The 72,089-nt window shown below is 33.5% G+C and overlaps 1 protein-coding gene across 1 annotated transcript; it reads right to left on the reverse strand.

Moving 5' to 3' along the window:
* Positions 1-3,748: 3,748 nt before the first annotated feature.
* On the reverse strand, positions 3,749-55,478 carry LOC126742182 (retinol dehydrogenase 13-like). Its single transcript, XM_050448759.1, has 5 exons — positions 55,301-55,478; positions 29,513-29,836; positions 4,301-4,495; positions 4,116-4,243; positions 3,749-4,061 (listed from the first exon to the last, which is right to left on the reverse strand). Exons 1-5 carry the CDS (start codon positions 55,428-55,430, stop codon positions 3,867-3,869), a joined length of 972 nt encoding a protein of 323 aa, XP_050304716.1. The 5' UTR covers positions 55,431-55,478; the 3' UTR covers positions 3,749-3,866.
* Positions 55,479-72,089: the final 16,611 nt, after the last annotated feature.

Below are 72,089 nucleotides of genomic sequence, written 5' to 3' on the forward strand. Positions count from 1 at the left end.
TGAAGCAATTTAATTAGGGCGCAGTTTTGCTTAAAGCTCCTGTTCCGTCACATCGGTTTCAATTCTATAAACATGTAAGTACCATTTTTTGGGTACCGATTTTATTACGCATGAGTCGTTATTCCCAATAATTGGTTTGCGCTTGTACAACAGCTGAAAAAATACAACAGCTGAAAAGATGTTGCCGATAAATCAACCGTCGCCAATGGTGCCGTGGCCGATGTGGATGCTGCTGTTGAATGGTAGGGAAGGTAAGGACCTTTGATCGCTGACTTGGTCTTGTGCGCTTGTTCTTTCCGTTAATTGTTCCATCTACCATAGTCGGCTGTACTAGGTCGAATTTCGTCGCTGGAGCTTTTCGATCTTAAATGCGGTTTTCTTGAAATGGGCTACAATTTTGCCGGTATCACTTGTACACCTTATGGTAAAGTTTCTGTAACAATTAATTTAATTATATCCACTTTATTTAACTTTTTAAGCTCACTTCGAAACTTTGCTTTGTCACTCTCCGCCATCTTACAGGAATTGCTTCGCAACACACAACTTGAGTAGCTGGGGAGTTAGCATATCTAACAACTATTAGCATATCTATAACGTGTGTATATTTGGTGGTCAGCCACTCGTAGTGCAACAAAGAGTCTTAAACCCTTAAGGAGGAGGTGAAACGCATGCATCAGACATTCTTTTTCTTTTCTGGAGCTGGGGTCCCGTCTGATGCATCCAAAACATGCGCAATTATACTTAGACTACAACATCACGTTAAATTCCTAGAAAGTTATGGCAGAACTACCCCAATAGAAAGAAGGGAAAGAAGAGCCAATGAACTCGGAAATTCGTGTTTCCACCCATGAGACAACCGATGGAAAAATACCATCGGGAAATGAGGTAGAGCTGTTAGGTTACAGCTTTGAGACGTAAACGGCTATCCCCTCCAATCACTTATCTGCTTCTGGCAAAAAAGAAGTGGCAAAAGGTCCAGAGGACAGGAGGGCTGAGAGAATTGGCACTCTACCAACAGAGCTTGCCGCGACGAGACAGTCCGCCCATGGGAAATCATGGGCAGTCGACTGTCACTACTAAAAGCCCTTGGAAGGACAAGGATGCCCCACCGAAAAGGGCTAACAAGCGAATAAAACCGGCGGCTCAAACGAAGGATGGCTCTGGCGAGTGTCATCGGGCAGATACAATTCCGCTGTATAAAAGGCGGATTGGAAGGTAGTGATCAGATCAGACAGGGAGGAAGGCACTGTCACTGCAGAGGAGATAAAGAGATAAGGAGGCACCTTATCTCACAAATAAAAACGATCGTCTGTCGGCCAGGCGAGGAGCCAGAGGTGTCTTTTCATTTCAGAAACTCCGACAGAACTGAACGGGGTTTTTTTCTGGTATCAGCTGGGGACAAGCAGTCAAGGGATTGTCACCCGCGAACGTTCCTTTGCTGGTGGAAATGGCTTTTGTCTTCAGGAGCTAGAAAAAACCAGAGGTTTAAAAGACTCTTCCTCGAATTCCTCTACGGTCAAAATAATATTCAAAGCCTAAATGCCAGGAAGTGGCAACTGATTTAGACGCAAGGAGAACTGGGAGAACGGATCATCCTCCGGGGCTTCTACATCACCCGGTCTAAGAGAAACTGCAAAAGGAGCCGTAGGAGAGTTGGATGGCATCTCTTCTAAAAGCTAATTACCCTAAAACTATTCAGGGTAAAAGAAGCCGGCTCGGCCTGTTGTGGTGCCGTCAAGTTCCGGTGACTCTGGTTAACCCAAACTGTAGGAGCTCCTCCATTTCATCATGACCTCGAAATGGGGTCAATAATGGTAAAACAAATTAACTTACATGCAATAACAAAAATAACAACATGCCGCTACAGCAAAACCAGAGGACACTGTATGGCTAAGAGGTTCCTTTAATGTTACCATAGTAAGCAGAGAAGAGTGGCCCAATTCGAAAGGATTTGCAAATAAGGTACACAGACAGTTCAAGAATGGGCTGTCAGGAGTTGGAGTGTATCGTGGCGACAGCGAACAAGCATAAGCTTTTTCGCTTGGAAGATATTCATCGGTCTTTCAAGCGGACGTGTTCGCCATTCTGAAGAGGGCTACAAGGGAAAGAGTTGAAGAAGGCCTGAAAACGAAATAGTCATTTACTCCGCCAGAGAGGTTGCCTTAAAGGCCATCCAAGTATCCAGGAAGAGTTTCAAGTTGGAATGCAGGAATGCGCTGGACACGTTGAGTAGGAGGAAGACAACTTATAGTCAGTCATTATATTCAGTTATTCAACGAAAGACAAAGTGAAAGAATTATTGGACACAAGTACATCCATGAGTGATAATAGCTAAATTTGAAGAAACAGGATCTGTTGGCAATAAGAAAAGGAATGAGTCAAGATTGCTCAATGAGGCCGCTCAGATTGAGGTTCTTGGTGATATTTGCTATGACTACGTTCCTTCGTAGAGTTGCAGATTAAACTGGACTATCGCGTGAGTCAGTCAGGAAAGTATTGAAGCTTCATAAATTTCATCCATTTAAACTCCGAATTACTCAAGAATTAATGAAAAGATGACCCAGACCGACATATTGAGTTTTGCGAAATTATGACGGATAAGATTACTCAGCCCACGTTAATAAAGAATATCTGTTTTAGTGACGAATGTACTTTTTACTTAAAGTTTTTTTTATAACAAACAAATCTGTCATTATTGGAGCGACTTCAATCCTCACATTATTAGAGAGGGGCATACGCAATACCCTTAAATAAAAATTAAATATTTGGGTGGGTATATTAGGCAAAAGCATCATCCCCTCTTCATCAATGGAACTCTAAATGGTTAGACACAGCTCTAGAATCTCTTATAGTTCATGAGGTGGAAAATCAAAGAGACGCCAATGCTAATCTTGCTCTAGATGAACATTTGCTGCACAGGACAGAGCGTCTCCGCATTATGTACGCCCAGTAAGAGAGTAGTTAGATAATTATTACCCAAAGAAGTGGATTGGTTGAAGGAGACCCATAGAATGGCCACCTAGATCACCAGATCTGACACTGCTGGAATTTTTCTTATGGGGTCACTTGAACAAATAATTGTACAGGAGTGTGGCAGTATTTCACCTAAAACTCTTCAAAACGTCCGAGAACAGTGTGAATACCGGCTGTATTCGTGCTTGAAGAAGAATGAAACTCATTTTAAACAATTTATAAAGTAGTTAAGGTAAGGTTTCCAGTATTTTATTATCATTATCATGATTTTTCAAGGAGTCGCATTATTTAAATGCACATAAAGTACATTTCACTCACTTGTGAGGTTAAGTCAGGATTTTGAAAAAAACATATTAAATGCATTTTATGTAGAATTTCATAAGGAACACAAAAATGGTAAAAAAGTGAGGGTTGAAAATTGTTGGGATAGGTGCACTAAGGGTCAGGGGATTGAAAGTATCACGACGACAAATGCCTCAAAAATTACCACCATGATATGTAAATTGACGTGTTTCGCCCAATTTTCATACTATCATTGGTAGAAGGAATATTAAATGTTGTTCGTTTTCAAATTATCACCCGCTATATAAAAAATATTGTGGTGAAAACCATAAGTATTTTCGGATTTAACCAGCGCCTTCGAAAATGTCGTGCATTCTAGTATGGATTTATTACTACACTGAAGTACAGAGAAAGTAGATGCTGCATAGAGAAAAGCTATTTTTATATTCTTTCAAACTAATGACGCAGAAAGGGAACATATAAAAATGTGCAATTTTGTAAAAAAAAAATATATATTTAAAATCAAAAACAATACAATGTATTTTTTGTAATGTCTTTGGAAAAACTAAATTTCTTAACAATGGGTGTTTAGAAAACTAACTCAGTCTGCGTTAACACTTGACTTCGTGGGGTTCTAGTTTTGTGTACAAAACAGACCTATCCCATAGCTCTTGACAATACTCATTGTTTCTTAGAATAACAGGGGCTGGAAAACGTTTTCCCTCCATAAAATATTTCCCGGTAATATCTTTTACTTCATCGGCATGTGCTAGATAAATTAACGTTTGAGCTCCTTCTTCTGCTGACTAAAATGTTGTAATATTATCACTGTTTCATATTTCTCATCCTTCTAAATATACCTTTCCCAATAACCAAGCAAGCAAACCTAAGAAAATTTTTGATACATCTCTGTAGGACTTAATATCTTTGAAAAATATATTTGTCCTTGACCCACCAGGGTTAAAGCTATTTGCAGTTACCCCTGTACCTAAAATTTTAAATTTAATAAAATTAACTTATTGTTTAAAAGGGAATACTTTCTTACCTATAAGTTTTTTTCCAAACATTTTTGCAGCAAAAGCCATCATCAGTTTGGATGCACTGTAAGTACCAAAAATCCCGTATATCGATGAAAAATATTCTGGCTTAGGATTCAGTTGCTCCAAATTCAAAGTGCTAAAATAAGCAATTATTGAACTGGTAAAAACTATGCGACTGGGTGACGATTTTTTCAGGAGATCTGAAAGTGTTGCTTTATTACTTCGGGTCATATTATATAGAACCAATTTCAGACATGTTTATGTCAAATATGCTTAAGATATGAATCTGACAACAATAGAAAATTGAATAATGCAGTATTTAAACGTTTAGAAAAAAAGTTTTAACGAAGGCTTAATGAGCTTACATCAGATCACAAGAATAGCACATACCCATTTTAAGAAAATATTGAGAATTTCTCGACTGTCCAACTAACAACACCAGGTGAGTGTAATCTTAATTTCTGTAGAATGCAGTGGTGTAAAACATTTTTTTTACATTGTTTACATTTACAATCATTACATTTATTACATTCACTGATTGCTTAGCTTGGAAGCCTTCTCAAGAATCGATTTATCCAGGTTATCGTTGATGAACATACCTCGCAGAGATTTTAAGTTAATGCTAGTATTCCTCAGGGATGCATCTTGTCTTCTGCCCTCTTTCTGGTATATATTACCGACCTTCTTGACAAGACCTCTAATCCAATTTACAGCTTGGCTGATGACAGTACACTAGTGTCTTCCTCCAAGTCGCCCAACCAAATAACTTCACCCAACACCTAGTACCATAGGCATCGTCAGGGCAATGATAGTAACTAATAATGCCAACCTTAACATCCGAGGTGGCATAAGTTGAGTGAATGCAATCTGATTGAGTTTAACACAGCTAAGACTAAGGCAGCTGTTTTTATAAAAAAGGCTACCTCTGCTGCCCCAAGCCTGATTATATCCGAAATTGTTGCTATCTTCGTCAGTTCGCTTCGTCAGGTATTCAGTTATGAAGGTTAGAAGCATTATGTTTTGGCATAATCTTGTAGTGGGAATAGCAAAAGCAGCATATCAAAAACTTGGAGCTCTCTTCAAAATGAAAAGGCTGTATACAGTTCAATAGCTTTTAACGCTTTACAAGGCTCAAATTTGTCCATCTCTTAAGTGTTGCTCACACATATGAAGCTTTGCACTCAAACACACTTTGAAGCTACTTGATTCCACCCAGAAGAAGGCCATAAAAGGAGGATGGTGTAGGGAGGAAATTTTTTTTAAATTTTTGCTCCACAGTTATACAACAAGGAGTAGCTGTAAAACCTGAAAAGTTACTTGATGTAGAAAAGCTTTTAACAAAACATTTTAGTGAAGAATGGGTTAATAAAAAATAATACACGGCAAGTAGACCTAAACAGTCCCTTTTCGTCAATCCTAGAATCCTAAAAACCCACCCCTACGCCTCCACTCCCAATGCGCGGTCTTCACTGAATCGACCCATCCTTTTAATAAAGGCTTGCACGTTGTCCCAGTCCAGATCTTTAAGATCTTTCCGTTGGAGTGTCGTTGCTCCGAAAATTTTCCTTCTTAGGTGACTCTACCTATCACGGATACCTAGTATGTGCTATGAACTTTCCTCCCCTGTACCGCAATTCGGACAGTGGACTTTCTCTTATAACAAGAAGGTGTAGATGCCTGTTTAGACTGTTGTGCCCAGTCAGGATTCCCAACAAGTCTTTGATACTTTGTCGGGTCTTTGTTAGCAGTCGCCTTGCTTTAGAGCCGTCATGGTATGGTATCATTTCCTTGGCCTGTCTACATCCTTCTGTCCTCCAATTCTTCCTTGTTTTTTCCCCAGGCTCAAATATTAAGTGACTGGGAGATTTGTTTTTTACTAAGACCGAGACAAGGTTCGAGGCCTACGAAACGGTTAACGGAACTCTGTCTTGCCAGTTCGTTGGCCCGCTCATTGCTCTTGACACCCTGGTGTCCTGGGACCCACCTCAGTCTGACTTCTCTGTGTGCTGCAAGCCTTTCCAATACGTCTCTGCATTCTTGGACTAGCGCCGAGCTGGCCCTGGGGTTCTGAATGGCCTTGAGGGCAGCTTGACTATCACCTTCCAATGCCTCTCGTTTGTTTGTTACTTCGACTTCAAACCTCTCTGCTTGTAAAACTGTGATGTATTTCCCTAGCGGGAAAGATTCGAATGGCGGCTGAATTGGTGCTTTTCATCCATGATCTAACTGTGTACCAGGCCTGGAAACCACTTGGCTCTTTAATTTGGTTCGCCAACCATTCTTCCCTTGTCGGGATTTCGACTTGAAACCCCTTTTTTAAAATTGGTTTCCCACTTTGCCCCCATCCTGAGAGCAATCCTCATATGGCCTTGTCCTAAGTGAACATTGCGCCACTCTCCGCTATCTTTCATCCTCTTATGCGCCGCTCAATCCAGACTAGGAAGTCCGGTAGCCCAAGAAGAATATGTAATGGTGCTGCAGGTGTTGTTCTCATGGCTCCAGTAATTCCCAAGCAGACCAGTCTTTGCAGTCTGGTCATCAGGAAGTTCTAACTTCATGAGGAGACTGTCCATCACCAGGCACCAAAAGTGTGGTAAAAGGCAACTGCCTGGTTTCGACACGACATGCGACAGTCTCTTCTAGTATAGCACTGATCTTCCGTAGTCCTATGGTTGAAACCTTTGGTGTGATGCTCAAATTACGAGACAGTTTTCCCACTAACCAAAACTCTTATTTTTAATCTCGACACGTGCTTCGCTAACGATGTTAGCATCTTCGGGAGAAGATTAAAACTAAACTAAAACTACTTAGAGATCTCCTTATATACTAATGATGTAACTAATAGATAGTAGCCTTGCAACGTGGACAATTTTAGGCATGCTCTTATGAATAATAGCTGGCAGGAAGTCTACAGAGAAAGTAATTTTAATTTGCAGTTTCACATATTCTATTCATCATATGTGTGGCATTTTAACTTAAACTTTCCCACTAAACCATCGGGCTCCGGTAGTAACAAGAAATCATGGGTTACTGACGAAGTTCGTAAATCTAGTAGGCTGTTAAAGGAGCTGCATCAGCGTCGATGTGCGGTTCCGGCGCTCAATGCAGTGTACAGAATTGAAAGCGCCAAACATAAAACTTTGATTAATAATGGTAAAAAACAATTTTACCAGCAAAAAATTATTGATTCCGAAAATCCGAAGAGAACCATGTGGTCTGTTGTGTCAGCATTAAATGGCAACAAAAAAAAGGTATCTAATATTAAAATTAATGATAATGGAGTTTTAATTAATAATCTCAAAGAAGTGGCTACTTACTTTAATGATTTTTTTATAAAAGAACCAAAAAGCATTTTAAGCAATATTGCTAAAAATAAAAATATGGCTAAAGACATAAACAGGTCAGTTATTTTACGGCAAAGCATAAGCATTATTCCATTTAATGAAAATGAAATTTTACATATTATTAAAACCAAAATTAAAAACAAAAAGTCAAGTGGACCTGATGCCATTCCTTTATATATTTTTTAGAATACTGCTGGGGCTTGCCTTAAACCATTAACTGATCTTATAAATTTATCTTTTAAAAAGGGAATTTTTCCAAATTCGTTAAAAATATCTAAAGTTATACCGGTATTTAAAAAAGGGGATCGAGTTATGCTTGACAATTACAGACCCATAGCCTTAACCTCTTGTTTTTCTAAAATTGTTGAATATGCAATTCTCGATCGGCTTATGTCTTATTTGAAAAAAAATCAAATTATTTCGACAGGCCAGCATGGCCTTGCATTTGGTAGGTCCAGGACGTCTGCTGTTTTGACATTTTTATCGGGGGTAATTGAGGCTCTTGAGGCGGGTGAGCGCCCTGTTGGGATATTTTGTGATCTCAGCAGGGCGTTTGACTGCGTAGATCACACTTTGCTCTTGGATAAAATGGAATCCTATGGTGTAAGGGGAGTAGGGTTGAGCTGGTTTGCATAATTATTGGCGGATTGCTCACAATATGTAGCAGTGAGGGATAACTCCAGATCTAGTATGCGGTCTGAAAACCTTAAAGTGGACATTGGGGTCCCACAAGTTTCCGTATTGGGCTCAGTGTTGTTTCTTTTTATTAATCCCTTGCCTCTGGCAAGAACACATAGTGTCATCACCATGTATGCTGATGATGCATCTGCGCTGGTTCGAAGACAGAACATGGAAACAATTGATGTATCTGCTGGAAAAGCCTTAGAGGAACTTGGCAATTGGTTTATTTTGAATCAACTTTACTTGAACAATAAAAAGACTAATTACATGGTTTTTCATGAATGTCATGGTCAGATAAATGGTGATATTGATTTGTGTGTAACCAACGATAACGATTGTTTGAAACGTCAAAAATCAGTTAGGGTTCTTGGATTAACATTGGATGATTCACTTTCTTAGGAATCTCATTGTGCTGAGTTGTCGATGAAGCTCGGTAGCTTATGTTATGCCATTAGGAACCTTAGGGTGGTAATGGAAATTAATCAACTAATTTGTCTATACCACGCTATTATGCACTCACGAATTTTGTACGGTATTTAGCTCTGGGGCTGTACGTCGTATGCACGTCGAGTGTTTATTAGCCAAAAACAGATTCTTAGGTCTATTGCCGGAGAATCACCGATGACTTCTTGTGGACCTCTTTTTAGAGAATATAGAATTTTGACGGTCCCGTGTGTGTATATATTTGAAGTTTGCTTATATGTTTTTAAGAATTTTAATTCCTTTACTGTTAATGGTAGTTTTCATAATTACCCAATTTGTTCTAGAAATGGCTTGTCCATGCCTCATAGCAGGCTACTTATTTCTAGAAAATTTGTATTAAGAATAGGTCCAAAACTATACAACAAATTACCGAATGATATAAAGATTAGCAAAACCGTTTCGATATTTAAAAGAAAGTTAAAGGAATTCCTAGCCAACAAATGTTTTTATGATGTACATACATAGCTATCTAGCTGATTAGGCAGTGTATAGAGTATTATAACTTTTTTAATGATGTAAGGTCACTTTACTTTTGACTATTTTAACTTTTTTTGTAATATATAGTATAGGTGGATATTTTTGAATTTTAGTTATCTAGGTAGTTAGTAATATTTTTTTTTGTGACGAAATCCATACACTTTGTGTCTATTTTTTTTGGATAATAAAAGTTTTGATTTGATTTGATTTGATTTAGAGCGGAAAAAGCAATGACCAAACAAATTTTAAACACTAACTAAACTATATAATTGACTATAAGGGATTGAACCTTTATCCCTGTTAAGAATGTTTTTTTGATTTTTGAATATTGCTAAAGTCTTTGAAAACTCTATCAAAGCTTCTCGTCAAGATAGGATCGTATGGTATTGCAACAAAAGTTTTCTTATTTTCATCTTTTTGAAAGGTGGTAGTTTTTACGATTAACTTTAAACCTATGTCTTCTAATCACTTTATCAATAATCTTATCGTCATAACCATTGACCCTAGCAATTGTTTTAATTGTTGCTTTTTCTTTATTAAATCTGCTATTACTTAGAGGAAAAGAGACCAAACGATGTATGTATCAAGAAATGCATGCTAGCCATTTTATGTTAAAAACAATGGTTAGAGTCACTAGTTATGTATCTAAAAATATTTGTTTCTTTTCTATAAATATCAAATTCTAACTTATAATTATTTTGATTTTGATGACAAGAGTATAGTTATATGGCCATTTATGCCTATGTATATTTTTATTCATTCTCTTTCGCTTCATCCAGCTTGTTCAGCATTTATTTTATATATATACCAGTTGCTTTGCAGGCGCGAATTAGTCATTAAACGGTAGTCTTTAAGCAAACTTCATGTTAGTTTGTAAGTTGCTTTAATTGTATTCTTCTTTTTAATTAAACGAATTGTTTTTAAAAAAAGGAAGTTTCAATTAATAAAATAATAGTGGCGCAGTCGGTAGTATCCTTTAAGAGCGAAAAGTTGATCCATTTCGAGTAACACGAAAATTGAGTACGCGAATACCCAGTGAGTACGTGAGTGCTAGTGTCAGTGCTAAGTGATAGTTATCAGTGCTTACTAGTATCTTATAGTCAGTAGTACTAGATACTTAGTGTATGTGATAGCATCCAATCGATTGAGTTCAACGCTCATCTGTTTTAACAGTTAAAGAAGGATCTAGAACATCTCAGGCAACAAGACTACATTTTTGGCTCCTGGCAGATCATCTCAATTATTGGTTCGCCATTATGAGAGGCCAGTAGGACAATTTGGCGTATGCTAGTGTCCACTACAACCATCTACGACAAGCAGCGGCAGACGGTTGATACAAGAACGAAACTGAGAAACTTTCAATTGTAAGTGTTTACAGAATTGTTTCTTATAGTTGTACCTCTTGTTAATTAAGATTAAAACACATGTTCTATAAATGAAACAATTTAATGATCGGTTAAGTGATATAACTTATCCAAGAGTTAGTCGTCGTAGTACTGAAACTGCAATTTTTGAAAACGATTCTAGCAACTTAGGTTTAGAATAACAATACGCTGAAATTTCTGCGAATAGTTTAGTAACCCTAGGTCATGTAAATAACGAAAATTTTGCAGAAAGTCCACTGTAAATAATTTAGATTTTAATTCGAAATCAGATAATAACAATATGGCTGATGCTTTGCGATCCACTGTAACCCTTTTGAAAACGTTTGACGGTACGCCATCACGGCACAGATTACCTAAACCAGATGCGAAAGCTTGCGTCGGCATCTTTCAAGTTCGTAACCTAAGCGGCGTACAAAGGCGCGGCTCCAGTCAAAGCGAGGCCTTTACCGGTAGCGGATCATTTCCACCATTGGTCATAGACTTTCTTTATTTTTTAACACGCATTTTTTTTGCACCAGTTGTTCAGTTTAAAAAAAAAACTATCTATTAATAAATATTTATTTTATTATAAATGGTTAAGAATTCAAATTTTTTTATTAGTTTTTTTTTAAAGATTTTTTTAAAGATTTCAAATCTCTGTTAGCATACTTTAAAGCATAAAATATCCTAAGTCTTATAAATAACTTTACAATATATAATCGAGGGAAATCATTACAGGGATGATTAAATTTTATTAAACTCATAACGTTTAAATATTTATGAGAAATGCCAGGTTTAGTAGATATTTGATCAAACATTGAAATAATTTTTTTTTTCTAATTCATAAATAAAACATAAAAATTTCTCGCTAGGTGTTTTCAAACTACCAAAAATATTAGTTTCGGTGTTGCTATATGCCTTTAGTTTAGTTAATAAATTTGAAGCATCAAGGTTTCTGGATTCTTCTGAAAAACTGACACAAATGGGACATTTATGAATATTTAAAGCTTTTTAATTAAGTAACCACAGATATTTAAAAGCATTTTGTGTGGTTAAACTGTGTTCTCTATAATCACAATCAGAAACAGTTATTGCCTTACATATTTGAGATGACTGCGTAGGCATCACTTTTATTAAATTTTCATCTGAAACGTTTTTTAGCTCAGCTAGAAGCACGCCTAAATCGTCCTCACAGTTCGTATATTCAGAGTGTAAAAAATTCTGACAAAATATTTTTTTATGGGCTCTTTGAAAGTGAATTGGGGTTGGATTTACGCAATTCCCTCCTTGTTGCCCTTATATTTCCGAAATAATTTTCAAGACAGTCTTGATTTATTTTTCTGGTTTTTAGGTAGCTAAATCCGCAATTTGAAAGGCGCTGCCATAAGACTTTCAATCCATAGATAGATATCATCCAACACGAACGAAATTTACACTTTTTTGTCAAATTTTTTCCTTTATTATTGCATATTTTAAGATTTTTAAAAAATAATAGCCACATGTGATTTAAAAACTCAACTTAATAATCAAGACCCTGATATGCATTTTTAAATTTATTCGGGTGGGACGTATTTGTAGAATTAAACAAATCAAACAAAGCATTAAATTTATCTATAATTTCAATTGTAGGTAAAGCATCTACAGGAAGTGCTCCTAAAGTCATATATGTATTCATTCCACTCGCAACACTATGACTTAAAACTTGAGTGGACAGTTTTACCTTCATCTTTTCAAAGTTATTAGGATATATGTGGGATTTAGTAAGTTTCGGAGCACACCTATACACTTGCTGGCTATCTTTTTCATAAAATTGTTCGACAAACTTCCAAGACGTTACTTTGTTGCCAAAATGAGAATTATTTTCGGCTAAATTATTTTTAGTAGCCTTTAATAAATGTGGAGGGTCAAAAATGTAAACTAATTTCAAATCGCCCAATTGAAATTCAGGATTTTCTTCGTTGACCTTTAGCATTCTAGAAAGCTGTATAATTTAGATCCCATATCAGTTACTAAGCCTTGGATAAATAAACCAGCATCTGATAACTTTTTAACGCATTTAGTTAATATTTTTAAAATATCTGAAGCTTTAAGTTGGGAGTTTACAAAAAAATAAGCCAGTGGTTGCTTCCAGTTATGAAAAAGTCCGTGAACCATAATAGCAGCAACATTTTGTGCTATGATATTATTATTGTCATTTTTTCCAGTATCCTCCAAGTCTACAATTTCATCTTTTGCTAAATTAAAATAAAGATAGGACATTAAAGATGTTTCATCAATACATATGGTACAATACTTATCAAGTTCAGACATAGTTTTAACTTTAATAGCAAGAGGATTGAATGTCTGTTCGTTTAGTCCTGGTTTTGAAACAATACTTTGTGTCATTTTTTCCAGAGTATGTTTAGTAGGTAAATTTAATATTTTTGCGAGAAATCTATATGCTTTTGGCCCCAAGAAATACCAAACTAAAGCAAACTGTTTATAACTATCTGGATATCGTTTAGCTTTACCTACTTTATGCTGTAATTTAGCTTGAACTTTTATTATTTTAGATAAAGTTTTATTTAAAAAGCTGTCACATAATTTAATAAAACTATCGAGTTTCGGTTTAATCGCTTTAGCCTGCTCAAATTGCTTTTTTTGTTTTAATACATTCCTTTTTAAGCCTCTGACTTGGTATCGCAACTTCAGTTTTCTTGGGCTATTGGCAGTCAATGCAGATGAAGTTTGTGTTCCTATGCTTGGTGATTTTATGCTTGTAATGTAATTGATGGGCGTATCTTGGGTACCGAAGCAAGCGTGAAACTAAAATAATTATGCTCCCATACTATTCGATCCGACTTTGAGCAGACGAAAATAGTGGGGAACGCAGACCATGCCGCCAGGCTTACATTCGCATCTGGTTTAGGTAATCTGTGATCACGGTTAGATACTTTCATTAACCAAATTAACTTATTTCATACAAGATATTACAATGCAGATCCATCGCAACAGGAATATGTTATTTTAGCTATTAAGAGTAAAATCATAGGAGAAGCGGAAGACTTTTTACTTACTAGAAGCGATTTGAATTCATGGAATGAAATTAAATTAGCCTTACAACAAAAATTTAGTGACCCTATAACTAGAGCAAATTTACAACAACAATTGATTTTCCTTACTAGAAAGAATGAGTCAACAAATGACTACATTCAAAGATTAAAAGCTTTAGTAAATAAAATTAATAACAAAATTTGCTCAGAAATAAATAATATAGAAGCCAGAACTATACTTATAAATCAAAACGAGCTAACAGCAACTCAAAATCTTCTTGATAATATCTCTAGTGAATTGAGAACATTATTGATGCAAAATCCTCAAACTCTAGATCAGGCAATTGACATAATTACTAATTATGAAATATTAATCAGTCAGAACCATTTTAAAAATAACTATTTACAAAATCACAACCCACACAAACAAAATACACAAAAACCTTTAAATCAACCTCAAAATAATATACAAAGAACACAACACAATCACAATAAACATTACCCGAGTCAGATTCCAAAACCTTAGAATCAATATAGTAATTATAGGCCATTTAATCCCAATTATAGACAACAGAATCAAAACTTTGCCAGACCCCAAGGTCCACAAAATCAAGATTTTTCTCAAAGAAACCCTCAACAAAATAAAAATCAATTTCCACAACCAATGTCAGGTATACAATATACCTCAGCTAAATCTCAATTTCCAAAACCTATGTCCGGAGTGAGTGTTCAACCAAGAAAAAGCCCTCAACCTCAAATGAGACACGATTTAGCTCATCTTGAAAATACTGATTTAAACTTCCCTTACCCTCAAGATGATTACTCTATTAATCATGATAACCCTAATTTTTCTGATTTTTGTGACTATGAGCAAGAATATGAAAACCTCGATAATAATCAATTACAATCTTATGAAGAAGATCCAACAGATCAATTCGAAAATTTTCATATCCAAGCCTCGGAGAAACAAAACCATGCTTAACATTAAATAGCTTTCAGGTAAATAAACTACCCTTTATAGAAATCAAGAGCCCTGATTTTAAGATTCGTTTATTAATAGATACAGGCTCACATGCTTCATTACTTAGACCCTCCATAGTAGAAATGTTTTTCCCAGAAACCAAAAGACCTTATATTAGCACCCTGCACATGTACAGGTTCGCAAAAAGCTAAATATAAAGCTCCTATACCCTTATTCGCAAGCTTTGCTATTTCAGAACCTATCGAATTTATTCCATATTCTTTTCATGATTACTTTGATGGAATTTTAGGTATAAAAGATCTTCGTAAATTAAATCTAAATATTGATTTACAAAATCAAACTCTATACAATGATTATTTAACTATTCCATTTAAGTATAGATAGGATTTTGAAAAATGTATTGTCGAAATACCACCAGAGACTATACAAAAAACCCCGATTAAGACAAATTTACCCGAAGATACAACATGGTTTGTTCCATATTACTTTGACGGTGAAATTGAAATTCAACCCACTCTTGTTACAATTAAAGAAAGTTCCTATACTGTAGATATTTATAATCGTTCGAAAAGATACATAGCTTTAGAAGGAAATTTAGATAATGGATTTCCAATTGAACCAATTGAACTTAACAACTTTGAAATCTTTAATATACAAATAGGCGAAAATTCTAGTCAATCTAAATGTACGGAACCATTAGATTTAAAAACCTTGTTACGTCATGCACACCTAAATAAAGAGGAACGAGAACAACTCTTTAAATTAATTAACAAATATAGTAGTATTTTACATAAACCTGGAGACATACTAACATTCTCTAGTCAAGTTAAACACGTTATAAATACCAAAGATGAAATTCCAGTATATACAAAGAATTACAGGTATCCCTATATTCATAAAGAGGAAATAAACAAACAAATAGAACAAATGTTAGACAGCGGAATAATTCAACCATCTAATTCACCATGGAGGTCACCAGTATGGATAGTACCGAAGAAGTTAGATGCAACAGGACAGAAGAAATGGAGAATGGTGATTGACTATAGAAAAGTGAATAAGAAGACGATCAGTGACAGATATCCAATACCTAACATCACTGATATATTAGACAAATTAGGAAAATACAACTACTTTACCACATTAGACCTTGCTAGTGGCTTCCATCAAAAAGAAATGGACCCTAAAAGCATCTTAAAAACTGCATTTAATGTCGAACATGGACATTATGAATACACACGCATGCCGTTTGGAATAAGTAATGCACCTGCTACATTTCAACGTACAATGGACAACATATTACGTGGTTTATTAGGAAAAATATGTTTAGTATACATGGATGACATTATAATTTTCTCTACCAGCTTACAAGAACATATGAATTCCTTAAAATTAGTATTTGAAAGACTTATGTCGTACAACATGAAAATACAACTAGATAAGTCAGAATTCCTACAAAAAACAGTCGAATTCTTAGGACATATAGTAACTGCGGAAGGTGTTTAACCCAACCCTCGCAAAATAGAAGCTGTTAAAAACTTTAAAATACCAAATACACCAAAAGAAATCAAATCCTTCTTAGGTCTCATTGGATATTATAGGAAATTCATAAAAGACTTCGCAAAAATTACAAAACCACTGACAAACTGCTTAAAAAAGAACGCAAAAATAGTACACGATAAGGCATTTCGTACATCTTTTGAATTATGCAAAAACATTTTAACAAACGATCCAATATTGCAGTACCCCGATTTTAATAAACCTTTCATCTTGACAACTGACGCATCAGAATATGCAATAGGAGCAATTTTATCTCAAGGATCCATCGGATCAGATTTACCTATCTCTTATGCAAGTAGAACGCTAAACACAGCAGAATGTAATTATAGCACAATAGAAAAAGAATTATTGGCAATTGTATGGGCAACCAAATATTTCCGTCCATATTTATTTGGTCGAAAATTTACCATCGTGACAGATCATAAACCACTGCAGTGGCTATTTTCGATTAAGGAACCAAATTCAAAATTTGTAAGATGGCGATTAAAACTCCAAGAATACGAATATACCATTCAATATAAAAAAGGAAAACGCAACGTCAATGCCGATGCACTTTCTAGACCACCAAGAGAAATTCATCCTATGGAAATAATAAAACCATAAATAAACCCACGCATACGTCAGCAACTTGTGAAGATAACGAAGATTACGACCAATATACATGGCATGATAAGATAAAACATTTCTTTGATACACAAGAAAACTTATTTGAAAAACCAAAGAAAAAGAAAGAAAAAAAGAAAATAAATATAATCTCTAATGTTTTATTAAGACCAGCTGATCAACCAAAGGTTAATGAACTACCTAACCTACCACAACAAGAATCACCAAAACCTACTACAAGAAAAAAGGAAATAGTAGACATACCAGGAAAAGATAATTCAGAAACAGACACAGCTAGTTCATTGGAAAAATTGACATTAGAACAACTAGAAAAGGATAAATACAAGAGAGACAACTCAGAAACAGATACGGGGCATACGTCACAAGAAGACCCAATCTTAGGAGCACCATATGTAAATAAATCGATAAATACATTTAAAAACCAAATTATTTTTAAATGGACAACTAAAGAAAAGCCATACATACAGAGAGATCGATTATTTGAAACAAAAAAGAGATTTATAATTTTTATAAATAACAACCCTATAACTAATGAAATACAAATCTTATTCAGAGACAACTTACCATCCGATACTTATTGTTTGTTTTTCCAAAACAAAGAATTAGAGCCAGTTGTCATAAGAATATTTCAGGAAACGTTTAAGCATAACGCGTATAAGTTATTAATTTCAAACACCCCATTAGAAGACATTTTAACCCCTGATGAACAAAAGGAAGTTATCGAGAGATACCACACGACGAAAACTTCACATCGAGGAATTACGGAAAATATTAAAAATATCAAACAACGATATTATTGGCCCAGCTTAGAGCGTGATGTAATTAATTTTGTAAATACATGTGAAACATGTCAAAAGACAAAATACGATCGACATCCATATAAAGTAATTTATAAGCTTACACCAACAGGATCAAAACCTCTTGAACATATTTACATGGATATTTATTCCATATCTGGTCAAAAATATTTAACCCTAATCGATAATTTCTCTAAATTCGCAACAGCATATCTTATAAACGAAACCTCTATAGAGATATGTCAAAGTTTAATAAAATACTTTTCACATCACGGAACGCCCTGTAAAATAACAACAGATAACGGAACATCTTTTAAGAGTAATCTAATTCAACACAACATTTATGTAGAACTTATCGAATTGAACTACATTTCACCACCCCTTATAACCCCAACTCGAATTCACCTGTCGAAAGATTCCACTCAACCCATCAGGAAAGCCTTATTGCTCTTAGAAATGATGATAGAAGTAAAACTATACAAGAATTAGTAGATATAGCAATATTAAATTATAATAATAGCATCCACACTTCACACGAATATACTCCGTTTCAAATTAAATTAAAGGAAACTTGAACTATCAGTTAAATTTCGAAAAAGATATTAACCAAATGCAAACCGATTACGTATATGAACTTGCCGAAATTTTCAAAGAATTAAATGAAAACATTAATTAAAAATTAAATGCTAAAAACGCAAATGTTCTATCTAAATTAAACAAGAAACGCGAAAATGACCCAGAAATTCCCAAAGCTACTAACCAATTAGTAGGTACTCCGCGGAAATTACCTCAGAAGTTACAACCAAAATATAAAATAACCAAATTTAAAGGTCAAAGACATCCTAAAAATATTAAACGACGTTCGTAATTATTTTTCAGGAACGGAAATGAGGATTGTAATAATCTTATTACTTCCACTACTAATAGGAATAGACGCTCAATATAAAATAGAAGAATTAACCAATCCCTTGCTGCCAGTCTATCAAGGAAATAGTTATATAGTTACCAATTACCATCATGTATACTATCATGTAAATTTAACTAATATGAAGGATTGCCTAGATATAACAAAATCCACCCTATTACAAATTAATAAGACCCTTGTCAATACTAGCGTAACATCACCCTATTATTCCCTGTATAAATTACTCTTAACAAGAACAAATAACTTATTCGATCAAATAAAATCGATTGAATTATTTATTGAACATTATACTACACCCCAAAAGAGGTTTAAAAGAGGATTATTTAATATTATTGGTAAAGCTCAAAAGTTCTTGTTTGGAACCCTAGACGATGATGATGCAGGACGTTATAATAAATATATTAAAACCCTGCAAGACAATCAAAATATTTTACACCATGATATTTCTTTAACCCAGACCATTGTTAAAAATTTAACCAAAGATATAGACTTACAGCTGAGTAATATTAAAAACAATCAACAAAAGTTAATGACCCAGGTCAATGATTTGAAACAGCTAACACAATCCGCTACCATAACATCTTATTTTATTCTCTTACTCGACAATGTAGAAAATAATATTCGCATATTATATGAGACGTACAACAATGTACAAACCGCGATAACCTTCGCTGAAATTAACATCATGCACCATAGCATTTTTAAATATCAGCAGTTAAATGACATTATTATGAAACTTGATCCAAAAACCAGAATTCCTTTAGATAATATTATCAAATATTATGAAGTCGCACATGCGGATGTAACCATAAAAAACGACCTAATCATATTTTACGTAGGGATCCCTTTAATATCTAATAATCCCTATATGTTTTATCACATTTATCCAATCCCAATTAATAGGCAAATAGTAAAAATTAACAACCCCTATCTACTAAGATCAAGTAATGATTTTTACAACGTGAAAGAAAGTTGTTATAAAATAGAAGACATGTTTTTATGCCAAAACTACCTATTGAGCCAGAATGAACCTTGTATCATTCAAACTATTAACTTGACAAGCCATTGCCCTATGATACCTGTTAAGTACACAGATACATCTGCTATACAATTAAGTGATAATTCCATCATAGTAATTCCACCTCTAGAACAAAACATTTACTTTACATGTCCAAATCAACACAGCATTGAAACACTTAGCAAACCATCCCTTATTATTCCTTCGGAATGCAATGTAAAAATTAAAGACCAAGTTTATGATTCACAAGAACCAGAAACTATTAGTCTAAGACTTAAATTGCCTTCAATAACTATTAACGATCAATTAGTACAAAATATTGAACCTCTGGAACTTGCAGAAATCAATCTTGAAAACATAAAAGAAGATTTAGAGAACGCTCAGCGATTATCTGTACACCCTCTGAGATATTTCGACATTGTCAATTCAGGACTATCAATCACATTATTGATAATTATAATTATTATAATTATTCTTGTAGCATGTATGTATTATTACTATTGTAGGAAACATAGGAATAATGTAAAAATGGACATAGAATTAACATCCCTCGAAAACCAACCCCGGTTTTCTGAGACCTAAAGAGGGGAGAAGTTATATGGCCATTTATGCCTATGTATATTTTTATTCATTCTCTTTCGCTTCATCCAGCTTGTTCAGCATTTATTTTATATATATACCAGTTGCTTTGCAGGCGCGAATTAGTCATTAAACGGTAGTCTTTAAGCAAACTTCATGTTAGTTTGTAAGTTGCTTTAATTGTATTCTTCTTTTTAATTAAACGAATTGTTTTTTAAAAAAGGAAGTTTCAATTAATAAAATAAAAGTGTATCTAAGAATGGAAGCTGATTATTTGTTTCTTGTTCGAAGGTAAATTTAATAGATGGAAAACAGTTATTGAGTTGTTCTACAAAATTATCAATATTGCATTTGCTTTTGTCGAACACAGCAAACACATCATCAACATATCTTAACCAAACTCGTGGCAAGTAATGGAATGTATTTTTTGCATTTAACTCAAAACGGTTCATAAAGAGCTCTGCTAGGAAAGGAGAGAGGCAATTACCCATGGCTGTACCTTCTAGTTGTTCATAGTATGAGTTGTTATATTGAAAAATATTTTATGACATACAAAGTTTTGTTAATTTAATTATTTCTTGGATATTATCGAAACCATTACTTTCCAGAAGTTCAATGAGATATTCCAAAGTTTCTGGTATCAATGGTTGGGAACAAAGAAAATACATCGAAAAAACCCATAATTTCATTTTCCCTTAGAATTCAATTATTGACTTTTGTAATAAACTGTTGGCTGTTTTTGACTGAAAAACATTCATAAGGTAATTTTAATGTTTCAAACTGATTTACTAAAAACTATGAAATGTTGTAATTTGGAGATCCTATAGTGGAGACAATTGGTCTTATTTTATTGCCAGGTTTATGGATTGTTGGTAAACAATATAATTTTGGATTTGTTGGGTTCGAAAGTTGTAACGTGAATTTTTCTGAAGAGGAAACAAGGTTTGTGCAGTCATTTAATGCTATCTTAACCTGCGAAATCATTTTTGATAAGGGGTTTTTAGAAATCTTTTTATATGGGCCATCAATTTTCAATAAGATCATTAACTCGTTTAAAATATTCTGGTTTTTCTGAAACAACTTTGTTTCGAATGAAATGAATGAAAATAAGCAATTTTTTGTTGCAATATCATAAGATCCTATCTTGACGAGAGGCTTTCATAGAGCTTTAAGTTACAAAATCTGTTAGGAAACCCAAAAGATAAAATAAAGTCTGGGATCTATGAGATTAATTGCAACGATTGTGATAAAAAGTACATATATAGGACAAACCAGAAGATCAATTAATGTCAGATTTAAAGAACATGTAGCTCATGTGAAATATGGAAGAATTGAAAAGTCAAGTGTGGCTGAACATGTTTTAAATACTGGTCACTTTGTAGGGATAGACGACTTAAAATTACTTAAACCAGTTAATAACAATATAAATGAGATGCATACGAAAGTTTAGCAATATTCAAAAATCAAAAAAACATTCTTAACAGGGTTAAAGGACCAATCGCTTATTATCAATTGTATAGTTTAGGTTAGTGTTTAAGATTTTTTCTCTAATGGTTACATTATTAGTATATAAGACCATTTGTAAGTAGTTTTAGTTTAGTTTTAATCTTCTCCCGAAGATGCTAACATCGTTGGCGAAACACGTGTCGAGATAAAAAATAAAGAGTATTGGTTAGTGATAAAACTGTCTCGTAATTTTAATTGGTCTTCCAGGGCCGTTTTGACCCACCTGACCAGATGAGCCGGAGTGTGCAGAAGGGCTGTCAATCAACAAAGAATCGCAACGCCTAACAGGGTGACCGTAAAGTAAGGAATAAATCCAATATTTCGTAATTTTTTTTATTAAACTCTTGGACCCTTTGAATCCCCCCCTTCGACCCAAGTTCAAGCGTTTTGGGTTTATGACGCGGAAAACAAAAGAATAATTGGTGTCAATAGTTATTATGGTTGAGAGTTCTGTGCGTATTTTGGTAACGTTTTATTAGTTCGTCAGTCTACTGTCGTTTTTTTAACCTTAAGTTACATTAATATGTGGCTTACTGAGACATAGCGCATAGAAATCTTGATGATTATTGGCTACGGTAATCGAATTAAAATGGTTTAGGAAGTTTGTGAGTTATTTAATCAAAAATACCCCCATCATCCACCAATATCGCAACCGATAGTTAGCAAGATTTAAAAGAAGTTTAGCCAATTCGGTCATGTAAGAGATGTTCCTAGATGTGGGCGTCCTTAAAATGATGAAAATAACCAGTTAGAACTTTTATTGGCGGTAGCAAAGGTCACGGATATTGGAAAAATAAGTGTTCTTAAAATACTACATACGATTAAATATGACTCTTATAAGATATAAGTTCATCAAGAATTCTTGGAAGGAAACTTTGAGAGGCGCCTTGAATTGTATGAGATCTTGTAAAGTATGTGTTTGAAAATATACTTTTTTTCCGATGAAACCACTTTCTGCTTAAATGGTGGCGTAAATACCCAGAATTATTGGTACTGGTCCGATGTAAAACCACACTTGATGAGGGAAAGACATTTAATTAAAAAATGAACGAAGAAAATTTAACAGGTGAGAGATACGCGAGTTTTAGAACGGGACCTTGTTTCAGCTTTGGTTACCCTTTTACCTGAGGTAGAACGTCCGGCAAATCCGGAACATCATAATATTTGCTATGGAAGTTCGAACTTATTTGCACGACACTTTGTCAAACAGGTGGATTGAAAGGAGCGGTGTTATTGAGTGGCCACTAAGATGACCTGATCTAACATCACTAGACTTAGCCATAGAAAAGCCAAACAACAAATCTAGATGATTTAAAACAACGCAACCACTTACAAACACGTCGAATAACGGCTAAAATGGTTTGACATGTGCAGCAGGAATTTGTAGATCGATTAGTGTATTGTCAGTTGACTAACGGAAGACATTTCCAACATTTGCTGAAATAAAATTATTTTTAAGTTTACAAAGACTTGAATGAGAATAACTCCAAAACGCTTGGACTTAGGTATAGCACATGCTACATGAAAAATGATTAAAATTGTAAGGTCAATTAAAAAAATGCAATAAAAACATTGAGTTGCAAAAGGTTGCAAGTTGAAAAAAAAATGTTAGCAAAGCTTTTTTAAGACACCCTGTATAAGGTTTTTTTTCACAAAATATGCCTCGAAAAAAAATTAAATCGACGGGTCCGAGCGATTTAAAAAAAAAACAAAAATTCTGCGAGAAATTGAATTTATTCTTTACTTTACGACCAACCTGTATGCATATTAGGAGCATGCTATAAGATTCTGCAAAGTAAACCACACAACTGAAATTTCGAGAAGCATAAAATTTGGATGGGAAGCTTTTAGTATACTGAATAAATTTAACTACATCATATTCAGGGTGAATATGATGTTGTCGGACTATCTGAAACACGGTTAAAACCAAATATCTCAAACTTAATAATAAACGTACCTGGCTATCAAATCTTTAGGAATGATCGATCAAGCAGGGGTGGGGGATTGGCTCTTTATGTTAAGAACAACTTACAAAGTTTGAAGTTCGATATCACATCAAATGAAACATGCGAGGAATTATGGATCGAGTTGAAATATGTGAATACGACTTATATGGTTGGTGTTATTTATAGACCTCCGAAGGGCAGAGTGGGGGAATTTTTGGAGAATTTTGAAAAGAGGTTGGCTGATTTTCAACCAGTGGATATAATCTGTGTGGGTGATATTAATGTAAATCTCTTGAATTTGGGTGATCAGAACATTTCTAGTTCGACAAAATCTTTGAATATGTTGAGTCTTTAAATTTGCGACAGGTTATAATGGCAGTAAATAAATAAAGTCGCTTGCTACCGGAGCGGATCAAATAAATCTTGATATGTTGCTATTATGTGTGGATACGATTTTGCCGTACATAGTTTATATTGTCAATTCTTGTATGTTAGAAATGTGTATGTTTTCCTAATGTTTGGAAGGTGTCAAAGATTTATCCACTTTTAAAAAAACAAAACATTGATGATAATAATGTTCTTAGGCCCATAAGTATATTGCCAGTTTTATCCAAGGTTATGGAGAAGATAATGAATGCTCAGATAAGGGAGTATCTTGATTCCCACAAAATCTTACCAGAATATCAGTCAGGGTTTAGATCGGGGTTTATCACATTCATTTGGCACTGAGCGTTATTGTGTTGTTATAGTAGTTATTTATTATCCTAGTAATGTCAATATACATATATGTGTATGGCGTGTGTGTGGAATAGTATAGGATTATGTTATGAGTAACATAGATAATATGGTATTATTTTGTAAATATGTATAATTAAAGATGTTAAATAAATCCGTTAAATAGTATCATGTGAACAGTGGCAAGTAAAAGACTTATTATTATTATTATTATTATTATTATTATTATTATTATTATTATTATTATTATTATTATTATTATTATAATTAGCCAGTTAAGGCTCGCACTCCCTCTAAGGGGGGGAGGGGCGGGTGATCATTTACTTATCCCAGATACCTGCGATATCAAAAGGATTAAGCTCTGTGGTCTGTGGGGGCCTTTTCGGTGTCCTTAAGTGACCTGAAATGTAGAGTTATCTCCTAGAAATTTCCGGGTGCTGCGAGCAGTTGCCAGTAGTACTGCCTTTTGCATGTGCTTATATAGATGTTCTCCAGTTCCTAGTTGTTTAAGGTATTCCAGTAGACTCTTCGGTATTACACCCGTTGTCGATATAACAATTGGGATGGTCTGAACATTATCCATTCTCCATTGCCTTCCGATTTGAATTTCTAGATCTCTGTATTTGGCGATTTTCTCAGTGTGTTTCTCTTGCAGATTATTGTTGTTCGGTATGGCTACGTCAATTAGAGTTGTTTTCCTGGAAATTTTATCTATTAAAATAAGATCTGGTCTATTATGCCTTACATGTTGATCGGTAAGTACACTGCGGTCCCAATATAACTTATATCGGTCATTTTCCACTACGGGTTCTGGAGTATATTTATAATACGGAACCTTCTCTGTTGTAATAAGTTCCAACTTCATTGCCAACTCTTGATGTAAAATTTTCCCAACTGAGTCGTGCCGTTTTTTGTATTCTGTCGCTGCAAAGGCCTGACATCCTCCTATTATGTGCTGGATTGTCTCTGATGTTTGGCATCCATACCGGCATTTGTCGTTTTGTACGGACGGATCTCTGACGATGTGCTTGAGATAATTTCTTGTTGGTATAACCTGATCTTGAATGGCGAGTAGAAAGCCCTCGGTTTCTGGAAACATCTTGCCTGATACCAACCAATAGTTTGACGAAGCAGTGTCGACATGATTTTGGCTGATCTCATTAGGATGCCGCCCATGAAGGGGCTTCTCCATCCAGATGCGGAGTTTTTCCTGGTCCGTATGATGGTAGCTGCGCGCTTCCTCGCTCTTAAGTTGTAGAGGAGTGGAATCGTCTATTTGATTTATTGCGCGATGCAGCGTGGAATTTTTTTCTTGTCTGTAAAAATAGGATCTTAAGTTAGTGATTTGTTTTTCAAGTTGTTTACCCAGATCTATTAATCCTCTTCCTATAAGGTGGCGGGGAAGCATTGTTCTTTCAGTGGCACTTCGAGGGTGGTGGTTGTGCGTTTTAGTAAGTAGGGTCCTCACTTTTCTTTGTAGCCTTTCTATGTCTGTCCTACTCCAATTAATTACCCCAAAAGAATAACTAAGAGCTGAATATGCGTAGGAGTTAAGTGCCTTAAACATATTTTTGCTGTTGAGATTGGTTCTCAAAACTTGTCTTACCCTTTTCACAAACTCGTTAGTCAGTTCGCATTTCATTGTTTGTTGTTCAATCGTTTGTGATTGTTTCATCCCCAAGTATTTGTAAATTTCGTGTTCGCCCATGGCCTCGATGGTCTGGACATTCTGCATCTGATATTCTCCTGGCTGAATTTTTCCTCGGATTATATTGAGAGTACGGCATTTATCTAGTCCAAATTGCATGCCGATGTCGTTGGAGAACTCTTCTACTATATGCAGCATTTGGTTTAGCTGGTTCCTAGTTGTAGCCATTATTTTTAAATCATCCATATACAGTAAGTGATTTAACTTTGCAATCTCGGTGTTATTATCTCGGATGCTAAACCCATAATTGGTAGAGTTAAGACGGTTCGAAAGAGGGTTCATAGCAAGGCAGAACCATAATGGGCTCAGTGAGTCCCCTTGGAAGATTACTGTTCGAATTGGAATGTTGTGTGTACTTACTGCGCTTTTACCCTGTACTTCGAGCTGGATCGTTGTTCTCCAACTTGTCATAGCGCTCTCTAGAAAAGACAAAGTATTGCCATCAACTTTATACACTTTTAATATGTTTATAAGCCATTCGTGTGGTACTGAGTCGAAGGCTTTCTTATAGTCGACGTAGGCAGTAAAAATATTTCTCTTGTTGTGATATGCCTGGTTGTTGATGACAGAGTCGATAATAAGTTGTTCTTTACAGCCCATAGACTTTTTAGCGCATCCTTTTTCTTGTGCGGCTATGATGTTGTTTTCCTCACAGTGTTGATAAATGCGCTGTGTTAAAAATGAAGTGATAATTTTATACAAAGTAGGTAGGCACGTTACCGGTCGGTACTTAGACGGATCTTGTGTGTTGTTCTGGTCTTTAGGCAGTAGATAGGTTACTCCTTGCGTTAGGAACGCTGGCATTTCCTGTGGGTTAAGAATAACGTGGTTAATTAATTCTGAGAGTTTAGGATGCACACTCCGTAGTTTCTTTAGCCAAAAGTTATGAACTCCATCTGGGTTAGGTGATTTCCAATTATGCAGTTTTTGGATAATCTGGTTGACTTCCTCGATAGTGAATGATCGATGTTCCATCTGGTTATATTTATTACTATTTTGTTTCTCTTCAGTAACCCAGCTTGCGTTGATATTGCATGTTGTTTGAGTTGCAAGTTGTTTGGCCCAAAAATCCTGAATTTGTTCTTTCGTGAGGTATTGCTTATCTGGGTGATCTGATTTTGAATTTAGCTCTCTATAAAATTGTTTTTCTGCCTTTTCAAAACAGGTCAGTCATGTTCAGGTCTTGTATCTTCGTAGGCGCCCTGAAAATAAGGAAAGTTTCTGTTTTAGAGTATCCAGGCATTGTTGAGCTGTATTATTTTCTGGTTCATGCCGAGTGTGGATGTTGTTTCTCTGCAAAATTTCATCAACTTTCTGTTTTAGTCTATTTGTTCGTGTACCCCTCAGATATTCTGTTAGTTGGCCGATATCTTTTCGAAACCTCTGAATTTTTCGTTGAAGTCTGGTCTCCCATGGCGGTATCGGGAGCTCGGTTCTTGCAGAGTCATTGTGGATCCTTATCTTAATCTTCATGGTTTTAGCAACGGCAGTTGCTGCGCTATAAACTAAAAGGTGAAGAGATTGCATGTTATTAATATTTAAAAGATAAGGTGGAAGAATTTTAGTGTTTAAAAGTTCCATAATTTGACCTAGTTTTTTTGAAGAGTTTACTTTTGGAAGTTTGGGTCTTATCAGTGGGTTGGTTCCTTCAAATTCTAGCATCGCACGTGCCATTTCTGCAGATAGTTCGTGATATAGCTCAGAATTGTCCTCCTGGGTGTTTTCGGTAGTGTTAAGTTCCTGTGTGTTATTTAATACGTTTTCTATTACAGGTTGCTTCTCAGCTGGTTCATTGTTAGCGGAGTCTTGTTCGTTGTTAATTTGCGCTTGTATTTCTTCTTTAATGGTATTGAGTCTTGTCTCTGGAATTAGGTGATTATGCATTATTACCCGATACTGGTCGGCTACTCTCTGTTCGGTAACTTGGAGATGTGGATAAATTTTTCTAAATTCGGCATGTAAAGGTTGTCTGTAGCCGATCATTTCTCGTCCCAGGTTGGTCACTTTATAAAAGCTGCGCATGACGGTTTCATTCATCGCAGATGTCCATTTCATGCGCTGTCTTTGTAGTCCCGCCTGGGTGAGCGCTGGCTGAATTTCCTGCGCAGCACCTTCAGCGAGGGGGGCTCGTGATGGTGTTGGGCTCTCCTGGTCGTTTTGTTGTTGAAGAGGAGGAGGTGTAGTTTCTTGAATGACAGGTTGCCGTCTCCTTAACTCCCTGCCACCGACGGTCCGCATACTGTCATGTCCAGCGCCGGCTCCAGACATGCCCTGGCGATCCCCAGGCAGCGACCTTTCTCCGAGGCATCTTCCGCTTCGTGTCTCCATTTCCATGGGTGTACCACCATTTAACCCTGGTGGTCCAGGTTGTTCTTTTATTATTATTATTATTATTATTATTATTATTATTATTATTATATGTTTAAGAGCAAAATTCAGAACAATCTAAAAAGACACATCGTGACGGCACGATTTGATGTTTTATAGATAAGTTACTAGTAAAAATCACCTGCACTTAGATCTATCATGTGACATTGATAACATATAAAGATCAAAGAGATTTAGTTATTTATTTTCATCACTCTACAGATTTATATCCAATTATTAAGTGTGAACGAAAAAGACAATAAAAAAATATTTATGATATAACGCAAAAACTACCGATACAAAAAAAGAGCTCTCTATATAAAAAAAGATCTTAATTAGAAAAATTACAGTTATATGAAAATAAAAGGATATTTGTGGTTAAGAAAAGTGTAATTTTTTAATAAAATTGATTTTGAACAGAATTATATGTGTCTTGTGTGTTTTTGATACTTGTTCGAGGTCTTGATAGGTAAAACGTTTGTGGGTTTCCGACTGATATACGAGGCAAATGAAATTTAAGTTGTTCTAACATTTCAGGCAAACATTTCATGTTATTTACCAATTTATGTAAAAACTGCAAATTAGCAAATTTCTACCTTTTCTCTTGTATAAGAAATAAAAATCTTTTCAATAGTTGTGTGTGTGGAAAACTAGTTTTTGGGTACACTCCGTCGCACTTAAACCATAGAAATTTCAGAAATTTTCTATGGATATTTTCAATATCATAAATATGGTTTTGGTAATGGGGGGACCAGGCCTGAGAAGCATATTCGAGTATAAACCTTTGAGATTCTGAGAGTTGTGTATTATGAAACCCAACATTCTGTAGCTACAGTTGCCAATAAGTCTTATATGTGATTTAAAGGAAAGAGAACTGTTAAAAATTACCCTCAAGTATTTAAAAACTGTTGATCTGGGTACGTTAACATTATTAATATTATAATCGTAAATAATTAGGTTTTTCTTTTAGCGAAAAGAGACAACTAGCTAGCACTTTAGCTGTATAAGTTTATATTTCTGATTGGCTTAAAAATCTTTGGTCTATATTTAGTTATAAATCTTTGATGTCATACTAAAGCTAGAGTGACTCACCTAATAACAAATGAGTCAACAAAAAGTGTCCAAAATAATTAATCTGCATCGTCCTCTCCAGCCCGTCTTCGGTATAACAAATATTGACATCTCCTATGCCAGCATTATTAATTAAAATATCCAGCCTTGGCTCAGTTAAGTTTATATTCTCGGCTAAATCGCGTACAGATTTAAATAAAGCCAAGTCTAAGTGTTTGCCTATTACATTATTGTTATGTGTTTTTTCTATGGTACATTGAACTGCGTTTTTGGTATCAGTCACATCAGCTATTATGACGCGACATCCTTTCGATGCTAGGGTTAGTGCTGTTTGATAGCCAATACCTGAAAAAAAAACAGAAGAAATCTATCTTAGTTTTTTTAAAAACGCAAGCAAGACTAAGAAATTAAAGCGTCTGGTATTTTACAAAAAACTCAAACAATTATTTACAACTACAAATACAACTTTTTTTTGGAGTAATCGTTAGTTTGTTATTGAAATTATGTATAATGTTGTTTTTCTACTATCGTGTGTAAAGTATTTATTTATACATTTAGAATCTTTGAAGCTAAGCGGTTCAGTACAAAGTCTTATGGTTATCAAGTTTTTTGATTTTTAGTGAAAATTTTTTCTGTTTTTGTTTTCTGTCATTACTAAAACAGAACATCACGCTATATTAAATTATTTTTAACTCTACTATTATTATTATGATAATGCAGATTTTAACGTTTGTGATGGTTTATTGATATACACCAAAAAATCCTTAAACCCTATAATATGCACAGGGAAGCAGATTACAAGTAGAATTAGTATTACTAACTTAACTTTTATCTTGGAAAATTTATGTGTTAGCTTGGAGGTTTGCTATCGCTCCCCAAATTCTAATACACTCAACTTTTTAACTGATTTAAGCCATTACCTTGAAAATAAAAAAAAATGTGATGTAGCCTTATTTTTAAGGGACATAAACTTGAATATTTCAAATGATGGTAACAATATGGTCAATCAATATGTATCACTTTTAAATAGCCATGGCTTTTTTTCATTATATGAGGATGTTACAAGACCTGATTCACAAACTTGTATAGATCATGTATTTCTCAAAACTAAAATTAAAGAAAATATACTTAAATTTAATCCATATATAGTAAATCACGATATAACAGATCACTTGCCTATATTAATAAATATTGTTTCAAATAAAAATAAACCAGAAAACTCTAAAATAAATGACATAACCATTAGAAACATAAATTATCAAAAATTAATCGAATTGGCCAAAAACAGAAACTGGAATGAAATATCTACACAAAACGACCCTAACTTAGCCTTGAATCTTTCGGTAAAAAATATATCTGAAATAATAAATCAGTCATACTATGAAAGAGTGTTAAACACAAGAGTTAAAAAAATTAAACCTTGGATATCGCAAGGTATAATTACTTCAATAAAAACTAGAGACAAATTAAAACAAAAATTAAGGAAAAATCCTACACCAGAAAAAATCTTTGAATATAAACAGTACAGAAATAAACTGAATAATCTGATCAAAAATACAAAAAATGATTACTACAAAAATAAAATTCAGGAAAATAGTAATAACATAAAAAAAATATACAATTTTATAAATGAGGCTGTAAATGAAGATGGGAATGAGGGTGAAAGGAAAATAAAAGTGATTAGGTCGCAAAGTGGTGATCAAATAATAAATCCTATAGAGATCGCTAATCATTTTAACAAGCATTTCATGAATGTTGGTTTAAACCTATCAAAAAGCATTAATACTCCCCCTTACCCCTTTGTAATAGCTGGGTACTTAGGGCAAGTAAAACAAAGAAGATTCCCCATCTAAAACTGTTTATTGAATGAATTGAAAAATATTTCCATACAAAAGCAATTGAACAGCGTTACAGTTACCTAATTAGACACGAGCCGCGATATAGCTTATTTTGCAAATAGCTGCTATACTAGGTCGACTAATTATTGCAACCAACTATTAATGTTTATAATAAATAAAATGTAACCTACTTTGCTTTTAACGAATTTGCCTAATATTATAAATAATTCCTTTACATCATCCCCTTTTGGAGAAGGACCTTCACTATGGCCACTTGTGAAGGTCATTCTTCGGGAAAATATAAGACATTAAACATTTTTTAAATGTTGAATTACATTTATTACTTAACCTACCGATTCTTAAAGTTAAGCTTAACTTAATAAAAAAAAAGACTTGAAAAACCTATAAAAAACTTAATCCTAAACCTTAAAATACCTATAAGCGACTTTGCAAAGTCAGTATATATGATTACATTTCTTACTTAAAAATACTCCCATAAGTACACAAACAATAAATTATAAGTACATGAATATAATATAACTACAAAAATATCAAATTAATCTTATTTATACAAAATATTTTCTCACGCGGTTTTTGTGTAAAGTAATTGATTTTCCTTTATCGTCCTTTTTTTTTAGCAGTTTGGACCTTCTGTGCCGATAACTGAAAAAGGACCATTGTACCACGAGTCAAATTTATGCCGACTTTCATTTGTAACCGTAACTAAATCACCTGGACTCAAATTGGATACTTTTGCGTTTATGTCAAGTTGGGCTTTTCTGTCCAACTTTGCTCGTTTAAGAAACTCCCCTGCCATTTTATGTGCCAATTGTAGCCTATAACGAAATTCTTGATCGTAAGCATCTATATTGTACAATGGATCAACTTGAGAGTTATTCAATGAATCTTGAAAATCAGCTTTTTTCCCAAATACCAGCTCGAACGGGGTAAAATCATGATAAGAACTTGGTGTCGTGTTGTAACAAAATGCGTAGTATTGAGTCCATGTAGACCAGTCTGTTTTTGAATCGTTAATGTACATCCTTAGATATTCATTTAAAACGCGATGATTTCGTTCACAGCCTCCAACTGTTTGGCTGTGATAAGCTGTTGAGATTTTATGATCTATTTTTAGGAATTTAGTTACATTTTCAAGTACCTGGTTTTTATATTCGGTTCCCATATCTGTCCTAATTTCTCGCATAGGACCATAAATAAGAATGAAATTTTTAACAATAGCTTTTGCAACAGTTGAAGCTTGTTTGTCTGATATTGGAATAATTACTACGTATTTTGTTAGTTCGCATTGTATGGTTACCGCATATTCGAAACCGTCGTCAGATTTGGGAAATCTGTCGATTGTATCTATACAGACAATATCAAAAGGCTTTTGGGGGGTTGGGGTAATTACTAGTGGTTCATCGAGTTTAATTTTAATTTTGTTTACTTGGCATTTATGACACTTTTTTATAAAATTGGCGACGTCGCGTGACATATTTTTCTAAGTAAAACTAGCCTTCAACTTTTTTAAAAGTCGTTTTTGGCCACAATGTCCGCCCAATATAGGGTTAGCATGGTAATCCTCAATTAATTTTATTTTTTCATTTTGATTTGTAACTAATTTCTTTACTTGCGAAAGAGCAATACTAGTATTTTTTAAAATTTTAAGGCCTATCTCTTTAAACTTATTAATTGCGCATAAATTAAAAATTGAATCTCCTAAGCTTAGTTTTATTTTGTTTATATTTAAATCTCCAGCTATATTATCCAACTGAGACAACATATACTCTAATGCAATGTTGCCATTTGAGATTTTAAAAGTTTTTTGTGCATATAACTTGTTTTTGTACCTAATAAGCATCCTAAGATGATTAGGTCTAACTTGAAAATGCAGTGAAGGTAATTTAATAATGTCAACATTACGCACTGCTTCGTACACATATGGTTTTAATATTGGTTGTTGCAACACTGGTTTATTAATTGATTCGGTAGTTCTAGACATAGATCGAGTAATAGCCAATACCTGAGTAATGCCTCTATGAACGTCTTGAAGTTCATGAATACTAATTCTACTAAGAGCATCGGCGCAAACGTTTTGCGTACCTTTTACGTATTCAATATCGAAATTATATTCTTCTAAGTCTAGTCTGATTCTCGTAAGCTTAGATGAAGGATCTTTCATGGAAAATAAATATACCAGCGGTCTATGATCTGTACGCACTAAAAATTTTGTACCGTAAATATAGCAATGAAAATGTTTAATTGCCCAATGAACTGCTGTTAATTCTTGTAAAATGGCTGGTTTATTGGATTCTCCCTTGGTAAATGACCGGGAGGCATACGCCACTGGCAAATCGTTGCCATTAAAATTTTGTGAAAGAACTGCAGCGCATGCAATTTTTGAGGCATCTGTTGTTATTATAAATGGTTTCGTAAAGTCAGGGTATTGCAATATTTTAGGTGAAATTAAAGAATTTTTTAGTTCATCAAAAGATTTTTGACAATCTGGCGTCCATGTAAAAGTAACATTTTTTCTAGTTAACTTATTAAGATGAGCTGATATTTCTGCAAACCTAGGTATAAATCGGCGATAGTAGTTTGTAAAGGCAATGAACCGCTTGACCTCGTCAGCAGTTTTGGGTACTGGATACTTATTTATGATGTCATATTTACTATCGTCGGGTAATATACCTTTGTTTGTTATTTTGTGACCTAGATATGTTACTTCATTTTTAAAGAATTTGCACTTTTCAGGATTTAATTTTAAGTTAAATTTTCTGCATGTTTCAAAAACTTTATACAGGTTTTCAAAATGATGATTTTCAGAACAACCGATCACGATAAGATCATCTATATACAAAAAAGCTCTTTCAGGGGTAATGCCGGCGAATGCCATTGACATCATCCGCTGAAAGCTGTTTGGGCTAACTGATAGTCCAAAAGGTAAACGTGTAAATCTGAAAGATCCCGCATCAACACTAAACTGAGTTACGTCTCGAGAGTTTTCACATAAGGGTACCTGGTGAAAACCACTAATAAGATCAATTACTGAAAACCACCGAGCTCTTCCTAGCTGATTTAATATATCATCGATACGAGGAAGTGGAAACTTGTCAGCAATGAGTTTTTTATTTAGCTGGCGAAAATCAATGACTAACCTCCATGCTTTTTGACCGCTAGGAGATTTTTTGGGTACCAGCAAAACTGGGTTATTATAGTTGGAGATTGATGGCTCTATAATATTTTGTTCCAGTAATTTATTGACTTGTTTGTTTATTTCTTTTTTTTGAGTATGCGGAATTCTATAATTTTTAATATACACTGGTGACCTATCAGTTAGTCGGAGTTCTTGTTGATAAAAGTTGTTAACTGTTATTTTATCTGACTTAAGGGCAAAAATATCTGAAAATTCGTTGCATAACTTAATTAATTTTTCTTTGACAAACTCAGGTACATCTTTAACATTAAGCTGCGTCATGAGATTAGAATTTCTATCGTTATATTCTGTATCGATTTTATAGATATTAAATTCTGCTAGGCTTGTCGTTTTTAGCTGAATATTATTAAGAGTCACGTTTTCGCTTGTTGTATTAATAATCTTAACAATAGGGGAATGTTTTGAGACAATAGTTCTCGCAACAAAGATACCAGACCTTAGTTCCGCATTTTCTACTACTGAATCTTCTTTAACAAATTGTAGGCTTTTTATCTTTCGTAGTACCTCACACCTAGCTGGAATAACTATAGAGTCTTCAGAAATACTATTTCGAATCGGTATAATAATATTATTGTCATTCGGCCTAATAGTCATAGTCCAATCCGAATAGTTTAAATTACATTTGAATTTAGCGATAAAATCTCGACCCAATATTGCATCTGTCGGGATCGGAAATGAGGAATCTACTACGTGAAAAGAATGTTCGACTTCGTGTCCATTAACAGAAATGACCGTTCTTGCAATACCTAAAGTTGTGATAACTTCATCTGTTACTCCTTTAATTTGACTAGGGGTGTGTGTGTTTATAATTTTGTTTGGACTAATTGTGTCATTTTTAAATATAGAAATATCTGCACCAGTATCGATTAAAAAAGTGTTTTCCTGACCAGTCATTTCTGTAAAAAATATAACAAAGTTGGAGAAGGAAAGGTTCATGTTAAACACATTATTTACGAGATATCCCCCAACCTCCCGGTTTGGGGGTCCATTTCGTTTCCCTGGTCAGGTATTGTGCTAACTGCCCTAACTGACCTGTGAAATGAGTTGTTGGCTCTATTGATATTAGTTTGTCTGTCATTATTATACCTGTTACTTGTATTATTATTAAAACCGCGATTATTTCTACCGCGTTCATTATTGTGCCTATTGAAATTTTGGCTGCGTTTAGTATTATTGTAATAATTATTATTATTATTATTGTTATTAGGTCGCCTACCTCTATTATTATAAAAAACTCTGTTATTATGTCTAAAATTATTTTGACCTGATTTAGCATAGAAAATGTTCGAAGTTGAAGCCTGTGCATTATTATTTATATTTATAAATTTATTGACAACCTCTTGCACTGTGGTAAATGTACCTGCCTCTATAGCTACCCTAGCCCTTTCGGAATTAGCATTTTGAGCTAAGGCTCTTACTGTTTGATCAGTAGAATACTTTGCTGCGACATCGGCGGGGACACCCTCGCTAATAAATGCCGTTTTTAATTTTTCAGCTAGAGATTCAATATCCGAAGCATAACTTACGGTATCTCTAGCATGTTGCCTAAAATTTAATAGCTTTGTTGTTAACAGCTGTGAACTCTCTCCTTTAATTTTTAAACGCAAAGTGTTTATAATTTCTGTAAGGGATGCTTCGGTAGTTATTAAACCTCGAGCCTTACTTACTACGAGCCGTACTAAGTCGTGTTTTAACGTAGGCTACTGCGTTTGCTCCATGATCGCCCGAATTTTCATTAAGTAATGTAAGAGCATCTAAAAATGATTGTAGCCTGTCATGTGAGCCATCAAACTCCTGAGGTACTATTTTCCCAGCCAAATTAAAAAACTCTAAATTTGACAAAGGCATATTTATTTCCTCCTCGTCGCTCGATGATATATAATACTCGTCCAAAATTAACGGATCAATTTTTTTTATACAACTTAATGGTACTTTATATGGAACTTTTAATATCTCAAATGCCCTAACTACTTTATCTCTAATAAAAAGGAATACGTCCTTAGTTTGATTCTTTTGCTGATTATCTAATTGCACCCAATTATCCTTAATAAAGGCTGTCGTTTCATTGAATAACTCTACTAAATTGTCCGTAATATCGACTCTTGTTTCCGGATTTTTTGGTACGGCCTTTTTTATAGCCCTTTTGGAATTATTTATAGCCCTTTGTTTAAATTCCAGTAAAGTTTTATTAATCCTTTCCCAGTTTAAAGACATAGAACCCAATATTATTAGAATAGTTTGCTTAGATGCATAATATTGTCAATTAAAAAATATATAAAATTCACACGCATAAAATAGCATTCCCTTTTTTTCTTAAAAAAAAACAAAAAACATAAAGCATCACTAGACACACCTGTCTAGAATTATAAAAACAGGAATAAAAATAAAATTGAAAATTATAGCTTACTCAGTAGATTATCCTTGGTTGTCCGATAAAATTGCATTCGTATACCCGCACTACTATAGCTGCATTCGATTTACGCGCACTATTTTAGTCACTAAAAAAAACTCGTATCGTTTGTCGTTGGACTGGTTAAGGGTTAATAATAGGGTTTGAAGCGGCAGCATCTCTTCTTAACTGGGCCAAGTTAATCGTAGAAACAGCAAGCTCACGAGTTATTTGCTTCCTAATATGCTTCTTGTACATTTGAAAGGACTTTATGATCACCATCACAATAAGCAAAATAACTATTATGTACAAAACTGCTTTGACGTCCTTTGTAATGTTGTATTCTTGCTCCTGCACTACAAAGTTTGAATTGACTACCCCATTTTCTGTCAAATCTTGGTGAGTGGATTTGCTTTGCCCCATTTTGTTGATTTGCTTATCGCCAGTACACTGTATTTGGAAAAATGAGTAAAAAAGAAACACTTTACTTTTAATCGAGCCCAGAATAATCTTTTTCCTCAACAAAACTTATTATTTCTCCATGATTCGACTGGCCAAGGGTCGCCATGTAATAGCTGGGTACTTAGGGCAAGTAAAACAAAGAAGATTCCCCATCTAAAACTGTTTATTGAATGAATTGAAAAATATTTCCATACAAAAGCAATTGAACAGCGTCACAGTTACCTAATTAGACACGAGCCGCGATATAGCTTATTTTGCAAATAGCTGCTATACTAGGTCGACTAATTATTGCAACCAACTATTAATGTTTATAATAAATAAAATGTAACCTACTTTGCTTTTAACGAATTTGCCTAATATTATAAATAATTCCTTTACACCTTCACAATAAACAGGACATTCCCAAATTCCATGTATTTGAAACCCGTTACTCAGAATGAGATAATTAAATATATAAATTCTTTAAAAAATAATGGCTCACCTGGTAAAAATCTTAAAACTGCTCCATATGCACATTTTACCACCACTTGTACATATTATAAACTTAATTTTTAAAACTGGTGTAGTGCCAAGTCATTTTAAAGTATCTGTGGTGAGTCCAGTTTTTAAGTCCGGAAGTAAGGAATTGATGGATAATTATAGACCAATAAGTGTCATCTCTAACCTGGGAAAAGTCTTCGAAAAATGCTTTAAGGATAGACTGTTATATTATTTTGAACAAAATAATGTACTATCAAAAAATCAATTTGGTTTTACTCGAGGAGTCAGTACAATAGATGCTATATATGAGCTTGTTAGTGATATAACTAAAAGTATGGACAAAAATAAAAAGTGCCTTGCGGTGTTTCTCGACCTAACAAAAGCATTCGATACAGTGTCACACCAAATATTATTACAAACATTAGAAAAATATGGTATCAGAGGCAAAGTATTACAACTTTTACAAAGTTATCTATAAAACAGAATGCAATACACCAAGATAAAAAATAACCTTAGCGATCATGATATCATTAAAATTGGAATACCGCAGGGCACTGTACTAGGACCCCTACTTTTCAATGTTTATATAAATGCAGTGAATGATGTAAAAACTCCTGGCAAAGTAATAACCTATGCAGATGATACAGGAATTATATTTATTGGAGACACATGGCAAGAGGCGAAAGTTAAGTTTCAAGAAGGTCTATCATTAATCAAAAATTTTTTCGACACCTTTAAATTGTCACTAAATCCAAAAAAATCTAAATATATAGCATTTTTCATAAACAGTTCAAATAGACCAAACTTTCAAAATATTATTGTAAACAATATTAATGAACCAATTGCACAGGTAAACTCTATAAAATATTTGGAAGTCCATATAGACAAACATCTAAAATGGGATATACAACGGAAAACGGGATAATCTTAAAATAATACAAAACTCAATAGTAAAGATAATGTTAAAGAGACCTAGGTTATTTTCAACAAAGCAATTATATAATTCTGAAATACAAGATTTGAAAACTCTTTGTATAACAACCTGTTGCTCTTATATTCATAAATTCTATGGTAAACAAAGTATAATAAACCATAGACACCAAACCCGAGCTAATAAACACCAGCAAATTGTACTACCTTATATGATTCGAGATTTTGGTCAACATTCGGCAGTATTTTTAGCTCCAAAATTTTATAACCTTCTCCCAGAAAATGTCAAACAACAGAAATACTTCAAAAAGTTTAATGAGCATGCCCTAAGTTATATATTAGGAAACAAAAGAAAATTTTGTTGATTGATCATAAGTGCTTGTATCAATATTCTGCTTTTCACCAAACTTTTTATTTTCTTACTCGATAGCAATCACAACATAAATACATAAGGGAAAAAGAAAAAAATCTCAGTATGGACATTTATTCAATTATTTATTTTGTTTCAAATATTATAGGTTTTAGGTACCAAAGACTAGAAAATTCTGTAAAATACTACATAATACCTTTGTAGGTAAAATGTATATGTGTATATAGTATATGAATCTTTTTTTTTTCTCTTTTTCTCATTTTTATTGTCTGGTTTTTGATTTTTGTTATGTAGTTTTGGGTAAACTTATTTAAAATGTTAAATATTGTGAACTAATTTATATAACGGCTAGTCTGCTAAGGGTAACAACATTGATATATTAGAATTTTTGAATTGTTTCTACCATAGCACATACAGATACTCTGGTATCTAGGTGCTTTATATTCTTAGAATTGTAATATTTTATATTGAAGTTGAATATATTGAACTTGAACTTGATACTCGCCGGCACAAAATTCCGCTACCCTGAAATATTGGCCAAGTTTGATGTTTTATAAATTTCTTATTTTTTATCAGATTCTCACGATTCTGCCATCAGTTTTTAGATACATTTGTTGTGATTTTTTAAAATCATTCTGTAAACTAGCATTTATCGATTAGGATATATCATACAGGAGTAAAACAAACTGTTGTTTTTTCTCGTAATTTTAAAAGATCCTGTAGGAAAATTAAGGTGGATAATTCTGTTTACATACTGTTCCTTGTAATCTTTGATGTATTCTAAACATTTAGATTTTTGATTCATTCTATTATCTTATTTCTGCTGCGAGCTGCAAATTTTTTATTAAAACGCTGATTTGAAGCGTATTTTTATTAGGAGAAACAAACACTAGGTATATCATAAAGTTAATTACAAAATTAATTAAAAAATAATTTTAATAGCGTGTATTTCCTCCTCTCGCAGCAATAACAGCTTGCAGTCTTCGCGGCATCGAATGAATAAGGTTCCTTATTCTTTCTTGAGGAATAGCCTCATATTCTTCGATCAGCGCTAGTCGTAAGTCTTGCAAGGTTTGTGGTTGTATAGGACGACGACGAGCGGCCCTTTTAAGTTAATCCCAAAGATGTTCTATTGGGTTGAGATCCGGGCTACATGCGGGCCATTCCAATCTTGGGAGTCCAACTTCATCCAGATATTCGCTGAATACATGTGCAACGTGAGGTTTAGCATTATCATGCATTAATGTAAATTGGTTCCCAATGAATGGAGCAAATGGGACAACAACTTCTTGAAGGATTTCCTCAATGTAACGGTGGGCGGTTAGAGCTCCATTTTCAATAAATACAAGATTGGTGCGTGCTTTGGTAGAAATACCCGCCCAAATCATGACTGAACTGCCACGACATAAGATTTGTTCTGAAATGGTGCAGTCAGCATATCTTTCATTTCTACGTCTGTATACCCGCTCACGACCATCCGGCGTCCTTAAACAAACCATGTATTCATTTGTGAATAGTACGTTTGCCCACTGTTCTAGAGTCCACTCAAAATGCGATCTTGCAAACCTCAGTCGGTGTTGTCGATGCCGAGGAAATAATTGTGGACATCTTGCTGGCCTTCGTGAATAAAGTCCAGCTTCTGCTAATCTTCTACGTATCGTTCTTTCACTTACACTTACTCCATGAAGTATTCGCAAGTCATTTTTTAGACACACAGTAGATCTTCGATCTCTTAAAGAACTAATGGTGACAAAGTGATCATCAGCTGCAGTGGTCATTCTCCTTCTGCCAGAGCCTTATCGTCTAGTAAAAATTCCCGTCTGTAAATACCTATTCCAGGCATCTCGAATTGTAGACCGCGGAAATCTCAGAGTACGGGCGACATAACTTCTGCTACGGCCATCCACTATTAACGCAACAATTCTACCCACGTCTGCTGGAGTTAATACCATATTGACACGCAACAAATTATGATAGTGACACTGTTAAACTTTATGTCACATTAATTGCGTCCTTAGCCAACATCGATAATTTTTAACCGAAAACTTGATATTAATTATCTAAAAATAAGCTTCAAATCAGCGTTTTAATAAAAAATTTGCAACTCGCAGCAGAAATGAAATAATTGAATGAATCAAAAATCGAAATGTTTAGAATAAATCAAATATTACAAGATGTGTATGTAAACAGAATTATCCACCTTAATTTTCCTACAGGGTCTTTTGAAATTACGAGAAAAAACAACAGTTTGTTTTACTCCTGTATAATATAGCCTAATTGAAAAATGCTATTTTACAAACTGATTTTAAAAAATCACAACAAATGTATCTAAAAACTGATGGCAAAATCGTGAGAATCTGATAAAAAATAAAAAATTTATAAAACATCAAACTTGGCCAATATTTCAGGGTAGCGGAATTTTGTGCCGGCGAGTGTAGTTATAGGTTTTTCTCAATTTAGGAAACCAAACTGAATGTAAAAAAGTTATTATTCTTTTTCATGGATAAGAATAAACTTGTTCAAATTATTGTTAATAAACTTCATGAATTAGTATAATTTATGTAATTAGTTGTTATTCATGTAATCATATAATTGGTAATAAAATTTCATGAAATTCAGGCAAAACACTTAAAACAACGGTAAAATCGAAATTATTCCCAATTGAGCTTTGTGTTGTACCATATTAAATTATAGTTTTTCATCAAATCTTTTTATTGATTTATATATTAATGACGGGACGCCCCATTATATAAATTAACAATATAATATCAGTAGCTATTCTACAAGCTAACATAAAGTTATCCAAGATAAGCATCATAAGTTGTAATCCAAGAACTCAAAATTAAACCTCCGTAGTCTAACAAAAACAAATCAAATTACAAAAATATTTAATATATAAACCAAGATATAAACTTAAAAGGTTCAAACATTAAAACTAAATAACAGAATTGACTAATTGCTTCTTAAATAAATTCGCTAGCCTTCACAGGCCAAACATTTCAATGTTTCACCTATTTATAAGTTTAAAGTAACGATTTTTGGGAAAATGTTGACCATAGTACGGTGAAATGGAATACGAATTCTTACACTCTTTTTTTTCCAACTAAATTACCTACTAGATCGTCGGTATTTTGTTTGTAAGAAAAAAAATCCCAGAATTTTCTTTACGGTTCAAAAAACTAATTTAAAAAAAATCTTTTTTTAGTACAACAGCGATTCAATTAACAAATGAGCTACCTTTTCTTAATTCTAGCACAGATTTAACGAGACAAACAGATACTTAATCTTACGGCGGTATATGGAACACGGTGTTTAGCGGCGTTTCGATCGAGCGATCAGTTAAATTCTCAATATTTTAAATTTTGCTTCTCTCGCGGCAATACGATATTAGACCACGTTGCCAGATGATAAGCCATATGTGAATTATTAGGATAGAATCTCTCCAGGACTGGGATTCTAAAATCACGACTCGACACGATTACTCGATATGTTTGTCGTCTCGATTTTTTGTTCTAGGTCCTATTGATTGCATACATGTTGCCATATTAAAACGTTTAAACATACCAAAAGTGGATGAACACAACAAGTTTTTGTGATTTTCCGTGAATTCAATTATGATTTTCCAATGGATAGTGATGGTTTTAAACGACAATTTTTTATTTTAAAGAAATAATATAGGCATATATTTAAATAAAAAAACACGAAGGCGAAAAAAATTAACAAAATAAATGAAAACTCTTGTGTTTATCAATAGAAAAGACAATTGACGCTTCCATCTGTCAAATATTAGGGAAAAATACCAAGAAACCTAAATCAAATCGAATAAAACGAGTTTAGCCGACGATTGAAATTTAGAATCACCCTTGTCGTCACGACTGGATCGCGATCGAATTCGAAGTCGTGATCGTATCGAGATCGAGTCGTGATTTTAGAATCCCAGCCCTGATATTTACAGACGCGATTTATTGATTGTTTAGTCGAAGTGCGTAAACTGCCCTGCCAAACTAAAAAGACTTTCTCGTCTTTTTCGTGGGTTGCGATGCCGTGAATATCAACATACCTACATATTGAAGTTGTTATATTATAACTTATTAGATGTTATTTGGTGGTAAAGTACTAATTTTGTGTGCTTGGTGTTGAAAGACGTTATTAAAATTATCAAATAATTAATTGTTTTTTTTTTGTAAAATTTAATTATTAAAAAGCTTTTTGGAGTTGTATAAAAAAACAATAAAATTAATTGAAAAACGTAAAATTTTTATCGAGATAGGTATTTAAAACCAGCCATTGTCAAATTTCACAAATTGTCTTAATTTTATTAAAATTGGTGGTCATTAATATACCAGGCGTTTTAAGAAAAAAAAATTTTCAGTGTTATATTACCTTAACATGAATCAAATAAATAAATCAAAAATTAACTTTTTTCATGTAAAATTATCCATATAAGATCATCTATGATGAATCTTAAAAAACGCACTGTAGATAAAGTATAGTATAAAAAATATTCTTAGGTAAGTTAAGTACATTATATTTTTCTTACGAATTTTTGCAAATTTCTAATTTTTTGTTTGTGATTTTTTGACATTTCCCTTGACCATTTGCAGAACTTAAATAAACCTATTTGTACAAGTTTGTTTACTAAAAACAGTTTATGGTCATGACAGTCGTCAGTTTTTTTCCCCAACTATTTTGAAACAATTTTATTTTTAATTTTTGTTGCCACAAACTCTTGATGCTTATATTTTTTAAAATATTTTTGAAACTTGGACATTGCTTTTGACACAATATTCAACTTCTGAAGTAGGAATTACAAGAGATGTTTTCTCTTGCCCAGTGAAACTTTTATGAAGGGAAAAAATTTGAGAAGGGTCTGTAAATTTTGTGCTGTTTTGAAAATTTAATTTGCATTTTTTACATTTAAATTGTTCGATAACACGTCGAACTAAATACCCCGCATAATAGTTATTTGCCGATTCTTCCAAATTTATCTCAGGTTCTTTGACTGCTGCAATTTCTTCTAATTCAGAAACCGGACTTTCAGACCAATCTTCTTCAGTATTTATAAGTTATAGTTCTTTTGATATATGAACACCTTGAGTGGTTTTTTCGCTGTCTCATTTTGTATCAATATTCCTTGTTATTCCTGACAACAAAAGTTGAGTATCTGTATCATCTTCGCAACTCGATAATTTTGATTGAGTTAATAAAGCCGTTATGGATTTAATCCTGAAAAATAGTCGAAATGACTTTGCAGTTGGATTTAAATTCCAACCACCCCGTTGCCTGGCCATTGAAATCAAGTTTTCCAAGAAATCTTGATTTAATCTATTTGTGAGAATAAACTGAATATTTTTCTTTTTTTCACTTTCAAAAAGCTGTTCAATTGCATTTATAGTATGAATAATTCAATCGAAACATGGAGGCCTTGTTTCGCTAATTACGGTATTTTCCTTTTTACGGTACAACTTAATCAATGCTTCAAAAACAGATTTATCTTTGCCAAAAACCAGATTCACACAAGAACTGTTTTCGCTAAGACCACGGTTAAAAGGATTTTTGGCAAAAGGGCGTTTGCTATTTACAGCATCGAATAAATTGTTCATCAGTTCTATAAAATCAGCAGTATTATTGCCTAGCTCCTTGGGTATAAAACACTTATCGACAGAAGTTCGTATAGCGACTGCCATAGTACTTGAAAAAACCTGTAGCGCTAAGGAGCATGACATTTTTCAAATGCATTAGGAAAAATATGTTTATCGGTAATTTTGGGAAGAGTTTTTGTTGTAGATGAAGATTTATCAATTTCATACGTTTTCCTAATAACATTGAAACATATGCTCTTATTTCCCAACTTAAAAGTTCCCGACAACAAATTGTTCCTAATACTTTTGAAAAGATGCGGAGCGTCAAATAGAGCAAAAATTTTTAAATCATTATAATAAAAAAAGGTCGTTCCTTATTAACACTCAATAGTTTAAAAGCTGCCCTATTAGGACTTCCTTGGTCACACACTATTGCCTTGGGAATAAAATCAGTCTCATTTGGAGATTTTAAAACGTAAAAAATCAAAAGTTTTAAATTCTTACCACTTGTAGTGGTGTGAGAGAAAAAGTATGCAAGTGGAAATTTCCATGATGAATAAATGCCTCGAATAGAAAAAACTAAGACATGAGTGGCTTCCGTTGGTTTTCGTCCTAGAGGACCTAAGTCTTCAAAATCTTCTATTAGGTCCAGTTTTTTATTATATTCGAGGCATTTTTTGATTGACATTCCATCAAAAGCCACCAAACATTTTTTTTTCATTTTTATCCATACCTGCACACTTCAGCTTAAGACAGGTTGTTATATTATCATCTACGCCAGTCTTAAATGTATTTTGACCAATCCATTTTTGAATGGTTGACGTAGATGGTAATATAATGCCTTTTCTTCTTAAAAAATTGTAACACGATGGTGATCGTTGCGGGAATATAAAGTACGACGTTTACCCCGTACTTGCATCAGAACAAAAAATGACAAAAAATTTGTCTCGTTAAATCTGTGCTTCTAGTTACATCTATACTTTTATAAAGCTTACAGAAGCAGAAAGAAAATATGATTAAATAAATATAAGCATATGCTAAGCATCTGGGGATAACAATATAGGTAGTTGTAAGGGTAAGGTACAGTGTGTCCCAGGATGAGCGAATTTATACGTAAAAATGACAAAAGATTTTGTAGTTGAAATTTGAACGTTTGGCATCCAGCCCTGCTTGATTAAAAAATAAACTTTAGCATATTTTTATTTTTTAAAAATCGAGCATGCCTTGATAAACGAGCATTTTTAAAATTTTATGAGTAGGTAAAGTAGTATTTTTAGGCAAGATAAAAATGTATAAGAAAAAAATGGTTAAAATGCAAAACTATGCCCGAATACCGAATTTCATAACCATAGGCCTACTTTGATTTTTACGTTTTGTGTACCAATTAATTTTTTTATTCATATTTAATTATTTGAGAAAAACTAACTAATTTATTTATCTAATAGTTAAATCACTGATCTAAGAGTTACAAACCATCCTCAAAAATATGTTTGTAATAAAATGTACATACATAGTACGTCTAATTTAACAAGAAAATTTTTTTATACTTATTTTAAATTTATTCAATGTAGCTACCTCCATTATCGAAAATTTTTTTATTATTTTTCCTAAACATTTTAAAAAAATTTCTAATTTCTTCAATGGAAATTAAATTACAAGCATCTTTAATTCTTTTTTTAGTAATTCCCTGTCTGTGCGGCTATCAAGAGACTCAGATGCGACTGATGGTCGCTATTTATTGGCCAGACTGAGAGACCCTTCCATCTTAAAACCTCTTTGGCTATTCTTTGCCTATCTGCATGATCAACCCTCCAGTGTGTGTTTTGAAGGACATACCAACACCAGCATCCGATTGGCACTTGCATCAGAGGGACTTCCTGGTGACGTGGACTCTTTGCGGAGGCTCTGCTTTCGCTACCATGATGCCTATGGTATTGGTCCAACTGAAGTTGAAGCAGGTCTGTCAGCCTTCAGGTCCTTCTTCTCATCAGAAAAGCTGCTACGCCTTCAAAAAATCAGAGAGAGTCATAGCAATTATTATTCTAGTGGATCTCCCGCTAGGAATAAAATTTTTTAAATGACTTGACGCGAACAGAGGATCAAGCACCCTCTGAAATACTGGACAATGGCAAGCTTAGTATTTTCTCTCTAAATAATCAGTCCTTAAGACATAAAACTAATGATTTATTTCTTTTACTAGAAGAGCTTCATTTTCCAGAAATCGTTGCCATAACTGAACATTGGTTGCATGTTGATGAGCCTGTGATGGTGGATAATTACACTACAGTTGCCAGATTTGATAGAACAACTCTAACTCATGGAGGTACTGTGATATTATCTACTAGCAACGACTTTTCAATGGTAACCAAGTTCGATAATTTAGTTTCTGAAAAAATATTTGAATTTTCCATTGTCTACAATAATAATTTTGATCTTTACGTTGTTTGTATTTACAGAACACCTGATGCTGACGTAAATGTTTTTTTCCAAAAATTACTAAGCTTGCTTGAGTTTCTGCCGTTAAAAAGCAAACTCATTTTATGTGGCGACCTAAACATTGATTTTTCCAGTGTGTGTGCTGCTCAAGAATCTCTCCGGTCCATTTTCGACTCTTTTGGCTTAATCATGCACATTAAATCACCTACCAGAATAACTAAAACCAGCTCTAGTACAATAGATTATGTCGTATCTTCCTTTGAGCCAGATTTCGTCGATTGTACTGTCTTAAGCCGATCAGACCATGAAGCAATGTTAACAAAGTTTTCCATAACTAAATCTAAAAGTAAAAATGTTCCACGCATATTAGGCCGTATTTTCTCGGATAAAATTTTTTTACATTTTAGGCACCTTTGTCAATCAACTGACTGGAATATTCTCTCTGACGACGTTGATTCAGAATTCTCTAGATTTGTAAAAACGCTATCTAGTCTTTCTCACAAGTCCTTTCCTTTGAGACCTCTTAAAAAGAAGCAACATAACCCCTGGTCTACCCAAGGCTTGCGTACATCTGCTAAGAACATGCGCTTATTATCTTATCTTAAGAAATTTTCAGACAGCGCTTTTTTTCATGAGTACGTAAGACTTTACAAAAAGATTTATCAGAGAACTTTAAAAGCCGCCAAGGATATTTACTATAATAGAAGACTGGCTAAATCTAAAAATATAGCTAAGGAAACATGGTCGATTGTTAATGCTTTGAGAAATAAGCCTTCTTTGTCGAATACTATCTTCACTTCATCTGAGAACCTTAATGATTATTTTGTAAATGTGGTAAATAATTTAATGAGTACCATAACTCCTTCCCATGATCCACTTTCATATCTTTCCATTGCAAATGAGAATTTCCACAGCTTCTTCTTTACGCCCGTAGTGTTACCAGAGCTTTGCAGTTCAATTAGGGAAATCAAAAACAAAGGCTCTTCTGGAATTGATGGACTTACTCTCAAAATGTTTTTAAATCTGCCCGAATGTACATTAAGTCATCTTATTACTCTAATTAGTCAGTCTTTTCAAAAAGGTGTTTTTCCTAACTGCCTTAAGTTGGCGATAATAATTCCACTACATAAAGGAGGAGACAAAGATCAGTCTTCCAACTATCGCCCTATCGCTCTTCTTCCCACACTTTCAAAAATTATTGAAAGATTGGTTAAAAAAAGACTTCAATCATTTTTGCTAAAATATAAAATACTTACTTTCCATCAATTTGGATTTTTAAATAACAAATGCACAAATGATGCTATGTTTTCTCTTTTTAATAATGTATACTCTAGCTTAAATAACCAACACCCTACAGCAACAATTTTCTGTGATTTTTCTAAAGCCTTTGATTGTGTTAATCATGACATCTTATTAAAAAAGTTGCAATATTACGGGTTCAGAGGAGCGCCTTTTGAATGGTTTAAGTCGTATCTGAGTAACAGAAGTCAAGCTGTGAGAATTGATTCGACTATGTCTTCTTGCAAGCCAATACAAAGCGGAGTGCCTCAAGGTTCCGTACTTGGCCCTATTTTGTTTCTTATCTTCATCAATGACATTGCTAATCTAAATATTAACGGTAAAGTCTGTCTATTTGCTGATGATACTAGTTTTACCTGGAGTAATCCGGATATTTCTACACTTCATAGAACCGTATCAAGTGATTTAACTACTATCAAATCATGGTGCGACTCTAATCTCCTTTGTCTCAACATTTCCAAAACTAAAATGTTGTCCTATAAAAATACCTTGCAATCTTTTGTACTTGGTAATGCAACAATTGACGAAGTTGATTCTGTAAAGTTTTTAGGGCTAACTGTTGACAACTCGTTAAAATGGGACACACATATTGACTTTTTATCAAGAAAATTAAGTTCCGCTTGTTTTGCGTTAAGATCAATTTCTAAGGAGCTTAGCCTGTCTACTTCTAGAACAGTTTATTTTGCCCTTTTTGAATCGCACCTTCGATACGCCCTTCCAATCTGGGGTACATGTAGTGCAACTCAATTTGACCGTATTTTTAGACTACAAAAGAGAGCTTTACGTTATACACTGAGACTTAAATACAGAAGTCATTGCCAGCATTTCTTCAAAAAATTTCAAATATTAACTTTTCCATCTTTATTCATATTTGAGTCCCTTTGTCTAATACGCAAACACGGTTCAGCATCTGATAGGCCTTCCCATAGTTATCTACTTAGAAACACGGAACATGATCTATACCTGCCTACCCCACATTCAGAGTTGGTCAAAAGTTCCATATGCAAAAAAAATGCACAATCATCTGCCATTGGAAATTAAATCCATCACATCTTTTTTTGCATATCGTAAAGCATTAAAAGCATGCTTACTGGAGAGAGCTTTTTACACAGTTAACGATTTTTTTTTGTAATCATTGATTTGAAATTTCACACTAGCTGATTATGTATTTTTACTATCTGTAAATGTTTAGGTATACTGCTTTTTGTAGCTATTTTAGGATTTTTTATAATTTTTTACTTTTTTAAACATTTTTTACAATTTTTTTAACGTAGAGAGATTTTTTTATGACCTTTTTTTTGACATTATATACATTAAATTGTATATTTTATAATAATATTTTTGACTACTTACAATTTTTTAAATTGTATTAGTCTGTATATATTGTAGATAATCTATTCTATTTATTTATTTATTTTTTTTTTAATTGTGTTTTGTTTGTATTTTTGTGTCTTTTTTGTTTTACAGCTTTGTCTACAAATTGTAACAATTTCTTGACAATAAAGCATTGATTGATTGAAAAAGCGTTACAATAAATATTTACTAGCTTTTTGTAATATTGTTTTGATTTTTTTATTAAATTGTTAGGTAGGTATTAACTACGGCGCGGCGGTACGAAGTTCGTCGGGTCAGCTAGTACTTTTATAATTTTAGTTTAAGAATAGAATATTTAATTTTCAAACCCCATATTTTGTAAAAATACAAGAATAAAAAGAAACCTTGTGCATTTATTTTATAAACAGTTTTTTACAAATAACCTATAGTAATATACAACTAGGTACGCAGAAACGTTGATAAATTCGCAATTTTAATATGCCAATAATAGGAAGGGCTACTGCCAATTAGAGGATCTGAAAGTGCCAATAATATAAGAACAGGGATTTCTTATACATTTTTAATTATGTTGTTGAAATTTTATTAAATACCTATTAATTTGATAATTCATAATAATAAAAGATATACCCAGTTATGTTATAAAATTGTTTTAAAGAGTACAGATCATTATTTAAAAAAAAAAACGCAAATTAAGCATAAGAAACCTAAAAATGATGAGTGAAGTATTAATCATTGGGGGTTTTACGTTGTTTAAATTGATTGAACGTTGTATAAATTATTTGATTGTTTAAAGCTTTTTACTTCAATTATCTTTTCTAAGATCAACAGATTTTCTATACTATCAATTAGTGGTCATTTATGGTTAATATTTAGTTGATTACTAATTTCTTTTATTTTTATTAATAATTCATCAGGATTAATAATTGTATTATGAAGAATATTAGTTCTTGAAAATGTCAAAGCTACTTCAACTTTATCTAATATACTATAAATTGATTGGTAAATTAAAATTAATTGATTTGTTATAGTAAATATTCGTGAATATTCATCTAATATTAAATTATGCTATTCATTTTTCTTAATTTTTTTCTTCAATCTGAAAAATCCTTGTTTTTAATATTTGTTCATTGTGTGTAATTTTTAAAATCATATCTTTAAATTTATTAATTGTTTTATCTAATAAAGATATTTGATTAAATGCGTCGATTGTGAATTTATTTTGATTAGCTTGTAGTGTTTTTATATTTTTATCAATATTTTCCGCATCTGTTTGATCTAAGTTTCCTGTGATAATTTTAATGAATGATCCTAAAGGGTTAAATCAACCTCGTTTTTGTCTATTAATCAATGCATAAGGGAAAATTTAAGTTCGTATAGAGGTCCATCTGTAATAATAGAGACTATTTTAGTCTCATTGATATGGGTTATTTCCTTCTTTTTGTCTTTGAGTTCTCGATTTCTAATTTACTGTTGTCTAAAATTTGACTTATTTTAAAGGGTCCTAAATATCTATCTTTAGTTTTTTTAGATCGTTTATCGAGTTTTTTATAAATTAAGGTACCTTTAAAAAAATAAAGTAAATGCCAAAATTAATAGTTTGGACATTTTAAATAGGCGTGTAAATGATTTAAGTCATAAAATGCAATGGAAACTATTTTTTCGTGATTACTTAATTAAAAATTAAAACTTTCAACGCATTCATAGCACCCTATGTTAAAATTTAAAAAAAAAATTTTTACTATGAGTATAAAACAAAAAGTAGCAAGTAGAGTATCATTGTTTCCAGAATATTATTTTTCATCGAAATACGTAATAATATACCAAGTGTCGTATTTAAAATAAGAGAGTTTCTCTTCCTGTTAAAGCGGAAGTGCTAAAAAACAATAGAATATGTCAAAAGATGCTCTTATAACTATTCTATCGATATACCAAAATTCATTTGTTTATGTTAAAAAATAGAAAAGTTATTAAGTGTTCCCTTTTTTCTGTGTCACCCGGTATATATACCTCCTTATAATCACCTACATTGTTATTCCCAGACGCTTAGCTAGGTTTGTTTAACCATACTTCCTTTTCTTTCTTCTGTAGGCTTTATAAAAGTATAAATGTAACTAGAATTAAGAAAAGAGAGGTCATTTCAAATTAGTTTTTTGAACCGTAAAGACAACTATGGATGGTTTTTTTTAATTTAAATGGTTAATAACATGCATATACATCTAAAACACTTGCAATTTCTTAGTGGTAGCTATTTGTTACTCTGGACTCAACTGCACTAATTTTTGGTTTTAATTTGTGATAAGTTCGGTAAAATTTGCTAATTTAATTAAGAGCATTCTAAAAACCGTATATCCATATACAGGGTGATCTTTATAAGAAGGTCATGCTTTTGGAGGATGATAATGGACGTTCAAATATAACTTTTGATATAAGACACTATGGGTCGGAAATGCCTCAGAAGCAAAATACAGGGGGTTAAAGTTTTTAAAAAAATTAAGAAATTAATTTTTAGTTTTTTGACTGTTTAAGATATCGGTGTCAAATTTTCTTAATAAAGCTACCTAATAAAGATGCTTTAAATGTAAAAAGTAAATGTTTTAATTTCAACCAGTGGCGTAGATCAGATAGGCATTAGAGTAATTTTTTAATAAAAAAAAATAGTACGCCACTGATAATCAAAAATTTTAAGAATCCTTGGTTTATTTCACAGAAAAAAAGGTATCCTGCATCTTTTTCCCAAAAGGCACCATTTTATCAGAATTTAAAAATAAATAACTTTAATAAAAAACTAAAGAAAAAAAAATTATTGGATAACGTTAAAAAATACTAAATAATATATAATAATAATTAATAATTAATTTAAAAGGTGCTCAAAGTGGCCGCCATTTTGTTAGATACAGAGCCTGCAGCGTAATGTTAAACTGTCGTGAATTTTCTGAATAACTTCACCCCTATCTTTAATTTCGGTATTTGGTCTCGCACGAACTCACCGGATTCGCCGAGTGTGCATATCCGCTAACTCAATGCCACGCAAATTGCAAAGAGGGACATGATGACAAAATAACAAATAGCTTTGACGGTTGCTAGGATATTTTTCACATACGAATCAAAACTTTGTTACAACGTCATCTTCCTTATTAATTTAAATAAAGTAGTTGTTCTGCCGTTGCTTTATTTTGAATGTTAAGAAGCGATTTACGTGGAATGAATTGGCAGATATGCATTTAACCCTTGGTGAATCCAGAGGAAATGCTGTATTGGCTCGTGCGATTTATGCTGAACGTTTTCCCAATCGAATGGTCCCAGAGAGAGAATTTTTTCTTAAGGTCGACAGGAGTCTACGTGAGAGAGGACAATTACAAGTAAGTACCTACTTAAAAAAAATAAAAACAAAAAATTAACATGTACTTTTTGTTTTAGGTGAACCCAGGCATAAAAGTTCGTGCAAGACCTATTCGTGAAAACATCTTGTCGGACTTGCATTGCCTTATTTATTTAATGTAACACGACGTTTCGGTTGTAAACTGACGTCAGTTTACACTTGATAACGGTTGGAGATACTTACCAACCGAAACGTCGTGTTACATTAAATAAATAAGGCAATGCAAGTCCGACAAGATGTTTTCACTATACCATTGTCTACCACCTTCAGAAACAGACCTATTCGTGATAATGTTAAGGAGGAAATACTTCACAATATTGAAGAGGATTCAAATACAAGTATCCGAAAAATTGCTGATCACCTGAGGATAAGCCAAACATTGGTTTGGAAAGTTTTGTCCATTTAAAAAACAAAAGGTTCAGCATCCGTTGCCCCAAGACTATGCTAAAAGGTTCGCGTTTGCCACTTGGTATCTTTAACAAGGGGTTGAACACCCAGACATTCGCCAAGCTATTTTGTTTAGTGAGGAATCAACGTTTTGCCGAGAGGGACATTTCAACCCAAGAAACAATCATGTCTGGGCTGATGAAAACTCTCATGCTAAATTTATCCGTGGCTACCAACAAAAATTCTCTGTGAATGTTTGGGCAGCCATTGTAGGGGAGAACTTGATTGGTCCGTACATTTTGCCAATACGTCTCATTGCAGGGAATTATTTGATTTTTCTTCGAGATGTACTGCCTGAACTTTTAGAAGATGTGCATTGGATGTTCGGCAAATAATGTGGCTTCAACATGATAGTTGTCCGGCACACTATAGTCGCGTTGTCAGGGAATATTTGAACCAAAGATATCCTAGACGTTGGATTGGGAGGGGAGGCCCAGTGGCTTGGCCAGCGCGCTCCCCCGATTTAAATCCCTGTGATTTTTATTCGTGGGGTCATTTGGACCAACTTATTCATTCTACACCTGTGCCAGATGAACATGATCTTTTGGCTCGCATTGCAGTAGCTGCAGGCGAAATTAAAGATAGGGGTGAAGTTATTCAGAAAATTCACGACAATTTAACATTACGCTGCAGGCTCTGTATCCAACAAAATGGCGGCCACTTTGAGCACCTTTTAAAATAATTATTAATTATTATTATTTATTATTTAGTATTTTTAACGTTATCCAATAAATTTTTTTTCCCTTAGTTTTTATTGAATTTATTTATTTTTAAATTCTGATAAAATGGTGTCTTTTGGGAAAAAGATGCAGGATACCTTTTTTTCTGTTAAATAAACCAAGGATTCTTAAATTTTTTGATTATTAGTGGCGTACTATTTTTTTTTATTAAAAAATTACTCTAATGCCTATCTGATTTACGCCACTGGTTAAAACTAAAACATTTACTTTTTACATTTAAAGCATCTTTATTAGGTAGCTTTATTGAGAAAATTTGACACCGATATCCTAAACAGTCAAAAAACTAAAAATTAATTTCTTAATTTTTTTAAAAACTTTAACCCCCTGTATTTTGCTTCTGAGGCATTTCCGACCCATAGTGTCTTATATCAAAAGTTATATTTGAACGTCCCCTATCATTCTCCAAAAGCATGACCTTCTTATAAAAATCACCCTGTATATGTACTATACCTATTCAAATATTTTATTTATTGTAAGATTTTTTTAAATAGAAGACAATTTATTATTATTATTTTTCAATGAACTCTAAATCTCGAAAATACAGGTATGGGTTTAATACAAAAATTTTCAATAAATCTGCTTGACTTGATATTTTTTTAATATCTTGAAAATTCTAAAAACTTGACCTTGGTTGTTTAAAAAAAAACGTTCAATTGCAACTACTGTAAACTTCCCTAATTGAATTGTTTCAAGGTTTTCAGTTAAAAACAATGAGAAATCGGCGTTGAAATATCAAGTTATTCACCAAAAAAAATATTATTTAGTAGAGTCTAAATACCGAAATTTTAGTATCCTTTGATGTAGCATCATTTTTTTAAGCAGCATAATATCAGAACAAAATATCAACATCAATAACTTAATTCAATACCTAATAAAGTAGATAAAATCGTATAAAAGATATTTACCAGAAGCCCCTCCTGTAATAAGGGCAGTCTTCCCAACCAAACAGACTTTACTTTTACACCAAAAACACAAAAATTTATTCAAACTATATAATGAAATTAAAATTGCAACTGCTACAATCACAGCTCCCATTATAACCTTAACAATACCTTTCTCTTGTTAATGTCTATGCATACTAAAGCAATGTCTCTCATAAGAATCACGCAATTAATTAAAAACGGAAAGATAAAAAATTATTTGCATTGTAAACTATAATGACTGTTGTATGTTTACATGTTAATTGATTGTCAACAAAACAACTACAGTTAATTTTATAAAACAAAAAAAGCTGTAAATAATTTGTATTTTCATGTTATAATTACCGCGAATTTCGCAGGGGATTTAGAAACGAAAAGCACGTTTCAAGAGTCGGTTAAATAAGACCACAATTAGATCTTCACTTAAAACTTCTTGAGAGAGTTAGTTGCACATAGAATGAAAACGATGACATTTGAATAGATTTTTTAAATAATTAACCATAAATATGCATAAGAATATATATTTTTTTGTTTACATTTTTTATCGTTACCCTTTAGATAAAGTTTTTTTAGAAAACTTTCTATAATGTGTTGTGACTTCGATAACCTATGTATAAAGCTAGACTGGTTTAACATTGATTAAAAAAATTTAAAACAATAGTAAACATTCACATTTTTAGTATAGTTTTGGCATCAATCTAATTAGCTTTTGCAAGAGACCCTGACTTGCTCCTGATGCTGTATTAATCTTATCAATAAATTATTAAATTAAATTAAAAATAAAATTTTAATTTAAATATAATATTTTATACGGTTTTAACTAAAGCCACACGAGCTATGTAATCGGAGCCTACCACGAACTGAATAAATATACTTGGACGCGTATTTCCAAAACCTAATATTGTACAATGCCCGCAAGTTTTCTTCGATTGTTATTGGTCAATTCAAAATCTAGTTGGTTACAACGCTTACTCCAAAATCTAATACGATTCAACGCCGCCACAACATTAAATAGGATTTTACCATTAGACTCCTAAATATATTCGAGTACAGCGCCAAGCCGCTAAATCTAATAGGCTGCAACACATAATTGAGAAGTTAGTGTTTTTTTGCTCATCCAAAATGTTAAACACACACTTATTAAAAACATTTGTGTATTATGCGGTAAATAAAAGACGATATAGGTTAATTTTTTATTCTACTTAGTTTAGGAAAAATGAAAAATTTAATAAAGTACCTAAATTATTTACTTAATTATTTATTTATTTACAAAATAAAATTAATGTAGTTTGGCATTAGGATTATTTGATGTAATATTAGCTGCCAAGGAATGTCGCCTCTTAGCTGGTCTACCACTTTGCATTCTTTTGGCGCCAGATTTTGATCCAAGGCGCGTATTCTTTTTGGCACGAGCCGTTGGCTAAATTTTTATAACACGCTCCTGCCTGAATACTGAATTCTTTGTTAGCAGAAATCAGTGGCGGCTCGTGGGTCAATCTTCAGGGGGGTCATTTTGGTTTGAAAACTTATAGTATACTCTAATAAAAAAAAACAAATAAAGCTATTAATTTTTTAAAGTATTTGAAAGATCTTTTAGCATTTATATTTTAGATAAAAAAAACAGACTTGGATAAAACTCAATAATATTTACCGTTATTTTTGGAATGCTTTTGACAAGCGTTTTCTCGATGCTCAACATAGACAAGGCACTAAGTCTAGATTGTCTTATCGTATTACGCAGGAATGTTTTTACTCTTTTTAAAGTAGAAAAACATCTCACTCACTTTCCACGGTTGTCATAGGGAGTGTGCACAAAATATTTAATAATTTCACTGCTTCAGAAAATGTTTCAGACAAATTCATGTTAATAAAAAGCTGAAGTATGGCTACTGCACCGGCACTATTGCGAAAATCCTCACGACAATATATGACTTCAAGTTCCAATTTTAGTTCGGAAATATTTACTGTGGGATAATGATCCTTCACTATATTTAAAATATTTTGCGGAAAGTTGGAAGTGTATGCTTCAAATTTCTTTGTGTAGAATAACTGTAAAATCATGAGATGATCATTGAAATCAAACCTGTGATTTATTTCAGATATAATAATATCACAAATTTCCAGTGTAGTTCGTCGCTTTGGATCCTCTGTAGCTGTAGTACTTTTTCTTTTTTTTTTTGCTGTTCATGTGCTTGGTTCTTCTGATTCCAATATAGTATTTCTAATTATTTGGATATTGTTGTTAAAAGACAGTATATAATTCTTAACAGATATGACATCAATATCTCGCATTTGTAATTGTTTAAACAATATATCAACATGGGGCATTATTTTATGGAAAAAATTCAACCAAAATAAAAAAAGCTCATCTTCCAAATGTCTTTTTAAACCAGTTGCTTGATTTATATTATTATTATATTACCATCTTGCTCCTCATCAATAATTTTCTCTAAGCAAGATTTTAAATCATCTTTATAAGTGTATACAATTTCAACACATTTTGTATTGAAAGCCCATCGAGTGGGTGCAGCTTTAGGTAGCCTTACTTTAACCACTCTATCCAGAACCATCGTACGTTTTGGAGATCGGTCGAAAAAGGACGAAAATGCGTGTAAATTTGCAAAAAAATATTTTTATACGTTTATGTTGACTCGCCGCTTTTTGCAGGATAAGATTAAGTTGATGGGCATAGCAGTGAATAAGCGTGCATTTGGGTATATTTCTTTAATTTTTGTTTGTACTCCTCCCAGTTTACCGCTCATGACTGATGCACCATCGTAACTTTGGGCAATCAATTTTTCAGGTGCTTCATTAATTTTTAATAATTGAAGTTCTTCCAATATTACATTAGTTAAATGTTATGCTGTGGTACCTGGTGGGTTAACAAATTTCCAAAATCTTTCATGTACAATACCAGTTAATACATATCGTAATATGACAATCATCTGCGTTTTATTGGAGCTGTCTGTGGTCTCATCTACTTGAATTGCCACAAAATTTGTCTGGCCAATCTCCTTAATTATATGAGTATGTACAATGGCTAACATTGATTCTAAAATATCGTTCTGAATTGTTTTTGATGTTGCTTTAAATACTGTACTTTTTTCAATATATTCCTTAAACATTAAATCCATTTCAAAAACAAAATCGATAAGGCCCAGAAAAATTCCAGGATTGTTGGAGCTGTTACTTTCGTCATGACCGTGCAATGCAATTTCGAAAACTCCGCAAAATTTTACACAGACGCGATTACTTTGTTTAAAATACAGTACCTAACTAAAACATAACATTCATCCAGTCGGGCCGTTGACTACGTTAGCGATATAGGATTGAAAGGTGACTCTCACTCCCGCTCACGAAATGCGAATCTGTCCTCTTTGTTCTATTTTACATGCATTTCTCCATAAGCCATAAGAACTGTATAGGGACAATTTAAAATACGGCCCAGCCACGGGCTTGTGTGATGAGCGCGAGGCGCGACGTTAGTAATATATTTATTTGTTTTGCTATTATATTTGTTTTGCCAATGCAGACTGCTTAGAGAATTTTATAATTCACAGTGAAGTTTTAGATAAAAGATATTTTTAATAAAATTGGTATTTTTATGAGATTATTTTAGAGGGGTCATTGACCAATTGACCCTAAGAAGGAGCCGCCATTGGCAGAAATGTGTCCAGTTTTAATTTTTTTTTAAGAATTTGTAAAGTTTTTAATAAGGTTGATGTTACAAGTTTCATTTATGGCTAAATCACAAATCCTTTCAAGCTCATTTCTTAAATCAGCCACCACTGTCTTATGTTCTTTGGTAATTGACAAAAAAAAGGAAATTTTGTTTTAAATAAGAACACTAATAATGCTTGAGTAACAATAATTATAGGTACTTGAACATGCGTTTATAAAAAAAACTATTGTTAGGAATTCCTTGCGCCAAAATCGAATAATATTATCCTTAGGTTTAGAATTTGTTATGATGAGTAAGCACTTTGCCAATTTCGAGGCCTATGAACGACGGCATTCTGAGCGGTCGTTTTCATGTGCTTGTGTTAGAGCTGGCAAAGCTCTCTTAAAATATAATTTCTTTTAAAGTAACCAGTGTTTTACAAAATAAATTTATTTAAAGTAAAGAAGTGACTATTATTCCTAGTTGGTGTTGTGTACTTTCTGTGGACTCTATTAGCTAATTATTCTTTTTCTAACACTATATTAAAAAATGGCTTCTATAATTAAGTTAAAGCGAACAAAGCACTAATAATAATATCGCACAACCATAGCTTTGAACTGAATCAAATTTTATACAGAATCCCCATAATACTCCATTAGTAATACGGGGAAACTAAAAATGAACATTTAAAAAAATGAAATAAATAAACCTACAAAAGCACCTTTTAGCATACCTACCTAACGAGTTACGAATCACAACGGACGCACTGTAATACTTATTATATTTACTGAAATAAAATATTATTTGACTTACCGTAATTTCTTACGGTATTTTTATTAATTTATTTAATTTTTATATCCACGGAAGCCTCACATTCTTTACTGCCATCTTCTTTCTTCTTGGCTAATTTTGTTAAAATTAGTTGTGATGGCATGCATACTTCTTTCAAAATAAAAGTTTTTTTAAATATGGTAATGTTTGTTTGACTACCCACTGCGTTTTTGTCAAAGCCGAAAAGGTTTTAATCCATTCATTACACTTAATGTTTAAAGTCATTAGACGTTGAGTCAGCATACTTTTTTCCCGGCAGTGTTAGGCGTAAAACAGCCTTATAATATTCTCTATCACGAAACTCCACAGTATCCACTACTCCTACATTAAATACTGCTTGTTCCATGTTTTCACAGATTTTAATTCACAAAAACAAATAGAAACAAACTAAAAACTAATGATACCTACACCAATAACAGCACTAAAATATTTAAGGTTATGTTATGAGTGTTTATATGTAAATAAATGGCTTTGGTGTTGCAGTATATTAGATTTAGCGGCTTGGCGCTGTACTCGAATATATTTAGGAGTCTAATGGTAAAATCCTATTTAATATTGTGGCGGCGTTGAATCGTATTAGATTTTGGAGTAAGCGTTGTAACCAACTAGATTTTGAATTGACCAATAACAATCGAGGAAAACTTGCGGGCGTTGTACAATATTAGGTTTTGGAAATACGCTACCAGGACTGCTAATGCATATGGCCCCCATAGCCAAAAATGATCACTGCCTGGTGGCCATCATTTTATAGAAATTGTGTCCTTTTGATGTTGGTCACTCTGAATATTTTCAGTGTTGCCAACAAAAAATATATTAAATAACGGTAATGAAGTTGACAAGGCTGACGTTTGACGTTTGACCTGTCACGAACTAATTTTTTTTTTATTGACATTGTTTTTAAATCATCATTGGGATTCTAAAATAACGACTCGATTCAATCACTCGATATAACTGATTCTAAATAATATTGCCAATTGTGTGTATAGCAGATTGCTTAATTTTTCGCGCTTATTTAATACATGGATAATGCATCAGCATCCTTATTTAAACATATTTGGTTCACTATTTTTCAAAACCGAATTATTGTGAATTGTCTGTCTGTGTTGCTTATCATAGAATAATATAAATATATAGAGTTTATTTTTACTATATAAACTTTTGCTAATTACAAACCCCCTTGAAATCATCTATATTTTGGTTTTTATAGATGGTTGTACCTATTAATATGAAAACTCTGTTTATAGAAGGAAAGTAGAAGTAGTAAGGTAAAAATAGAAAGAAAATAAAAATGTTCCTAACTAAATTTGTTAAGTAAACACAAGCAAAAATTAAAATGAAGATCATAATTTTTATGGATTTATAAGATTCAAATTTATCAGAATAATAAAACAATTATTTTAAAGTGCATGCATCTATCCCAAGTTAATCGAAACTTTGTCTCATTTTAGATAAATATTACTTTCTTTCATAAATTTTAACAAAATTCGCATATATTCTTATAACTAAATGTAACTTTTTATTTTGTTTTTTTAAACATAACCTCCCAAAAACTTTAATTGTTTTATTTCCCTACAATTGGCACACCTGAAATTTGTCAGAGTGACCAACATCGAAAAGACACAATCATTTACTTTTCATCGAATTGGCAGTCCAGGTATATTTATTAAGTTCGTGGGCCGGGTTAATTTACTAATTTTTATAGAATAATTAGTAAAATAACGTAGGTATAAAGATGATGCTAGTGTTTTATTTGATGACTACCAACTCGAAAAAGCGTAAATCAAATGGCCGGCAAATTGGAAAGAATTGAAAAAATGGACTTTAAAGAAAAATCTGTTATTAATTATACCTCACCTAAAATCAAAAAAAACGATTTCGACCCAGACTGATAGAAGTCCTGAAATGTCTACATTATCAAAAACTCAGAAAACCTCTTCAAAACAAATACCCAGTGATGAATGGCATTACACTGTTGTAGAAAACAGTGCATGCCTACTATACTATGTGTCAGCTTGCATACTACATTAAGATTAAACTTGGCATCAACGACTTTATTCGATGTTTTCCTATGCTTAAGGATGGATACAGTTTACCTTCTAGTTTTAAAGTCGGTGTGCAAAACAAGGATCTCCTAAAACGACTTAAAGAGACAGACATGTGGCCTGCTGGTACTGTAATAGATGGCCATAAAGCACATCCCTCCCAGCATATAGCCTTACCGCCAACTCCAATGTCCATTGCTGCCCGAGCAGCCTCCGATAACATTTCAAAGCAAGAAAAGCGGCTTAAGATCAACTCAGATAGGGAAGCCATAGCTGCTGGTAAGTCCTTAAACGGTGAAGCCGTCAACATCAAGATTGTGGAGAAAGCCAATAACGATAGTGGTGGGCTCCATCTCGACCCAATAATCCCACCAATAGTACGGCTCTTTCGTAAATCTGACATGGAAAATGATCGTTACTTGTTGGCTAGACTGAGAGATCCTTTACTCCTTAAATCTCTCAGAATTTACCTGGCACATCTACATGATCAAGTGAAGGAACATGGAAGTTGAAGAGGACCTTTCTACCTTTAGAACCTATTTTTCGTCGGAGAAGCTTTTGCGGCTCCAATTAGGAAAAGCCAAAATAATTATTTTTCTAGTGGTTCGCCATCTAGAAAAAATATTTAGAATACCTGACGCGACCAGGGAATCAAGCACCCTCTTTAAAATTGGTTGATAGTAAGCTTAGTATTTTTCTTTTAAATATTCAGTCCTTAAGACACAAAACTAACGATCTATTTTTATTGCTAGAAGAACTAAATTTCCCTGAAATAGTTGCTATTACTGAACATTGGTTAAATACTGATAAACCCATATATGTTGAAAATTACAATATCATAGCTAGATACAATAGAACAAACATAACGCATGGAGGCACATTGATAATATCCACTAACAGCGACTTTTCAGTAGTGACAAAGTTTGATAACTTATTATCAGAAAAATTGTTTGAATTTTCCATTGTTTATAATAATTCACATGATCTCTACATTGTTTGTCTATATAGAACACCCGACTCTGATATACAAAGTTTTAGCCAGAAACTACTAAGCTTGCTAGAATCCATGCCCTTAAAAAGCAAACTAATGTTATGTGGCGACCTTAATATTGACTATTCCAGTATATGTGCTGCCCAAGAATCACTCCAGTCTATATTCGAGTCAATGGGCTTGATAATGCACATAGATTCACCCACCAGAATAACTAAAAATAGCTCCACCACCATCGATTACGTAGTATCATCCTTTGCTCCAGAACTCTTAAATTGTACTGTTTTCAGTTCGGGCTTTTCAGATCATGAAGCTATATTAACCAGCTTCTCTTTGGATTCAATTAACAATAGCACTTTGCGTAAATTAGGCCGTGTTTATAACAAAAATAATTTTCTAAATTTTAAGAATCATTCTCTAACGGAATACTGGAACTTTCTTTTAAATGATGTCGATAATGAGTTCTCCAGATACTTAAATTCGTTATCAGATATTGCAAATATATCTTTTCCTCTAAAGCCAATTAAAACTAAAAAACAAAAGCCCTGGTCTTCCAAAGGTCTTCGTGTATCGGAAAAAAACATGCGCTCACTTTCCTACCTAATAAAGTTCTCAGAATCTATTGCTTTTCATAATTACGTCAAGCAGTATAGGAAAACTTATCTTAAAACAATTAAGGCTGCAAAAGAAGTCTATTACAGTGGGAGGCTGGCAAAATCTGCCAATGTAGCTAGAGAAACATGGTCTATTGTTAACGAACTAAGAAATAAGTCTACCTCAACTAGCACTGTCTCTACATCACCCGAGGACCTAAACAATTACTTTGTAAACGTGGCAAAAAATCTAATGGCCACTATAACACCTTCTGACGATCCTCTGTCATATCTCTCTAATGAAAATTTGCACAATTTATTTTTTACGCCAGTATCATTTACAGAACTTCAATGTACAATTAACGAAAGAAAAAACAAATCATCAGCTGGTACAGATGGGCTTACTCTTAAAATGTTTTCAAATATGCCTGATTGTACTCTAATCCATTTAGTAGACCTAATCAACATGTCATTTCAAAATGGGATCTCCAAACTGCCTTAAAACTGCAATAATCATTCCATTACATAAAGGAGGAGATAAAGATCAAGCCTCAAACTATCGTACAATTGCACTTCTTCCAACCCTCTCAAAGATCATAGAACGCCTGGCTAAAATAAGGTTTTTGTTATTTTTGTTTAAATATAATATCTTAACCCCTTATCAGCTTGGATTTCTAAGCAAAAAATGCACCAACGATGCTATGTTCTCCCTATTTAACAGCGTTTATTCAAATATCAACAAAAATTACTTAACAGCAACAATTTTCTGTGACTTTTCAAGGCTTTCGATTGCGTAAACCACATTATTTTAATTAACAAATTGCAGCACTATGCCTATGGACTCAGAGGTACATCCCTTCAATGGTTTAAGTCATATTTGTGCAACAGAAGTCAACTTGTAAAGGTCGATACGTCAAGATCTTCTTGTAAACCAATTGAATGTGGGGTACCTCAAGGTTCCGTTTTGGGTCCTATGCTCTTTCTGCTGTTTATAAATGACCTGGTAAGCCTGAACATAAGCGGAAAAATCTGTCTTTTTGCTGATGATACTAGCTTCACTTGGAGCAATCCGAATGCATTGGCACTACATACAACAATTTCCAACGACTTGGTCTTCATTAAATCGTAGTGCGATTCCAATATTTTATGCCTAAATCTCTCAAAAACTAAAGTCTTATCATATAAAACGACCATTCCTCCATTTATTCTAAACAATACCAGTTTGGAGGTTGTTGAGTCTGTCAAGTTCTTGGGTCTTGTTGTGGACGGCTCTTTGAAATGGGATTTGCACATAGATACGTTATCTAAAAAACTATGCTCGGCATGTTTTGCCATAAGATCAATCTCAAGAAATTAGGCTTTTTCACAGCCAAAACAGTTTATTATGCTCTTTTTGAGTCACATCTTCGTTACGCCCTTCCATTCTGGGGTACATGCTGCAAGACCCAATTTGAGCGTATATTTAAACTTGAAAAGAGAGCGCTTCGCTACTTATTAGGACTTGATAGTAGAGCTCACTGCCAAGTAAATTTTATAAAATATAAGATCCTTACTCTTCCCTCGTTATTTATATTTGAATCTATCTGCCTTATCCGCAAACATGTGTCGCAGATTCCAGAAAGACCATCCCACGGCTATTCACTAAGGAACGTTGATCTTAATCTTCATCTGCCAATTTCACGGTCCGAATTAGTAAAGAACTCTATACTTTATGCAGCAATAAAAATGCACAACCATCTGCCTTCCGTAATAAAATCGATGACTACTTTTAGTTGTTTTCGCAATGCCCTAAAATCTTTACTACTGCAAAAAGCCCTATATACAGTATCAACAATTTTGTACATTTAATTGTGTGTATATTTGTATATAAAAATTATTTTATTTATGTATTTCGACCAAATTATACAATTTGATAATTTGAACAGTATTTTTGTTTTGTTATGTACCTATTTACTTTGTGTGTATTTTGTATGAGTATTTTTTTATGTTTATTTGTTTATATTTGTATTTTTTTTCCTTTAGCTTTGTCGATAAAATGTAAATTTTCTGACAATAAAGCATTTGTCTGTCTGTCTGTCTCGACCAAGTTATACACTAATGCTTACTGTTGCATGATTTACATTAACTGCCATCAAGATAACTATTTATCTCTCCTAAATTGAAAAATGACCTGGAATCAAAACACTGAAATCATTGGAACAAGAACTTAAAGCTGTGAGTAGCTGCGAATTTAAAATAGACTCTTCCTAAGTAACAATTTGAGATCCTGCCGCTCTAGTAAAATAGATTTTTATAGATTTTATAATAGCTTTAGGAGGTCTAAAATACCTTTTTATAAGCTGCAAAGGCTTAACAGACCAGTTCTAAATTTTCAGCTTTAGTAGAAAGATAAACAAATGAGCAAATTTATGCTTTTGTAGTTTTTGCCAACCATAATCTACACTACTATGCGTTTCACCTTGTAAATTCAGGACATAAACAGATTACCCATTTTAAATTAAATAGATTTAAGTTTGATCTTAAGACATTGCAAGCCCTGTGTGTTTTCTCCTTCAATTTGGTGATGAATGTATTCCATATGGCCCTATCCTTCATCCTTACATAGCCCTACATTACCTCCCTTAAAAATCACTTTGGAAATCACTGTAGAAATTCCGGCAAATCCAAGAGGATGTTCAGCGTTTCACTTGATGTGGTTCTAATCGCATCTCTAATTCAAATTCAAATTCAAACTTTTATTATCCAGGAAACAAATAATACAATAGCCAGATAATACAATAAATTCTGAATGTTTCTAAATTATCCGCTCTAGGGTTTTCATTAGAAAGGACGTTAAGCTGATGGGCCTATAGGATATTCTAAGATTTTTAGTGTAGCCTCAGTCATCAATAAACACTAAATTTTTCATAAATCAAAATTATTTATAACTAATTTTCGAACTTGTCTTTATTGTAATTTTAGCGAGATGTTTTTGTTGGGAATTGTCTCCGACCGTTATCAAGTGTAAACTAACAACAACTACTATTTTACAGGCTTATCAGGGTGTCCCAAAAATCAACGATGAGCCAAAAACGGACAATAGACCAGGTGCTCAGGGACTCAAAAAAAATTAAAAACTAAATCTATCTTGAGTACTTTTAAAATTATAGTAGTACAGTCATTTGGTGCTCAAAAAGGGGGTTACCTAGAAAGTTTTCCGGAATTTATGAAAATTAGTGATTTTATAGATTTCGACGTGTTTTTTTCGAATTTTCACTTTGCCACCTCGTATCTTTGCCGCTCGCGCCGCCATATTGGAAAAATGGCGCCCAAATACAGTTTTTTAAGAATCTCGAAGAACTCCGTTTCGACTTATTTTACGATAAAAATAGTTATGTATTAAATTAAACTGGAGAAAAAATTTCCTTCAATTTATGTATTAACCTTTTTTTTGTAAAATCAATAGTTTCAGCGTACGAGAGCCGCAAACCAAGCACGTCTACACTCAACTCGATCAAATATCGATCAAACTATACATATAATGCCATTGTCGTATTTGACGGATATCCGGAAGATGTAACAAACCGTCATACCAAATATGCAGAGCGATCCCGACGATCACGGAAAAATGCTTCAGTAGATATACTTTTTGACGAGACAATGATCCCATATGTGTCACAAGATAAATTTCTGAGCAACGATACTAACAAAAAACGCCTAATCGGAATGTTGAAAACAAAATTTGAAGCTGCGAACTTTATGATCAAGCAAGCCGCGGAAGATGCGGATACGTTAATAATCAATACGGCAATCACCGTTTCATCTACATTTGATTCCGTAATAGTTGTCGGCGAAGATGTAGATCTTCTTTTTCTTTTGACGGCTCTATCTACGAGTTCAAAAATATATATTTTCAAACGAAGAAAAGGAAAAATGTCGCAACGAATATATTCAACAAAAAGTATCATAGATAAAACAGCCGCAGATAACATTTTATTTTTGCACGCCTTCAGTGGCTGTGATACAACATCAGTACTCTTTAATCAAAAAAAAAATAAAATATGCTAATATACTCTGAAAAAATCGAGATCTAAACGAGCTTGTCCAGGTATTCAAAAACCCAAATGCCAGATCCGGAATCATTGCTGAAGCTGGATAGCGTTTCCTCCTTGCGTTATACGGTTATAGTGGCGTAAAAAGGATGTCATTAAACAACTATAAATATACGTGCTTCACAAAATCAGCATATAAGAATAAATTTAATATTGCATGGCTGCCACCGACAGAAGCAGCAGCACGACAACATTCATTCCGAACCTATCACCAGGTTCAACAGTGGTATGTAGTTGAAAAAATACAGAGAAATGGGGATGGAAAAAAAGCAAGAATAGGCTAATTCCTGTCATCACGCTCGAGCCTCCAGCTCCGGAAACCTTGTTGAAACCTATTTCTTGCAAATGCAAAAAGGGATGTCGGAGTGCCTGTGGATGCAGAAAGGCTGGATTAAAGTGCTCCGTTTTATGCACCAATTGCAATGGTACCTGTCATAATTCTCACGTTTCACTACAAGATAGCGATGAAGAGGAAGAAACAGAGTCTATTCTCGAGCAAACGTATGACACAATCGAGGAACAAGAGGACTACAATGAGGCTGACGATTCCATCGCGGACAACGTTGAAGCAGTTTCTATTTGTGAAATTTCGCTCAGTACCGAAGACGATGAACTTTTAGAAACTGATCCATCAATAGCGAAGCGAAGGAAAATGCGCTAAATTTTGAAATAGTGCATTGAAAGTGGATTAGGTTTACTGGGGATATCACAAAAAAAACGCGTTACTTACTCTACCGCATGGTGGTGTGGAAATGAGTTATTTGGCCAAAACGCGTGTTGAAGTGGAATTTACAGCTCTCGTACACCGAAACTATTGATTTTACAAAAAAAGGTTAATACGTAAATTGTAGGCATTTTTCTTCAGTTTAATTTAATACATAACTATTTTTATCGTAACATGAGTTGGACCGGAGTAATTATAAAAAAAAACTGTATTTGGGCGCCATTTTTCCAATACGGCGGCGCGAGCGGCATAGATACGAGGCGGCAAAGTGAAAATTCGATAAGAGCACGTCGAAATCTATAAAATCACCAATTTTCAAAACTCCCGGAAAACTTCTAAGTAAAACTTTCTACAGGGTGTCCCAGCGAAAACGAAACAGCTATTTTCGGAAAAAAAAAAATTTTTTTTCAAAAATCTCGGACACCTCGATTTTATTTTTGAGGGGGACAACTTTTCCTTACCAAGGCACCCTCATACCAGCAACCCCCTTTGAGGGGGTGGAATCACCCCTAAAATCCTAAACGGAAAGAGGGGTCGTATGATACCTTATTTTAAAGGTCTTTTAATTCTAAATATAACTGCCAAATTTGAAGTGGCTAAAATTATTTCTCTGGATAAAACAGCTTGTCAAAATTGCGGAAACAGCGAAAATGAAAAAGGTATTATGGACTCTTTTTTGGATAATATTTTTAAAAAAACAAGGAAATCCTATTTTCGAAGGGGTCACTTATTAATTAAGCGGCCACCTAATACCTGGAATCCTTTACGAGGGGTTGAAAGCACCCCTTAAATCTTAAACAGAAAGAGGGATCGTGTTATACCTTATGTTGAAAGCGTTTTCACTTTAAATTTAAATGGTGACTTCTGAGTGACTGATGGATTTCTTCTGGATATGAAAGCCAAATAAAATTTTGGAAAAAATGCTTTAAATAAACCTTTATGCCTGAAACCCTTTCTTACAATTTTTTTTATTGGATCATTAAAACATGATTAAAAATTTATTAGTATTGTTAATATTATTGTTATTACACCTTATCAGCATATCATAAATAAAAACAAAATACCAAATAAAATGCAAACACAAGTATCTGAAGAATTTATTTAGCTTGCTAAATATCATTGGTACTCTTTTAATAGTTTTAACTCTTTAAATAGTTTTAAATTATTACCCAGTCTTTTACGTGTTGAAACACTGTTAGCAATGGTTTATTCTACTGCAGAGAGGATTGAGATGATGAGAGTTTTTCTTCCGGCATAACAATTGTGCCAATAGAACGGTACAAGAATTTAATGACCTTCATCCAGAAAAACGAGTTAACAGAAAATACGTTCTAGAAATAGTTGCTAAATTTAGGGAATCTGGCAGTGTCTTAAATAAAAAGCGTGAGCATAATAAATTCCATGCTTACAAAATTCATCTGGTGCAAGAACTGAATGAGGACCATTTTGACAGACGAGTGCAATTTTGTGAATCGCTTAGTGATATGATAACTGTTAATCCGCGTCTTATTTACAACATTTGCTTTTCAGATGAATGTACTTTTTTTCTTAATGGCAACGTAAATCGTCATAACTGCCGCTACTGGTCAAATGCAAATCCGGGCCAGTTTCGTGAAGTTCATACCCAGTTCCCTGAGAAGTTAAATGTTTGGGCGGGAATCTTGGGCGGCTCCATTGTTGGTCCGTTTTTTCTGCCCGGAAATTTGAATGGAGAAATGTACCGAGATCTCTTGGAAAATGCCGTATATCCAGGAATAGTAGAAATAATGGAAGGCGGAAATCATTCTGATGATGATCAAGTCGTTTTCCAACAAGACGGAGCGCCTCCACATTATGCTGCTGGTGTGAGGCAATATCTTGATGAGATATTTCCTGATCATTGGATTGGAAGGAGAGGACCTTTTATGGAATGGCCAGCTAGGTCACCCGATTTAACCCTATTAGATTTTTTTTATGGGGGCGTTTAAAATCAAAAGTTTACGCTACCCAACCAGACACCCTAGAAGACTTACGCCAGAGAATTATAAATGAGTGTCAGATGATAACACCTGAAGTTCTACAAAACGTCAGGCATCGATTTGAGCAAAACCTGTATTCCTGCATGGAAGTAGGCGGGGCACAATTTGAACATTTAATAAATTGACGTAATTTAAATAAACTTGTTTTATTTAAAAGACACAAAAGGAAAAGGGTAGGTATTTCTTATCTCTCCACTTTTACTGGCAGTAAAGATTGTATTTCTTGCTATTTTTATATCCACAAGATATCCATCAGTCACTCAGAAGTCACCATTTAAATTCAGAGTAAAAAGGCCTTCAAAATAAGGAATGACACGACCCCTTTTTCTATTTAAGATTTAAGGGGTGCTTTCAACCCCTCGTAAAGGGTTCCAGGTATTAGGGTGGCCTCTTAATTAATAAGTGACCCCTTTGAAATTAGGACTTCCTTATTCTTTTAAAAATATTATCCAAAACAGAGTTCAAAATACCTTTTTCATTTTCGCTGTTTCTACAATTTTGACAAGCTGTCATATCCGGATAAAAAATTTTAGCCACTTCAAATTTGGCAGTTATATTCAGAATTAAAAGACCTTTAAAATAAAGTATCACACGACCCCTCTTTCTATTTAAGATTTTAGGGGTGATCCCACCCCCTCGAAAAGGGTTACTGGTATGAGGGTGCCTTGGTAAGGAAAAGTTGTCCCCCTCGAAAATAACGAGATTTTTGTAAAAAAAATTTTTTTTCATACCAAAAATACCTCTGTTTCGTTTTCGCTGGGACACCCTGTATGTAAGACTACCAAATGCCTGTACTATAGGCATTCGTAAAAAACCGTGACAGCCCTGTTGATTTTTTTAGTACTGTGGTTACAAAATTTTTGATTTTCTCTATGATTTTTTTAAATATTTTTTGAATCCCTGAGCACCTGGTCTATTGCCCGTTTTTGGCTCATCGTTAGTTTTGCGGACACCCGTATTCTAGAGGTGTGTGGCATCCAGTCATGTGTGATGTGGAAGTGCATTAGATTTCGTAGTGCCCTCACAGTAAGGATCTCGTAATGTTAAAAGTATCAAAGCTGAACTGACTGAAGGTTCCTTGCTTTTGCTGGTTATAAGTGTTTTTTTCAGGAATCTTCTTCTTCTTTCTTTGCTGTATGTGGACCAAGCATGTTCTACTATTCCTAATCTGGAAACCTTTCCCTGAAATCTTAATAAATATGTACATTAAGGGAACATCAGGAGCCAGAAAATTTAACATCAACTGTCTTCACTTCGAAGTTAACCATACGAAGTATAGTGTCGAAGACCAAAAAACCATAATGCCTTCTGGATCCCAAAAACTGCGCATTGGTCTTAGTCCAATGATTTTGTGAAGCAAAGATTTTGTGCAAGGGGCAATATTACAAGAAAACAAGGTTCCTAGAAGCAACTTATAATACGTAAAACCAAAGAATCTTCAGGCAGACTAGAAGAACATCTGGAAACCACTACGTTTAGGACACATCAAGATTTAATGCACACATGATGGGATGTCACACACCTCTTGTGCATAAGAGGTGCGTGACGTCGTTAGTTTATAATTTATAGTTAGAGGTACGTCCCAACCAAAACGCTGTTGCTAAATTTGTCTATCACTTTGAGAAAAATATTAACCTAAGAGCTCGTATCTAATAATAGGGCGCGAAATTTTTGAAATTGCTCTAGAACATGCTAAATGTCAATAACAACCGTGGCAGTAATTCTTGCAAAGACCTTAAAACGAGACATTTACGTTTTCCTTAAATGTGAAATTTTCTTATGCAGATGTATTAGCATTGTTTACACAATTTTCTTGTGGCAAT

The sequence above is a fragment of the Anthonomus grandis genome, chromosome 11 (genome assembly GCF_022605725.1).
Source record: "Anthonomus grandis grandis chromosome 11, icAntGran1.3, whole genome shotgun sequence".
In the NCBI taxonomy this organism is placed as follows: domain Eukaryota; kingdom Metazoa; phylum Arthropoda; class Insecta; order Coleoptera; family Curculionidae; genus Anthonomus; species Anthonomus grandis.

Bases quoted from the DNA above. Each gene is read 5' to 3' on its own strand.
- LOC126742182 (XM_050448759.1), bottom strand. From the start codon at position 55,430: ATGGGAGCTGTGATTGTAGCAGTTGCAATTTTAATTTCATTATATAGT. The intron at 4,496-29,512 runs GTGAGTCACTCT...CAACACTTTCAG, and splicing joins GTTGACTCATTTGTTATTAG to ATCTCCTGAAAAAATCGTCA. The intron at 4,062-4,115 runs GTATATTTAGAA...ACAACATTTTAG, and splicing joins TTGCTTGGTTATTGGGAAAG to TCAGCAGAAGAAGGAGCTCA.